Below are 72,089 nucleotides of genomic sequence, written 5' to 3' on the forward strand. Positions count from 1 at the left end.
GCCATACTGAAGATGATTGTTGCGCACGTCAATATGATGAAGAGCACAATATTACCACGAAACAACCACGTTTATCTAGAGACTCTTCTTCTTCTTCTTGTGAATATTGTGGACGATCTGATCATCCCACTCATATGTGCTATAAGCGTCGATTCGACACAGATCCTAATAGAGCATAAGCTACTGAACATCGAAACAACATTGTACCAGAAACAAGCTGCGTCCTATGTTTAGTTACTCTAGACAGAATTGTTCATGTACGTGATGGATCACTTTTTATTGTTGATTCTGGTGCTACAAGAAATATGACATATCAGTCTAAGTGGCTCCATAACTATCATCCACTACCAGTTCAACGTATTGCTTATCTTGCTGATGATACTACTTGTCAAGTAAAGGGTATTGGAGACTTATATCTTGGTACCTTATCTTCTTCCACTCGAATTTTGCGAGGAGTATTACATGTACCAGATCTTCAACGTAATCTTCTTTCAGTTGCTAGACTTGTTGATCTTGGTCTATTTGTTGGATTTGATCATACCAAATGCAGAATTGAGAAAGATGGACAGACTATATCCACTGCTCCTTGAAACGATAATTTGTTTGAACTCTCTCTCAATGATGTTGTAGCAAATGTTTTCACTGCTTCAGGTGATCATGATTGCAAAGTATGGCATCACCGTTTTGTTCATGCTGATTTCTCAAAACTCCTTGATCTTCAACGTCGTGATCTTGTTCATGGCATGGATCTTAAAGCCCATCCCCATATGGGAATTTGTGAATTTCGTGCTCTTGGGAAACACAATCGTAAACCCTTTCCTCTTTCAACTACAACTCATTCTCATGACATATTGGATCTTGTTCATACTGATATATATGGATCTCTACCTTCTTCGAGATCACAATATCGCTACTTTATTACTTTCATTGATGATTTCTCAAGGTATACACTGTCGAGAAATTTGCGGTCTTGCTAGGAAAGCACTGGGCTTATGGCTGTGAGAGTTTGTGAGAGAACTCAACAAAAACTATATGAAGGAGTTAAACCATAGATGCCATGAAGACTAGGGTTTGGAAAGAAGTGCAATCAAAGAAGACTCACTCTTTCTCTCTTGCACTCACACACACAAAGAAAGAACACAAAAGAGAATGTCAAAACAATACGAAGATGAAAACATCAAGGCGATGGTCATATCGTATCATGGGTAATATGAAATGGTTAATAGATGAGTTAATGGCATTAAATCTTGGCTGACCAAATAGGCTACGAATTGTTCTTTGGAACTGTATTTTTGTGCTTACCATAATATATACATTTTGTCTAGTGATTGGAATTAATTGTGTGTACAAATCCTCTTGGTTCATAGCAAGATAACTACGCTTACGTCAAAAAAAAAGTTATAGTCTATGAGAGTTACTATGATGGGATCCGGTAATACAAGTATTTCATTAGGCCTTTCTGGGCCAAAGAGAAATACTATACGTTGTTGGAAGTGTATTTTACAGCTAATGTAACAAGACTTGATTTCGAGGTGTTTTAGTAATAAATTTTGTTTTCTAGGAAGTTTTTGTCATTTTAAAGTTAGTCCACTGTGTAGAAGGATGTGTGGATTGTTTTCGTCCGATAAAATTTTTTGATCCGGAAGGCACTTTCTGGGGCATTTTTGAAGGCGTTAACGTGGGATTTTGAAAAAGTGATGTATGAAGCGATTGAAGCCTGCGTTATAAGGAACAACTTTGGTTCTATGAGTCTTTAGAGATTTTGATGTTTTGATGCTCGTTGAAGGCCAAAGATTAAGAAAAAAAGTTGGATTTGCTGTTTTTGCATCGTTTTTGTAGAAAATGCTGTTTTGCAGGTTGATTTTCAGCAAATCGGAGCAGGCTATGGAAATTTTCCATCACATAGCCGTCGAAGAGCGCAGCGAGGGCAACAAGATTGTATGAGACGGACTTGGGCTGTTTTGGCTCCGTTTGGGAGTTATGTTCAGTTGAAGACAGCTGAAAAATTGTGGACCTCTACGGATCGCTTCACGATCACGTTTTTTTTTAACCTTGTTCTCGCAGGTATATTGGCGCGCAAGTCGAGTCGACCGAGCGCCAAAAATAGAAAAGCGGCTATTTTAAGAGGTCGCAGGTTTTCTGGAGGAGAATAGAAGGACGGGTGGTGCGTTTTGGGGGTGATTCACCATTCTCTCTTCTGCGAGTGCGAGTGCGAGTGCGAGTGCGAGTGCGAGTGAGAGTGCGAGTGCGAGTGCGAGTGCGAGTGCGAGTGAGACGCTGCATGCAAGCGAATTGAAGCTCGGGGGTGGTCGGGAGGTTCGAGCTCCGTACAACGGAGTGCGCCCATATATATATTCAATTGCTCCTCTGTTGTATCAAACACTATCAATACAAAGATTTCTTCCTCTGTTTTGCTGTCTATCTCTATTATTCGGTTCCCGTGACAATTGGTATCAGAGCAAGCGGTTGATTCTGGACATGGACGGATACGAGAAGAGGATAAAGGAGCAAGAATACCTGATTCGACGACTACGAGAGGATCTGGAAATTTCAAATCGGGAGCGTGCTGAGGCTCTGCGAGGCAAAGCAACACGAGACCCTGATATCTATGTGGAAATTAATGGTGAACAGGAAGACGGAAACCATGCTATTCCACCAGGAAACAATAATCAACGAGTGGGCGCTGGGGCACCGGGCGGTGGAGATGGAGGTGATGATGGAGATGATGATGATGGGAACGGTGGTGATGGGCGTCGCGGTCGTCCACACGAAAGAGAGCGGAATGACGGCGAAGCGGAAACTAAGGAAAGGAGAGGACGAAGAAGGGAACGTGATGAAGAAGATGCAGATGAAGATTCTGAAAGGGCAGCTTTGCAGCAAGTCTTCAAGAAGGCAAAGATTAACGAGTTTAATGGCATCGAGAAAACTGGTGAAGATCTCGAAGCATGGACTGAAGAGTTAGAAGATTATTTTGCATTGAAGAAGTTCTCTGAAGAGGCAAAAGCAAAGGTTGCAGTTGTTCATCTTCGACAAACCGCAAAGCTTTGGTGGAAAGCATACCTTAAACAACGAACAAAGGTTACTCCAATCACTTGGGAGGAATTTAAAATGCAAGCGTATAAAAGGTACTGTTCTCCACACTATGAGATGGATAAAAAGATGGAGTTTTACAAGTTTCAGCAGCAACCTGAGGACGAGCCAAGTCTTACTGTACATGAGTATAAGGAGAAGTTTTTGCGACTTCACAAGTATGCACCGGAAGTAGAAGGAGAGGCGTTGACAAACAAATTTATCGAAGGACTGCGTAAAGATCTGTATTATCAAGTAAAGGGTGCAGGGGCTACCGATTTTCTAGATGCTATTGCGAAGGCTGAAAATTATGAGAAGAAGGTGAAGTATGAGAGCCGCAACCCTACTCCAAGCAGAATTATACCTACCGGGCATAGAATGCAGAATAGGCCTTTTCAGACAAACACTGAGTTTCTCCGAAGGAATTTTACAAATAATCAGAGAAGACCACCCAATAATTTTTCAAATCAGAATCAGAATTTCAATCGAAATCAGAGTACAAATCAGAATGCTGTAACCAACCGCAATCAAAATTTGGGTCAAAATACTGTAAACAACCGCAATCAAAATTTGGGTCAAAATGATGCAAATCAGAATCAAAGAAGACGACAACCGCTGCGGTGGCAACATGATCCTGCTTTTCTAGAACGAGCAAGGAGATTTGGGTTATGTTTTCGTTGCGGTGAGCAAGGTCACAAGACGTTCGAATGCCCAAATAAGGAGATCGATCAGGCTGTTCTTGCACGAATGGAAGCCAATATGAATGCGATGGACACCACGATTGGGGAAGCGAGCGAGGAAGGTAAGTGCTCTGAAATTCCTATGAAATGCATGACAACGTCTGTCCATCATTTAAGGGCATCCGTTATAAGAATTCGGGGTAAGATAGGAACTGAAATTGTGAATTTTCTCATTGATTCGGGTAGTACGCATTGTTTTATGTCTAACAAGCTTGCGCAGACTTTGAAATTGAATTCTGATTCCCAGATTAGGAGACCTGTAGAATTGGCCAATGGGAAGAAACATTATACACAGGGTCATATTCAAAACTTACCTTTTTTGCTGAACAAAGAGAAACATTCGGGAGAATTTTATGTTATTAGCATGGGTGAACGGGATGTAATTTTGGGAATGGATTGGTTGGCTGCGAACCATGCATTGATTGATTGTGAGAGGGGTGAGTTGGTTTTTAAAAACAGAGATGGTCATGCGATTAAAGCTGAGGAGAGAAATACTAAATCACTCCTAATTTCTGCCATGAAATTTTTGAGGGGGGTGAGACAAGGGTGTGAGACGTTTCTTGTGTTTGCTAACGAGATTAAAGAGGATTCTGGGAATAAGCAGAAAGGGGAAAATCCAGAATTTGTAGAGGATCTCTTACATGAATTTAAGGATGTGTTCCCGGACGATCTTCCTGGTATGCCTCCGCCTAGAGCGGTAGACCACGCCATAGATCTATATCCAGGAGCAACACCTTATTCAAGGGCTCCATACAGGTTCAATATTGATGAGCTTAAAGAGCTCAAGATACAACTTGATGACCTTTTGAAAAAGGGTTTTATTAAACCTAGTGTATCTCCTTGGGGCAGTCCTGTGTTATTCCAAAAGAAAAAGGATGGTACATATAGGTTATGCATTGACTACAGGGGGTTAAACAAACAGACCATTAAGAACAAATATCCTCTTCCTCACATAGATGAATTGCTTAGCCATTTGAGTGGTGCCACAATATTTTCAAAGGTTGATCTTCGTTCTGGCTACCATCAAATCCGCATTAAGGTCGAGGACATTCCAAAGACTGCTTTTCGTACACGTTATGGGCATTATGAATTTACAGTTCTTGCTTTTGGTTTGACTAATGCACCAGCAACTTTCATGTGCTTAATGAATAATATTTTTCACCCGTATCTTGATGACTTCATTCTGGTATTCTTAGATGATATTTTTGTGTATTCTAAGAATGAAGAAGATCATGCATTGCACTTAAAGAGAACATTTGAGGTTTTGCGTGAACATAAATTGTATGCCAAAGCAAGTAAGTGTACTTTTGCAAAGGATCAGATTGTGTACTTGGGAAGAGTGATTTCTAAAGAGGGGATTCACATTGACCTTGACAAAGTTAAAACTATTGTGGAGTGGCCAACACCAAAGTCATTAAGGGATGTGAGAAGCTTTATGGGTCTAGCACAATACGAGAGAGCACACATTAAAGATTTCTCTAAGATAGCAAGTCCTTTGACCGAATTGACCAAGAAAGACAAGGGTTTTGTGTGGACTTCTACCTGTGAGACTGCTTTTGAGACCTTGAAGGCTAAAATAGCAGAAAATTGTGTTTTGAAAGTTCCTGAGATGGGCAAACCATTTGTTGTGTCATGTGATGCTAGTGGTGAACAACTAGGGTGTGTTTTGACACAAGAAGGAAGAGTGGTTGCATATGAGTCTAGGAAATTAAGACGACATGAATTGAACTATGCAACACATGATCTAGAATTGCTTGCTGTTGTTCATGCATTGAAACATTGGCGTCATCTTTTGCTTGGTGTCAAATTTGAATTGCGTACTGATCATCAAAGTTTGAAGTATATTTTCACGCAGCCATTGTTAAACAACAGACAAAGGAGATGGATTGAATTGTTGGCTGAGTATGATTTTGACTTGAAGTATTTGTGTGGGAAAGAAAATAAAGTTGCAGATGCATTGAGTCGTAGGCCCATGTGTAATTTGTTGACTGTTGTGCGATCCAATTTGGTTGATTAGATACATGCCGAAGTTGAAAGCGATTCTTTTTACATGCCTATTTTGAAATTCTTGCGTGAGAATATTGGTGAGATGTATGAGAACAGATATCACTTGTATAAGGGAAATCTGTATTATTATGACCGCTTGTGTATTCCTGCAAATTCTGCTTTTAAGAGTCAAATTCTGCATGAGTGTCATAACTCACCTTTTTCTGGTCATCCTGGATTGAGTAAGACATATGAAAAGATTAAAAGTTCATTCTTTTGGCCACGTATGAAATTGGATGTTAAGAATTATGTGCGTGAATGCTTTCAATGTCAACAAGTTAAAATTGAACATAAGAGGATGCCTGGTGACCTTCAACCCTTAGACATTCCTTTACAGAAGTGGGAGTCTATATCCATGGACTTTATTATTAGACTTCCTACTACTCGTGGAGGGTATGACTCGATCTTTGTGGTAGTAGATAGACTCACAAAACAGGCTCACTTCTTTCCCGTGAAAATAACTGATACTGCTTTGACCATTGCACGCTTGTTTGTGAAAGAGATATTTCGTTTGCATGGCATGCCCAAGAGCATAGTGTCTGACAGAGATTCTAAGTTCACTTCACATTTCTGGAGAGCGACTTTTGACTCTATAGGTACCCAGTTACGCATGTCTACTGCTTTTCACCCTCAAACCGATGGGGAAACGGAGAGAGTGAATCGTATTTTAGAAGATATGTTACGAATGTATGTGAATGAAAACCAATCTAATTGGAATGAATATTTGCCTTTGGTTGAATTTGCATACAACAGTTCATATCATTCATCTATTAGGATGACCCCGTTTGAAGCAATGTATGGCTATAACTGTCCCACACCTATAAATTTTCTTAGCTCAAGGAATAAGGTAGAACTGTCACGTGAGATGCTTGAAAAGATGGATAACGAGTTGGCCAAAATCAGGGGGAATATTAGAGAAGCCCAAAAGAGACATAAATTGTATTATGACAAGAAACATCGGGTTGTGGAGTATGAAACTGGGGAGATGGTTTTCTTAAAAGTTATTCCCGAGAAGTCTCATTTAATTCTTGGGAAGGATAAGCGATTGTCTCCACGATTTGCTGGGCCATTTAAAATTTTGAAGCGCATTGGTTCATTAGCTTACAAATTGGAATTGCCTTCTCATGTCAAAGTGCATCCTGTATTTCATGTGAGTTTATTGAAAAAGTATGTTCCTAACGTGCACCATGTTTTACAGGACAACTCTAAGTTGAAAGATGACGGAACATTGACAGTAGAACCAGATTTAGTGCTAGATAGGCGTGCCAAACATTTGAGAAATAGAGACATTGTGGAAGTTTTGGTTAAGTGGCAGAACTATCCAGTAGAGGATGCATCTTGGGTTGATCTTAGTGTTTTGCAAAGCGAATTTCCCTCCTTCCAACTCTGAGGACAGAGTTAATTTTGAAAAGGGGAGATTGTAACAAGACTTGATTTCGAGGTGTTTTAGTAATAAATTTTGTTTTCTAGGAAGTTTTTGTCATTTTAAAGTTAGTCCACTGTGTAGAAGGATGTGTGGATTGTTTTCGTCCGATAAAATTTTTTGATCCGGAAGGCACTTTCTGGGGCATTTTTGAAGGCGTTAACGTGGGATTTTGAAAAAGTGATGTATGAAGCGATTGAAGCCTGCGTTATAAGGAACAACTTTGGTTCTTTGAGTCTTTAGAGATTTTGATGTTTTGATGCTCGTTGAAGGCCAAAGATTAAGAAAAAAAGTTGGATTTGCTGTTTTTGCATCGTTTTTGTAGAAAATGCTGTTTTGCAGGTTGATTTTCAGCAAATCGGAGCAGGCTATGGAAATTTTCCATCACATAGCCGTCGAAGAGCGCAGCGAGGGCAACAAGATTGTATGAGACGGACTTGGGCTGTTTTGGCTCCGTTTGGGAGTTATGTTCAGTTGAAGACAGCTGAAAAATTGTGGACCTCTACGGATCGCTTCACGATAACGTTTTTTTTTAACCTTGTTCTCGCAGGTATATTGGCGCGCAAGTCGAGTCGACCGAGCGCCAAAAATAGAAAAGCGGCTATTTTAAGAGGTCGCAGGTTTTCTGGAGGAGAATAGAAGGACGGGTGGTGCGTTTTGGGGGTGATTCACCATTCTCTCTTCTGCGAGTGCGAGTGCGAGTGAGACGCTGCATGCAAGCGAATTGAAGCTCGGGGGTGGTCGGGAGGTTCGAGCTCCGTACAACGGAGTGCGCCCATATATATATTCAATTGCTCCTCTGTTGTATCAAACACTATCAATACAAAGATTTCTTCCTCTGTTTTGCTGTCTATCTCTATTATTCGGTTCCCGTGACAGCTAATCCATACGGTAATTCTAATAGATCGTACAGAGTGAAAGCGATAGAAATGATCATCATGTGGGTTATTCATCTAGGATAGTACGTGAGAAATGTAGATATGAGAGAAGTGAAGAGATGAGAAGTTTCCCTCCCAAGCCCTATTCTTGCCCGTAGGCAATAAGGATACTGCGGGGAGAGATGTACCTGTAGCAAGGAGAACCTAAAATTTATAGAGAGGATGAATTAATATGAGTGAGAGAGATAGGTTTGGTTAAGGAGATGAGATTAGATATATATATATATGTTGGGTTAGAGATGAAAAAGAAAACAACAAGAAATCAAGAAAACATCAATGTAGAACACATCTTACTTGACAAACCCTTCGGCACCATTATTGATGGAGAGACAAGAAGAGGGGAGAACTCAAATTTGATTGATACGCCAAGTCCATGCCCTTCTTTGATTAGAGTTGATCTTCCAAGGATAGCATGCAAGGATGGCTAGTCTTCCTCTAGGAGAAAGTGTAGGCTTAGGCTTATGTTAATGGCTAAGTACAATCAGGAATTACTACTCAATCCCTCAAGAATTTCTCTCATCAATGGCTTGAATGCTTGAGTTCCTTTTCAAGGAAGAAGAGGTCTCCTTTTATAGGTGAAGGGAACCCCCAAGGGTTTACACAAGAAGAGAAGAGCCAGTGTGAATAGGAATTGGAAAAGTTGAAAATGAGCTGTCTCTGCATGATGTGGGCAGACTGGGGTGGATTATTTTGATCATATCTCCTCAACCATGGCTTCAAAAAAAAAAGTAAAACTATGGGCAAAAACGTCAGCCCATTAGCTACAATTTTCATTTTAAAATCATTTTCCAATTCGGATTGGAACCTTGTGTAAAAAATTCATCAAAATAGGGTCCACTTCTGGCAGCAAAAGTCTTTCTGTGGTCCCCTTAGCCTAGACTTTCATTTGATTCCAAAGGACACCTCATGCCATATGAAAGCATGACATTGCTCTTTGACAAAGTTTTGTAATCATGCTTGTAATCATGCTTGCAATAATGCATTAAAATAAGTGTATCTTTGAAATCATGCCACCTAGTGTCCCACTAGGATTTGATTCCCCCCTAGTAGCTATTTAAAAAGAAATATAAGAAAAATATGAAGAATACATAGAATATATATATATATATATTGGAGTTTGTCCTAAATATAGGATCTAGCTATGGTGAGAGATGATAATGAGATAGTAGAAATAAAGAATCAATGATTTTTAACCCAAGTTAAAGAGGCGGAGCTATTGAGCTTTTCCCATAGTATTTTCTGATGGTAAAGTAAGGATAGGTTACCCTTGAGAAAAATAATAGGATGAGATAGAAGGCTTATTATTATACTTAAATATGCATATGTACATTATAGGAAAGATAAATATGTATCTAAAAAATTACAAGATAGATCTTGTAACATGCATTCCCACTATGTACGTGTCATAGCACGACAACCACCCCCTCTAAACCTGCACATCCTCCGGTATGTGCCACATTATTTCTTTGTAAGATCAGCCCTCTTGTACATCTTCCTTGCTTTCTTCGGCATCCAGCTCACCTCTATCTGCAGTGATTTTTCCCACACAACCATAACGGCAAATCACCTCATCAAGAAGGAATTTGTACACAGCTTCTGTGGTTTTAGCTCTTAATGCTCTTCCTTCAACCTGATTAGTTAGGTCTTCTCGTGCAAGAACCAAGTATCTCATCTTTCAGAGTCCTAAAGGCATTGTGACTAGATCCACAACCTATTTATAGTGCATGGCTAGTGGATATGTAGGGTGCAATCCATCATGATGTCGGACATTTGAATACATTTGACAAGTTACACATGACTCTACAAATTGAGATACATCTTTATACATACCAATATTTTTCTTTCAACTTGGAGAAGGTTGCCCACACACCCCTGTGTCCAGCCCATAGACTCTCATGAAACTCTTGCATGAGCTTTACTTGAGTCTCTTTTTTACATATAACCCGTTGTGGTGTAGCACCCTTTTGTTTAGGATGCTTCCACAAGTAACCATCCCTCAAAAAGTACCCATATGCTTTCCTGCGTATCCTCTTGAATTCTTGTTCAGACCAATCATCCTGTTTTGTTAGAGTACTCAAGTAGCTTCCAATAAGAAGCCAATCACCTTCATAAAGCTCTTTCAAGAATGATTCAAATAGATTAGTCATGCAGACATTGTTACCTTTGACATGAGAGATAGAATAGAACTTTGTGCCTACATCATCTCCCTCGTCAATCATTTGTGACTCATCTTCATACCTTGCCCTTCATAGCATATCTGCCAGTGTATTGTCTTTACCTGCAATGTGCTTAAACTCAGGATTTAAGGACGTAATGCATTAGGGAAAATTTGGACTCACACAGGGGCCCTATAAGGAGTTTGACTTCCTCTCTCATGTCCAAAACGGCCGTGCGGTAAAATTTTTGCAAATCAACTCTAAACTTGGCGGAGATTTGACAGTTAGAATCTCCTCTTCAAGCTCTTTCTAATGATATATAGCACGCCACAAGATTCCTCATATTTTAAAAGATTCTATTTTTGATTCTCTAGATTCTAAACGGAGTTGTCACATCACAAGAGAATCAAAAATAGAATCTTTCAAAATATGAGGAATCCCATGGCGTGCTATATATCAATAGAAAGAGCTTGAAGAGTAGATTCTAACTGTCAAATCTCCGGCAAGTTTAGAGTTGATTTGCAAAAAATTTACCGCACGCCCGTTTTGGACACGAGAGAGGAAGTCAAACTCCTTATAAGGCCCCTTTGTGAGTCCAAATTTTCCCTAATGTAGGCAATCCACCGCAACATCCCAATGTCTGGTGTTGAGCAGCTTATAATCATCCCAAGAAGTGGTAGACAATCTGTTTCTACAACCACACATGCAACAATTAGGTACTCTTTCCCACTTTTCAAGGCTGTAACCATACCCCATAACTCTCTCTTTATCTGTGGATAGTTTCTTTGGCGAGCACTTAGCACCTTTGCTCCAAATCTTACCACATACCTGTGTCCTTCTTTGTCATCTTGCCCTATTGCCCATCCAATCCCTGTAGGACTGGTGTCTACTGTCACAATTACTGGCCTTTGACACTTATAGTCTACATTTCTCAAAGTTGTTGCTGACTGGAGCAACTCCTTTAGCTTTTTCATGGATTTTACATGTGCTTCTGTCCATTTAAACTTCTGATTCTTTCTAAGCAGCTGATAAAGAGGATCAGCTACATGTGCATAATGTGGAATCCAAATAACATAGAAGACACATGCTCCTAGAAACCTTCTAACCTCAATGATGCTAGTGCATGTTTCTTTCATTCTTTGGATGGCATCTACCTTTGATGGACAAGGTTTCCTACCATATGGCCCGCACATGTGCCCCACAATAAGCACTTCGTTGACACCAAACATAGACTTTTTCCCTGACAATGTAAGATTCACTTCTTCCAACCTAGACAAAATTTTATCACAATCATTTATGTGATTTACCACAAAACTGCGGCATCCCTTGATATCCAAAGCTTCATCTTTGTCACTTTCTTCACATCCTTTGATAGGCAAATCATCAATGAAAGGCATTGTGATTTGAGGAATAAAGTCACGTAAAACCTTATTCATCCCATTCATCATATGTGCAACCGAGTTGGTTTCTCCCTGTGGCAAGGTACACATCCTTACCAAACCCAAAGGTGTCCTCATGGTTGTCAAGTCTCTGCTTTCGATTGCAAGCTGAAATTGATCATACCCTGAGTAGAGATCCCCCATTGAGTAGATTGCCCTCCCTACAAATGCCTCTACAAACTCATCCACAATTGGACCTGTACCTACATTTCTAATTGTCACCTTGTTCACTGGTTGCATATCTTGGATGAAGCGTAGAGAACCATTCTTCTTCGGAACTATGAACCACCTTTTTGAGTATGGAGCACAAGAAGGCTCCAAGATTCCCATTTTGATTTTCTCATTTAGTAGCTCTACTAACTTTGGCAAATGAGCCTTTGGAACCGGAATAGGCCGCAGATTCCAAGGCACATGAGGTATTGTGAAAATTACCATAGGAGCTACAATAGAAGGATCAACACATCCTATCTCATGTGGCTCAAATACAAAAGACTTACCATGTTTTGAAAGCATTTCTTTGAAGCACTTTGTCTCCTCTTGTGTTAGAAACTCCTCGCTACCAATCTGCAACTCTTGGAAAGACTCCTTTGTGAAGGTATGCCCAATCTTTTTAGGATTCCTCAAACTTGGTTGTAAAGAAGCCTGCTCAATCTTTTCCCTATTGTTGGGTGGTAAGGGTGAAGCTACTGGTTTCACCTTCTTTGCTACAGTCTTGTATTTAGTTTCAACATGGACTTCTGGGCCAACTATTTGGTTTTCTTTAAAGGCTTCTATTACTTGATACATTTCCATAGAGCAAACTTCCATAACTTCATTTTCAAGATGCAAACTAGACCCCATTATAGCATCAAGCTCACCCATAGTATCTACAAAAGAAACTTGTTCACACAAACCCAAAACATTTTCAGTAGGCTCTAGCAACCCACTCTTTTTCATGCCTATTTGTACATTATGCACATATTGCCTCTCACATCTCTTCAAATCTTCAAGTTTTGTAAAACATACTGATCCATTCTTTTTTACCAAGGAGCTCGTTGAAAAAGCTTCACCTATTTTTGGATCAGGCGAGACCCTTTTTCTTTCTGTACCACTGCAATCCCGCTTTACAATGGTACTTGGCCAAAACCCATCGTTTCTCTATGATCATGAAACTCTTTGCTCACCTTTGGTAGAGGATGTTCTCTGAGGTTGTCACGATTTCTTTCATGGTTTACACAAACTGTGAGAAATTGGACAGCTTGTTTACCATCTTTGCTACGTATCCTAGCATATGCTAAACCATCATCCATTATCTTTGTTTCCATTCGAACTCCCATAATGTAGGGTTGTCCAAGGATGAGATGATATGAAGATGTATCCTGTACAAAGAAGTTTTGGTCAATCTTTACATCACCTATTGTTACCTTCACACCTAGACATGCTGCATACAATTCACCGGATGAATTGTTTGCCACTTTTACCATCCAGCCATGATCTGTGTCCATCGGCCATTTGCACTTGTTGTAGAGACTCTTTGACATTATGTTTATTTCTGAACCATGGTCAATCAAGGCAACAAATGGATCTTCAAGATCACCTACCTTGACCAAAGTTTCTGTAGTAGCCCTTTCCCAATGACTTCGTGACTAGTAACTCCTATGAATATCTTCAACTTCTTCATCATCATTTGAGAAATGCATTTGCTTCACTCTCCCACTAGATTGGTAGCATCCTAACACAGATCCATCATTCTCCTTATTTTGCAGTTGCATCCCTTGTGTCTTCGAGTTTTCCCCTTCAACCTGTGGACGAGAAACTTCAACAAGGGTTTGCCTCTTCCTCTTCATGATGTCAATGATCTCCTCATGGAATTCATGCTTTGCAATGCCAAGAACTTCTCCCAGAGTAAACTCAATCTTGCTATTCAAGATCCTTTCCTCCAAGACTTTCTTTAAATCTGTAGCAACCTCAATATCAGATTGTAGTTTATAAGTTGGGCCTTTTGTCTTATTTTTTGTTGGCTCTTTCTTCTTTCCTGTTGTAGACTTCTCCATGAGTACTTCACGTGGAGATGCTCCTTGTGTTGAGGGTGTTTGAGAAGGCATTGAGTCGCTTCTTCCCCCACTTCTAGAAGCTCTTTTTGATGGTCCTTCATCAGTATTCTCACGTCTGCGATTCTCTTCTACAATTGCCTCATTTTGTTGGCATTTTGTAATGTAGGCATGCACTGACAATGAGTCCACTAGATCATTCCATCCTGTTTCTAGACGTATGCAATTACCTGCTTCATGTAGAATCTCTTTTGTAAGCTTTCCCTTTTTAGCTAATTGCATGACATTTGGCCAAATTTGACCATGATGGTCACTCACCTCTTCATCACAAAAATGTTCAATTTCTACTCCATAAGTAGCTGCCTCAACTGAAGAGGTGGCATGCTTAGTTGCCATATCTTCAACTAAGGTTTGCATTCCCCCCTTCCCAAAGTTAGTTCTCAAGGGTAGACCTGTCTCTCTTAAGTGGATTTTACCATCCTTAAAAAAGACAACATCTTTTGACAAAGAATCACTAAAATCATCACAATCTCTTCTTACATGGTCTATACTATCACACCAAATACATCTATTAACAAACCCTTCTTTGGGCTGTTGTCTTTGCCTAGGAAGTGGCCCTGATGGTTGGCCTTTTTCTTCAAGCTTTGGAAGCTTCACCTTCAAGTCACGCATTCCCTTCACAAGCTCATCTAGCATGGACTCATAAAACTTAGGAGCAATAAAGGTAGGCTTTACCATTTTGTCAGAAGTTGAGGTGGAAGGACTTGTAGTGTTTACTACCATCTTGTCCCTTCTTCTTTGTCGTTTGGCAAGCAGTGAGACAGCACCTTCAACCTCATTCCAGTCGGTCTTTAGTCCTTGCTCAGCATCTTTATCTTCAAGAAGAAGCTCCAAATTTTCTTGAAACTCTTTACCTGCAGCTTGTAAGAAAAGATATGTCTTCTCTGCATCTATTGTGGCCCTCTCTGTCCTTGTGAGTTGTGCATAGCGCCGCTCAAATTCCCTAAGTAGCTCTGTTATTGATAGTCCTTGCTTTGACTTGACTACCCATTCCACGAATGTCCTTTTGGTCACTCTCTCCGAGTCCTCCATGAAATATTCCTCCTTTAAAGCTACTTTGAGTTCTTCCCAATTTCTCTCATGCCCATCTTTAATTGCCCTAACATGCTCCCTAATTTCTGGAGCAACAACTAGCTCAAGGCTTTGAATCATCTCACCTTCTGACACGCGATGCAACTCCATCTCCTTCACATACTCGCGTAAGTACTTGGTTACATCTTTGCCATTGAATTGATCCATTCTGTTGACGACTGCTTGTATGGCCTTTGTTGCTGAAATCTCCCTTCTTTCAGTGGCATGTTGTTGTTGCATGAACATTGCAAATGCTTGAAACATTTGCATTGTTGATGGGTCAAAATGCATATCCTATTGCTCAACATGATCACCCATGGTTACCCACAACTTCTCACCCTGGCAGTTTCGCGTCGGGTTCACCAAAAATATGTCGAGAAATTTGCCGTCTTGCCAGGAAAGCATCGGGCTTATGGCTGTGAGAGTTTGTGAGAGAACTCAACAAAAACTATATGAAGGAGTTAAACCATAGATGCCATGAAGACTAGGGTTTGGAAAGAAGTGCAATCAAAGAAGACTCACTCTTTCTCTCTTGCACTCACACACAAAAAAGATAATGTCAAAACAATACGAAGATGAAAACATCAAGGCTATGGTCATATCGTATCATGGGTAATATGAAAGGGTTAATAGATAAGTTAATGGCATTCAATCTTGGCTGACCAAATTGGCTACGAATTGTTCTTTGGAATTGTAGTTTTGTGCTTACCATAATATATATATTTTGTCTAGTGATTGGGATTAATTGTGTGTACAAATCCTCTTGGTTCATAGGAAGATAACTACGCTTACGTCAAAAGAAAAGTTATAGTCGATGAGAGGTAGTATGATGGGATCCGGTGATAGAAGTATTTCATTAAGCCTTTCTAGGCCAAAGAGAAATACTTTACGTTGTTGGAAGTGTGTTTTACGGCTAATCCATACGTTAATTCTAATAGATCGTACAGACTGAAAGCGATAGAAATGATCATCATGTGGGTTATTCATCTAGGATAGTACGTGAGAAATGTAGATATGAGAGAAGTGAAGAGATGAGAAGTTTCCCTCCCAAGCCCTATTCTTGCCCGTAGGCAATAAGGATACTGCGGGGAGAGATGTACCTGTAGCAAGGAGAACCTAAAATTTGTAGAGAGGATGAATTACTAAGAGTGAGAGAAATAGGTTTGGTTAAGGAGATGAGATTAGATATATATATATGTTGGGTTATAGATGAAAAAGAAAACAACAAGAAATCCAGAAAAAATCAATGTAGAACACATCTTACTTGACAAACCCTTCGGCACCATTATTGATGGAGAGAGAAGAAGAGGGGAGAATTCAACTTTGATTGATACGCCAAGTCCATGCCCTTCTTTGATTAGAGTTGATCTTCCAAGGATAGCATGCAAGGATGGCTAGTCTTCCTCTAGGAGAAAGTGTAGGCTTAGGCTTATGTTAATGGCTAAGTACAATTAGGCATTACTACTCACTCCCTCAAGAATTCCTCTCATCAATGGCTTGACTGCTTGAGTTCCTTTTCAAGGAAGAAGAGGTCTCCTTTTATAGGTGAAGGGAATCCCCAAGGGTTTACATAAGAAGAGAGGAGCCAGTGTGAACAAGAATTGGAAAAGTTGGAAATGAGCTGTCTCTGCATGATGTGGGCAGACTAGGGTCCAGTATTTTGATCATATCTCCTCAACCGTGGCTCCAAATAAAAAAGTAAAAATATGGAAAAAAACTTCAGCCCATTAGCTACGATTTTCATTTTAAAATTATTTTGCAATTCGGATTGGAATCTTGTGTAAAAATTTCATCAAAATAGGGTTCATTTCTGGCAGCAAAAGTCTTTCTATGGTCCCTTTAGCCTAGACTTTCATTTGATTCCAAAGGAAACCTCATGCCATATGAAAGCATGACATTGCTCTTTGATAAAGTTTTGTAATCATGCTTGCAATAATGCATTAAAATAAGTGTATCTTTGAAATCATGCCACCTAGTGTCCCACTAGGATTTGATTCCCTCCTAGTAGCTATTTAAAAAGAAATATTAGAAAAATATGAAAAATACATAGAATATATATATATTAGAGTTTACGCTAGTCATAGGATCTAACTAGGGTGTGAGATGATAATGAGAAGGTAGAAATAAAGAATCAATTCTTTTTGCCCCAAGTTAAAGAGGCGGAGCTATTGATGCTTTTCCCATAGTATTTTCTGATGGTGAAGTAAGAATAGGTTACCCTTGAGAAAAATAATAGGATGAGATAGAAGGCTTATTATTATACTTAAATATGCATATGTACATTATAGGAAATATAATTATGTATCTAAAAAATTACAAGATAGATCTTGTAGCATGCGTTCCCACTATGTACGTGTCACAGCACGACAACGCCTGTATTTCTACTTAGACAAAAATCGAAAGCCTTATCTGTTTTGAAACAATTCCACAAGGCTGCGGAACTTCAAACCGGTCGTCGCCTTAAGAATCTTCGTAGTGAGAATGGAGGCGAATATGTTTCTCGAGAGTTTGTGAGTTACTGTGCTGATAGTGGAATTCATCATGAATACACTATTCCATATTTGCCTCAACAGAACAGCGTTGCTGAACGAAAGAATCGCACTATTCTCAATGCTGTAAGATGTATGCTGATTCATTCTGACTTATCTCGTGTTTTCTGGGCTGAAGCTACTTTGACAGCAGTATTTATTCAGAATCAGCTTCCTACTACTACACCCTCTGGTAAGATACCCATCACAGCATGGACAGGTGACATTCCTTCTGTATCTCATTTTCGAACCTTTGGATGTATTGCTTATATTCATGTTCCCAAAGAAACACGAACAAAGCGTGATGCTCCTGGTATTAAAGATATTTTTATTGGATATTATGACACTTCCAAAGGCTACAAACTCTATGACCCTTCCTTCAAGAAAGTAATTGTGAATCGTGATGCTACTTTTAACGAACAGCTTATGGGAGGCTCATGAACCATGGATGATTCTAATGATACTAAATCATTGCTTCAGGCTTTTCAATTTCTTTCAGATGATGAAACTCTTCCTATAGAGCAACTTTACTCTTCATAGCCATCCATTCCGAATGTTTCCAATGATGATATTGATATTTTCGTTGATCTTCCTATTGATTTTGAACATGCCTCATGTCATGTTTATGATGACGATATTGCTGATAATGATTTTTCTTCTTATGACGAAGCTATCTCTTATAATCTTGTTACTCATGATCCCGTTACTTATGAAGAAGCTATCTCTTCACCACGAAAGGATCAATGGCAAGAGGCTATGGAAACAGAGTACGATTCTCTTATCTCTAAAGGTACATGGATACTAATTGAATTACCTCCTGGTCGTACAACTATTAAATGTAAGTGGGTGTATAAGACAAAAGTAAAAGCAGATGGATCTTTTGACAAGTTCAAGGCGCGTTTAGTTGCAAAAGGTTACTCCCAAGTAGCTGATGTTGATTATCAAGAGACTTTTTCACCAGTTGTTCGCATTACAAGTGTTCGAGTTTTATTAGCATTTTCTATTCAATTTGATTTAGAAGGTCATCAAATGGATGTGCAAACTGCTTTTCTTAATGGTGACTTGGAAGAAGAAATTTATATGGAACAACCAGAAGGGTTTGTTATTCCAGGTAAAGAAGACCTTGTTGCTCAACTCCATAAGGCACTATATGGTCTCAAACAAGCTTCGCGAGCCTGGTATACAAAATTTGATCTTTTTCTCACCTCTAAAGGATTCATCTCTTGCTCTTCACACCCCAACTTATACATAAAACGCCAAGGTAGCAGTTTTGTGATTCTTGCTCTTTATGTGGATGATACCATCCTTGTTTCCAATGATTTGGGATTTCTTCAGCAAGTGAAAAAGTCATTGTCTTCTACATTTGATATGGTGGATCTTAGAGAGATTCACTCGTGTCTTGGCATTCAAATCCAACGGAACCCTACAAAAGGTATTTTATTCCTTCGACAGTCAAAGTTTATTGCAGATACTATTCAAAAATTTGGTGTGGAATCTACACATTCAACCAACACACCTTGTCTTGCGAGCTCTACGAAGAACACTTCTGACAATGGCGGTCAACTTGTCACAAATCAACCTTATGGTAACTTGATTGGATGTCTTCAGTTTTTTGGCATGAACACTCGGCCTGATATTCTGTTTGATTGCTGCTAATTATCTTGGACAACATCTTTCATGTCCTTCTCTTAAGCATTGGTCTGCTACAAAGCGTGTATTGAAATACTTGAAAGGCACTACAGATTTTGGTTTAGTCTATCGACGACAACTCACATCAGATTCTATGCAATCTCTTTCTCTTTTGGGTTACACAAATGCAGACTGGGCAAGCTCACATTTATCTATGCGATCTACTAGTGGAAATTGCTTCTTTATAAATGGTTGTCTTGTTTCTTGGATTAGCAAGAAACAACGTTGTGTTGCAGTTTCTACGACTGAGTCAGAATATGTTGCGGCATCACTTGCAGCTCGTGAGTTGATTTGGCTTCGACAAATGCTGGTTGATATTGGTCACTCTCCTATTTCCAGCACACCCTTGCAGTGTGACAACCAAATTGCTATTAGTCTTGCAAAAGACTATGTTCAACATAATAAGTCAAAGCACATTGCTGTCCATTATCATTATGTGAGGTATGAAGTACGCAAAGGAACCATTATGGTTGAACATTGTCCAAGTGACCAGATGATTGCAGACATTTTGACCAAAGGCCTCAACGAGTCACGTTTCATCGTCTTGTGCTCTGAGCTTGGAGTTGCTTCAACCTCACTCTTTCTAGATTACCTTCTTTGTTATTGTAATAGCTTTGTACATATGACATTGCAATATTTTAGGTACCATGCACTATGCACACTCCACATTTGCACATTGTGATCTCTGAGTCACTTGAATATTTGTACATAGATGTAGAACTCACTTTCACATCATCATTGCTGGTTCATATTTTCACATTGTATAGGGGCTTGGGTTTTTCCCTTGAACTCCCCAAGGGTTTTTTCATCCAAAGATAGAGCGCTTTGTTTGAGTGGGGGTGTTGGAGCCATATATGGCTCACTCTACTCAACTTGGTCTCACCTATATATTTATATCTTGTCCTCAATATGAATCAGCCTTTGGGAGCGTATATGGTGTTTCTCTTGTCTCGTCTCTCTCTCTTTCTCTCTACATCTCAACAGAATCTTACCCAGAATATAGCCTTCACAAACATGTTTGATAGGTGATTCAAGAGCCGGCAAAGAAGCAACCATATTAGATTTCTGCAAACACAACAAACTAGCAAAATTCAGATGTTCAAAACGTGCATGCCAAAGTTTTGCATTTGAAATAGCCCTTGAATCTGCAACAGCATTTGCTGAATTCTATCCACACTTGTCATACAAAGTGATCTTATACAGCCCACGGTACAAAAGACCAGATGCAACAATTTCATCACCAAAACTGAGATCATGAATTGTACATCTGTCATCCACAAATTTGACTACAAGTCCAAGTCTAGCAAGTACGGATATAGATAAGAGATTCTTCTTGATCCCAGGTACATAAAGTGCATCAACAAGTGTGAAAGAATTTCCATTTGCAGTAGTAAGCACAATCCTTCCAACTCCCTGAACCGGATAAGAGGCATTGTTTGCGAGACAGACTGAATTCCCATGAGAGACAGACTCGAGAGAGGTAAATAATTCCCGATGTGAGGTAATGTGCTTTGTAGCACCACTGTTGAAATACCACACATGTAAATCTGCAGCGATTGACAAGAATGCATCATGGACAGCAGGATTGTAAGTGCACTCTATGCTAAAAGCCCATTCTACATCAACATCAGCATCACACTCTCCTTTCACAGAAGACTCAACAATGGCTGCATTTGTAGTGGAACCAGCATTTGCAGTGGAACCACCCCCTTTCTTCTTAGCCTCTTTGGACTTCAACTTAGGACACGACTTGATCAAGTGATCAGTAGCTTTACAATAATGGCAACACATCTTCTTTTTGCCCTTATCACTAGAGTTGCCAAACGAAGTGCTGCCAGCAGAAGCATTAGGAACAGAAGTTTTGCCACTTGCAGCAGAACCATAAGAAGTGGTTGAATTATTGTTACCACCCTTTCTTTGAGAAGCAATAAAATCATGTTCCAATTGCACGCTGCCTAGTCCCGTTTTTTATAGAAAGTGACTCTTGCAACAACAATGTGCTTAATGCATCAAACTTGACAACTTCAGGATTTCTTTGGGTCATAAGTCTCCAAGTACTAGCAAAAGTCTGGTAAGGCATCAAGAACACTCTGCACAAGGAAACTGTTTGAAATGACTTCACCTGCAGAAATAAGTTGCTCGTTGATATCCTTGACACTAGCAAGAAAAGTGTCCATTTCATCTTCCTCATGGATAATCTTTGACTCCACCTCTTTACGCAGCAAAGCAATTTTAGCCCCATTACGACTTTCATAAAGAGCAACCAAAATATCCCAAGACTGTTTTGCAGATTTTGTTGAATGGATGTGAGGAACAATGGTGTGCTTCACAAAAAATGCAATCAATGTATGAGCCTGCGCATCCTTTACATCCCAATGAGCTTGTTCTGCCGTAGGCAAACAACTCTAATAGCTGCAATCCTTGCAGCAAGACCTGCAACATTCTCAAGATCGCCTACATCCTCAGAACGAGGACGTACATCAATGCCCTGCACAATATTCCAGACGCCCTTTGACACAAGAACGTGTTGCATCATATAAGCCCACATAGGATAATTGTCCCCATCCAACCTGTCCTCAACAGCAAACATCTTGAACACATCTGTGTTGTTATTGTTATCCATGGTAAATACTGCACCTGATGTGAAAATTGCCCGAAAATAGAAGAAATGGAGCGGGAACAACACGTGCTATATAGCACAAACCATAGAAGACTATAAGACACCTGTTATGCAGAAAATGGCACTGACAGAAATTCTGCACAAAATGATGAAATTACCTGTGCAGACCTGCCTGTAGTGGAAACGGAGGCCAAAATGAGGTCCAATTAAAAATTTGAGCAGACTAAGCTCTACGAGCACTCCCGTAATATTTGTCAACCTACGAAGGCTCGCCAAAGCTCATTGAAATTGGAGAAAGTGAGCAGGCGTATACTAGAGTTGCTGGCGACGGAGCCCGGGAGGACGCAACCTTCTCTGATAACAATTGTTGGAATTAGGGTTGCAAAGAAGCGCACACATCTTGGATAAGACGAAGGAAGCTCAAGGCACACAATACAGAGTGTGTTACTTAGTATGCAATGGAAAGATAGATAGCACTAGAGTGATGGGTGTATATACAATGCTCGGAGGAAAAAAACTCCTAAAGAGGGAAAAAATGCCCCGGCGGTCCTAGTGTGTTCACACACATCACTACCACATGTATATGGTAACATTTACTTTTGAGCCCAGAGACAAGATTTTGAATTTTCGAGCTTGTACAAGGTTAGGACAACATAATACAAGGCCACTGGTCAAGTTTGGGTTCCATCGGATCCAAATTGGTACATGTTAACTCAATTTCTAGGTTGCAGATTAGTCCTTTAGCTCTTTCCAAGGGTAGAATTTGAAAATCTCATTTATTGACTCACTTAGCTCATATTGAAGTGATATACATAGACCAATCGCAATAGTTAGCAAAATTTGTATAGTCTTTGAAAGAAAATTGCTAACTTGGTTAAAAATGACACATGAATTAGGTTGCAGGCAAAGAATTGAGAGTTTGATAGGAGATGCATTTAAGTCAAGTGGAAAAGTGGATAACAAAAGTGTATATGAACCTTAGATCTGGTCATATACTAGCAAATCAAGGCATATTTGGAGAGACCACTAACAGAGTATCCACCAAAGAGAGTGTGAATCAAGGTGATCACTTGGGTACTATCTTTGAAGAAGTCTCAGACATTTATTGAGACTCAACATATGAAATTTCTTCCTATTCGACTCAATCAAGAGCCGGAACAACAGTGCGCTATAAGCGCATACTCACCTTTTATAAGACTAATGGCCATGGAGCTCAGGTTTACCTGGATCCTAATGAGGAGTATGCCATTCTCATTGATGACCATGACATAGAGTTTGAAGAGGAAATCAAGGCAAACAAACAAGGGAAAATATATATGGATAAAAACGGGACTTAGTATATAAAGGTTGAAAATCCTAATGTGATAGACAAATGGGGGTTAGAAGTGAAAACCATAATTCCAGATATGGCAGCAAAATAAGTTCCACCGACTTTAGAATTTGAGGGATATGATAAAGTTGATATGAAAACTTTGAAACGTCTTAGCACGGATAATCCTAGGATCGGAGTTTATTGTTCGGAGGATAGGAACGTCAAGGATCTTTTATGGACCTCTCATGCCAAATTAGGGTTGTTTAACACCCATGAAGATCATCTATATCTTCAAAATCAAAGACAAGGGTTCAAAAAATCTACCAGTTTACCCATTTAGGGATTTTTATAACAATAACTTTGTTATGATGAGTCCTGAGGAGGTAGAATAGACCAAATACCAAGGGTACTCTAGAAATTATTCCAAGAGAGGAACTCTGTGAAAGATATTTTGGGAGCAATGGTAGAAAACTCAAACCCACTTCATCACGAAGAAAACCGAGTGGCATTAAAGCCAACAGTCCAGTGCTACACGAGTCATTATTTCCAACAGATTGGTTTGAAGGACTCGAGATGAGACCAATTGCCAGAAGAGTTGGAGCTGAGCCAAACAGATGTGTTAGACCAGTTGATTTTCAAAAATGGATCAGAAAATATAGTGGATCTCGGGATCCATATGACCACTTAGCAAGCTTGAAGCAAGTTCTAAGAGCAGAACACATATTTGATTTCCACAATCAATTTGAGGAATTTGGCAGACTTTAGAAGGAAAAGTTTTGACATGGTTCTAAAACATTCCGCCAAGCTCAATCATGGATCTACATAAATTAGCTCAAGGATTTGTAGCTGCATGTTCCAAAATTGGGCTCAAACATAATACGGTAGCTCAAATCTATAGCTTCAAACTGATACAAGGTGAGTCTATTAGGGATTGGGCAACTACGATGAAACAGTATATTGCAAGATGCCCGGAATTAGAAATACCAGTAGAAGAAAGATTGGTGTCATTAATTTTAAAGGGATTGCTAAACAAATAACTTCATGCTATATTGTATACAAAGAAGAATATGACCCTAGAAGAGTGTGTATCAGATGCTATTGACTTGGAAAATAACATCCACAAAACCAACACAAGTGGGAACAGCTACTGCAGCACCACTTACAGCCATAGAAGACATGTTCAAAAGGATGAAAGAAATGATGAATAATATGCAAAAAGCACTTATGAGAGGACCAGGGCAAGGGACACCTCAACAGGAACAAGGGATTAGGTCGCAAAAATGGTGTGCTATTGAGGGTAAATGGACCAACCATGAGACCAATGAGTGCTATTACCGACCAAAGTACGATGGAAATGTTCAATATGTGCCGATGAGGCCACAATGACAACCCATGTACAAATATCAGCCTAATATGGTCCCATCACAAATAACACCGATGGGTATGGAAAGACCACAACGATTGTTGGGTCAACAACCTCCATATCCTGGACATAATGCAGTGCCTGTAGAGTACATCCATTCAGAACGAGTCATAGATGAACAAGCACTAGTGCCTGTTACACCTTATGTTGAGCCTAGCCCATCTACATTATTGGTAGAAGGGGAGTGGTATAATTCACATCCACCTTCAATGGAAGAACCTGTGACTTATGATACACAAGAGCTTACATCGATGTACTATGTAGCTAATCAAGGTGTTAGACCTCCAATGGTAAGACCTATAATTAAGCCAAGGACTGGAAACTTCCATAATTGTGGTGCAGATGATCATTGGAAAAATAAATTCCTAGAACCTGACAAGAACATTAAGCTAGTTGAAGATTTTTGTACAGAATGTTGGAAAAAGGGTGGACACTTCCTGCAAGACTGTCCAAAGAATCCGTTAAACAAGGAAAAAGCAGTGGTGAATGTATTCCAAGTGATACCTAGTAGCTCTTTAAAAAGTGAACCTATTATTCCAATCAAGGTAATCACTATAGCCCAGGCTAAGAAAAAGAAACATAGCTCCTCTGATGAATCGGAGAATACTAAAATTTTCTCTCGAAAGACCAATAAAAGAAGAAGTGAAAGGTATGAGATGAGAAAACAAAAACAAAAGGATGAAATTGAAGAAAAAGCCAAGAAACTAGTCCAAGAAAAAATGAAAGAAAGTGGGAGGGGAATCAAGGAAACCACAATGAATATGAAGGGTCAATTTTGGTAGACAAGTTTTTTGAGCCAATCAATGTAGCCTTGGAAGCTTTCCAAGTGGGAGTTAAAGCAGGCCAAAACATGGAAAACAAATGAAAAACTATTCTTTGCCAAACATGGAAGCAACTAAGCTTGAAGCTTATCAAAATTTGGTAAGAATTACTCAAGAGATGTTGGAAAAACAAAATCCCAGGCTTGAGAGTATAGCAAAACCGGAGGATCTTGTGATAGAAACCAATAAAGAGAAATCCAAAGTGGTGGTAGAACCCCACCTTGAAACTAAAGAGCAAAAATTCATAGTGCCTGACAGTGAAGATGCTTAAGATGGAATTCCATTCTTGGAGGAAGACTCACCAGGACAGTTATGGGAAAAAGTAAGAGAGATTAATGATGGGAGCATAACTTTGAAGTCATCTCCTATAGAGGAATTTTGTTAGACAATTTACCTCCTGATATGGACAATGATATCCAATCCTTGTATAGGGATTGTGGATCTGAAGGATCAGGAATGTCTAAACAAATGACTCTAAAAACACTACCCTCTTACTTAGGAGACAACGAGGATGAGTCCATAGTGTGCAAAACCACATAGGTAAAAAGAGCAGAACAGACCCTTGAGGTGGATAACATCCATTCAATCATGTCAACAAACATTCAATGTACTCTTACCTTGGGAGAACTGCTAAAAATCAGACCATATTTATGGAATGATTTACATAGAACTTTAGAGAAGGTGGAGATAACAGGGCTAATCGCAATTTTTTTTGGATAAACTGAAACATGAAATGGATAACAAGGAGATTAGATCCGTCCCTACGAATAAAGTCAGAGAATACTACGAAGGGGAAGAAGGAAACATAACCCTTCCTGTGAGATATAATGATGTAGAAACCATGGCAATACTAGACAGTGGGGCTGGTATAACCATAGCCATAAAAGCAGTATGGGAATCATGGGGAAAACCGGCCATTAGACAAACTTAAATGAAATCACAATTGGCAGATGGACACATAGAAAAAACCCTAGGACTACTTGAAAAAGTGATAGTTAGGTCCTATGGAATTGATTATCAACATACTTTTGTGATAGTGGACTTTGGAAAGAAACTTAACTATGAAATCATCTTGGGAAGGCCATTCATGCGGCAAGTACATCTCATTCAAGATTGGGGAAACAATTACTTGTACTTAAAGCAAGTGGGATCAATTGCTTGTACTTGAAGCAAGTGGGATCAATCACAAGGGTTGATATGAAAGATCACACTTATAGTAGAGATGTACTGGAAACACCCATTAAAGGATCTGATCCAGTCTCTTCAGCTGAATCAAAGTTTCCATCTTGGTTAAACAAAGACTTACCTATTTGGATGTGTGAAGCCTCAGAAAACGGGAGTTTAAAACGAGAAGAATGTATCTTAGAAAGGGCTTGCATAGATGAAGCATATATACTTGAACCCTTTCTGGAACATTTGTTTGAGCCGTTTGAATGGACTCGAATTTTGGCAACAATGGATGTGTGTGAAACTACGTCTATGCCTACTCAATTTTGCAATGAGAATGGTTAGGACATAGTTCCACATACAAATGATCTCAATCGTTCACATTGAAGATGAAGTTCAGGAACCCAAGGACTTACTAGCTATGATGCTACTGATGATTTTGAAGAACATTTAGCTACATATAATGATTCAGGGTCAGAAAAAGAACATGTTTGAGCTCAACTACTCCTACAATGAGGGGAGAAAAAGTTTTTTGAGTTTCCAAACTAGAAAACAAGAAGGTAGAAATGGTATAGAAGAAAAAGAAACACAAAAAACTTGAAATGTAGACCTATGCCATCAGTTTATCAGAACATAATTATTGATGCAGATAGATGCACACGATAGAAAACAGGGTGAGTCATATGAAGGACCTGAAAATGCAAAGAAAATAGACCTAGCTCAACTAGAAGAAGAGCCTAGATCTACCTACATTGCGAATGACTTGACTGAAGAAGAAGAAGAGATTTTGCTAAGTTTATTGAAAGAATATCGAGATATCTTTGTTTGGTCTTATAAAGATCTCAAGGGTGTTGATCTAGAAATTTGTCAACATACCATATCCGTCAGAGATGATGCAAAGCCAAGAAGATAATGCCCATATATTTATAATGAAACATTTGCCAAGAAAATCAAAGAAGAGATAGAGAAGCTCAAGGAAGCTGAATTCATCTATGAAATCGAGCACACAGATTGAATGTTTCCAATTGTGGTGATACCCAAGAAAAATGAAAATTTAAGAGTTTATGTCAATCTCAAAAAAATGAATGTAGCCACCATTAGAGATAACTACCCTCTTCCAATCACCGAGCATGTTTTAGAACGAGTTGCAAGAAAAGAAGCTTACAGCTTTTTAGATGGCTTTTCAGAGTACAATCAACTTTTGGTTGATCCCAAAGATCAACATAAAACTGCCTTGGCAACAGAATGGGGTATTTTTTCTTATAGGGTTATGCCTTTTGGGTTAACTAATGCTCCGGCCACCTTTCAAAGATCGATGAGCCATGCTTTCAAAGAATATCTGAGGAATTTCTTGGAAGTATAGATGAATGATTTATGTGTGCATTCATCAATCTAGGTTGATCATTTTGAAAATCTTAAAAATGTATTCGAAAAATGTAGACTTTATATAATTTGCTTAAATCCTGAAAAGTGCACATGTATGGGTAGACAAGGAAAAATTCTTCGACATATAGTGTCTAAAAATGGCATAGCAATCGATATGGATAAAATTCATGTTATTACTAAATTGCCTAGAACAACAATAGTCAAAGGGGTTCACGCTTTCATGGGACATTGTGGATATTATAGATGGTTCATTTACATGTATGCTATAATCGCAAAACCCATGTATGGTCTGATTACACTTTTTGTATGGACTGATGACTGTGAGGAATCCTTCATGAATCTTAAACAAGCTCTCACTTCAGCCCCGGTATTGAAAGCACTAGATTGGAATAAGATATTCCATATACATATTGATGCTTCCAATTTTTCCATTGGGTGTATATTAGATCAACCAAGAGACGAAAAATTTGACTTTCCCATTTCTTATGCTAGTAGATAGCTAAATGTGGTAGAGAATAAAATATACAACCACTAAAAGAGAAGGATTAGGGATGATCTATCGCCATCACAAAGTATAGACATTACTTATTAGCCAGAAAATGTGTGTTCTTTGTGGATCACCAAGCTTTATTTTCAACAAGCCATGCAACACACGGAGAATAGTGAGATGGTTCGTCATTCTTTTGGAATTTGATTTCACTATAGTTGTAAAAATAGGCACCACACACCAAAGAGCAGATCATTTATCAAGGATTATTCCAAGAGATAGACAATGATCTACCATATGCATATTTATTCTCTGTGGAAATGATACTCCGTTGGTGAAAAAATATGGTTTCATTAATGCTCATAGATCAAGTGGGCTCTCAAATACCACTTTCTATTACACCAGGAATAATTGGGCAATTTGGCTATGTATCAATTACTACCTGGAAGGCTATACAAAAGAAATCTCGATGGAATATTGTTTTTGTGTATTAATCCTGAGGAGAAAAGCTAATACCTAACTCAAGCACACATTACCATAGTAGGGCTGTACTTTGCAAAAGACCAAACCATGCAACGGATCTTGAGACTTGGAGTATTTTGGCCAACCATGAGAATTGATGTTCACTCATTCGTGAAAAATTTTCCTCAATGCTAGAAACAAACACCCACACCTGATGTGACATTATTTCAAATCTCACTAGTTCCTAAGTGGAGTGACTATCTAGTTACTTACTTATCAAACAGAACATTTCTGAAGGAGATGAGTAAACACTACCAAAGAGCTATTGAAACTGAAGCAAGAGACTATGCTCTTATTGGAAACCAATTCTATCGGAGAGGAAAGGATCAACATTTGCATCTCTGTATAAATGAAGATGAATATATACCCACTCTAGAACAAGCACATGTTGGATTAGTTGGAGGTCACTTTTCTAGTGAAACCACCAGTAGAGCAATTTTAATGGCAGGCATATGGTGGCCAACACTTTTTACAGATGCTAAAGAATATGTTCAAAGGTGTGATGCATGCCAACGATCAAAAATCCCAACAAGGGTAGATAGCATGCCTTTAAGACCAATGACGGGGTCTAGAGCTTTTGCAAAATGGGGTGTAGATTTTGTCGGACCAACACAACCACCTGCTTATAGAACTAAAGCTCAATATATCATTGTAGCTAGTGGGCAGAGGCTAAGGCAACTAGGAATAATGATGCTAGAACCACAGCCGCATTCTTGTATGAGAATGTATTCATAAGATATGGATTTTCAATAGAAATTGTTAGTGACAGGGGAACCCATTTCCTCAATGAGGTAATTGAGTATCTGTTGACTGAATTTATGGTCATCCATAACAAATCCGCTCTATATCACCCACAAGAAAATGGACAAGCTAAGAACATGAATACAATTCTTAGCTGGTATTGACTAAAGTTCTTATTTCAAGATGAACTGAATGGAAAATGAATCTACATGTCACTCTATGGGCTTATAGAGTTTTATTCAAGACAGCTTGAAATGCTACACCCTTTAATCTTGTTTATGGTCTTGATGCCATACCATTGATAGAATTTCTATATTCATGGTAGCAAAAGCTCTTGAGTGGACGGACATGAATTGTTAGAAAGGCTAGAAGATTTAGAAAATCTTCATGAGAAAAGGCTAATAGTTGTATCTCACATCTATGCACAAAAACGGAAGCAAAAACAATTTTTTGATTCACATCTAGTCACAAAAATCTTGAAAAAAGGGGACCTAGTTTTGGTTTATTTCCTTAAGAAACACATTCCTAAGTTCAAGAAAAACGGAAATGGATCGTTTATCATTGAAGACATATCTCCAAGTGGAGCACTTAAGTTGTCTACTCTAGATGGTGAACCAATGGCTAACTGGATTAGTGGATGCCATTTAAAGAAGTATCATTTGCCACTAACCAATGATTTGCTACAGAAAATTCATGGAACTAAGCAAAGAAAGATTAAACAACAACACATTATTGATGAAGCTCAAGAGGAAAGTTGCTTTTAGAAATCAACAACCACCTATTTCCATCTTGGGGGGTTCACTATGTGTAAAACTCCATAACACGTGCGTTCAAGACATGTTTGTAAAACCCCTTATCTGTGAATTTTTTTAAAGAATATAATGTATCCTTTTCTTTTAAAATGAGTAATTTTTTTTGGAAATTTGAAAAAATAATGCCCTTTTGTATATATATTTCTGTAAGTTTCAAGAACTTTAAATATCCTTCCGTTAAACTCACGTGATAGGTTACGTTTTTATTAGGTGACCTTCCTGGGATTCCCATCAACACTTTGCAACCAGATGAAAGACTATGGGAATCCCAGAATGATGCAGTATCAATGGTTGGATGGAATTGATCTTTTCATCACGGTACAACTGAACAATCATAACACAAATGCATTAGAAGATACCAGAGCTCAAATGAATGTAGTCAGTTATTCCACTTACAAGAAATCTACATCTGTCTTTAGCATCGGGAATATCTGCTATCATCTGAGCCCACAAGTGAAATCTTTACCTTTCCAAGTTTAGATCATCTTTCTCTTAATAACACCATAGCTACCATGCCAGTGCCCCAGTGATGAGCATGCCAAGAAACACGCCATGGACCTCATTCATTAGTAAAGCACCACAACATGGTGGCCCAATGCCTACAACAGTACCTGCAAGTGTGTATCAATCATAAGCACCTATAGATCCCTGTACTCATATAGTTCCTACCCCTCCCATTGTTTTAACAACTTATGCTTGACAACCACAGCCACAACAGTCAAGATCTTATTCTAATGGGACCATACCATCTAGCATTAACATGTCACATCCCACGTCTTCTATGCCTAGGGCCACACATATGAACTTTGGTCCACCACATGGCACAACATTGTACCCAACTTGCAACCCAAGGGTTGCATATATGCCAAACCTAATGCCAACCCACATTCCACATGCAGTCCCAAGAGCACCTGTCCCCACTATACCTGCTCACTTAGGTGACTTGTCAACATTTGCTCAAGCTGTTCGTCGATCTATTGCTAAAAATATGTGTAGCACGCCTGATAGAGAGCCTAGAAGTAAGGTAGTACAAATAGCCAAGCTCACTCAAAAATTTATTGGAGACGAGGATGAGCGAAAGAATATCAAAGTGCTTGAACAAATATGTGATTCCATATGAGAACACGATGATCTACATAAGAATAATTCTTTAAGCCTAACCTTAAGTGGAAAGGCTGGGGACTGGTATAGAACCCTAAGAATGGAAGAGAAAATGATGTACCCTACTCTTAGGAGACTGTTCTGGAAAGAGTACATACAAGAGGGAGTACTTTGGGGTGTAGCATCTCAGCTCTAAAAAGCCTAACGAGAGGAAGGAGAGTCTGTGAGAGACTTTATTAAAGTTTCTTGAAGCATTTGAATTCTCATTGTAATCCAAATGAGCACTTCAGTACTAACCAATTGCTCGATAGATTCATTAGGGGACTACGATATAAGAATATCTACAACTAGTCATTAGAGGTATCATTATTTGGGAAGCAGTCACCACCAACATGATCCAATTGGAGGATAATTTAATGATTCAAGGAGAAAGAGTGTCTGTTAAGCCTAAATGTACTAGCTCGCAAGCATTGGGGCATGACCCAATGACCATAAATCCTATTGCTAAAGAGACAAAGATATCTGAGATGACTTTAGCAGATCTCAGCAAGGCCATTCAAGAAAGTCTTAGAGACAATCCTGCTCCACAAAACAATCATATGTATCCAAGGAGGGAGCAACAATGGTGCTCAGTTTTCTATGGTCCATAGGGTACCAATGAATGCCTTACTTTTAGAGTAAAATTTAATGGGAATTGCAATACTTGTGGGAGGTATGGTCATCAAGCCAAGGATTCCATAGTATTTTAATGTGAAATGGCCAATAGAACAACCTTAGCATGGACAAAGACATATCGAGTGCCTACGTTGATGTAGGGCCCACCTCTTGAACAACCATCACAAGACATGGTCTCTAGGGCCAAAAATGTTGTTCAACCAACACCCTTATCACCTTGAGTGCTAGGACCTCAACCCCCACATCCAAGAATCATTTATGGGAATCAAATGGGGTGTTAGTCATCTACGACTGTTTTGGAAGGCTGTGAGGAAGATATAGACCCTAATATTGCCTATCGGATTGATGCACTTGAAGAAGGTCCACAATACTTCATGGAGGACTATTGGGGACAAATCAAACTTTTATATCAATTAGCTGCTCTTGCAGTAAGAGGCCAAAATATCAGTTACACTGCCAAGAGACCACCTCTTCAATGCTATGAGTGTGGATTTCTACATCGAGTAGCCGAGTGTCCTATTAGATTACATAAGAATTCCACAATAATGCAAACCAATCAAGAGAGCACATCTACAATTCCGATACTCATGTATAATCATTGTGGCATAGATCATTTGATTTCCCAATGTCCTAATAATACAAATGCACCAAAGATAACACCATTAAATTTAATTGAGGTTATTGAGGATCCAACACAAAGTACACCTATGGTACCAGTAAATGTACTCACATGATTGATGCTCCAAAACCAAAATTATATCCTTAAGGAAAGAGAGACAGTATCAATTGCCCAATCTCAATAGAAGAAGAAAACACAAAGGAAGAGATTGCAAAAAGTAGTGAAGTTAGACCCTAGTTCAAAGACCAACATAGGGATTGGTGATGACCCTTTATATACGAACGACGTTGAAGAGAATTCTGATTCATGTGAAACCATGGATACTAAAACAACGATTATAAAATAAAAAAACAAGGAAGATCATCATGAGCCACCATGGCTAGGACCCAAGAAGAAGATAGGAACTTACCTAAATCTTACAGAGGAGATCAAGTAAGTCAAGCAATTAATGGGTTTGGTATAAGATACCCAAAGGGATCTAGAGCCAGCACCTGGGTGGATCCAGATTACCAGCATAGTGTTCCCTACGCAAAATCAGCCTCACAAAGTCCATAGACCACTAGCCATACCAAGTGTCATCCAAGAATAAAGTGACTTTAAGTCATGGGAAAGTGGGCATACTCCCTTCTTGTTGGAGAGAATGTTTACAGAGGGACTACCTGACCCTATTAAAGAAATGGAGATTCCATCTTCCCCATGTTAAAGGACTGAAGCCCAAAAAGTGTCGTTAAATATTGCCAAATTGATGGTATTTCATGGCTTAAAAAGTTAGAGCCACCATCATGTCCAAACTATATGGAGACTGCGATCTATTCTTAGATCTTCAAGGTTTCCTCAATGGAGAATTGAATGTTGGGCTACGAGAATTTTCACATATGGATGGAGCTAGGGAGGTGCCAATAGAGGAGGAACACTTAGATCCACAACCCAACATAGATGAGAACTTTGTTGTTGAAATACCTGTTAACAAGTTGGGACAATACTTTGAAGGCGATGAATCCAATGCGACCATACCAATCACTACCAAGGGATGAACTGTGAAGGGAATCCTTGATGGTGCCACTGGACTTAGCATTGTGACTAAAAATTGATGGGATTTTATGGAAAGGAATTACCTTGGGACTACAAACATAGTGGTAAAGATGGCCAATGGGACTATTGTTAAACCTATTGGATGCTAGAAGATCTCAAGATCAAGGTCTTTGGACACAAAATAAGGAATACCTTCATTGTTATGGATTTTTCCAAGAACATTATGTCATCTAAGATGATCTTAAGATTTCTTTTCATGAGGGAAGAAAAAATGGTGCATGACTGGTCTAAAAACCATGTCTACTTGCATTTCCAGGATTTTGTCATTCGAGTTGATCTTGTAACTGGTCGGGCACATCCTCTAGGAAAAAGATTTATGATTGATCATAGATCTGACACCACAACTCAGTCCACTCCATTGTAGTATTGTTACAAGTGTAAAATGGACACTGATGTTGGGGAAGATTTTTCTTATATGGATGTTCTACCTGGGATGACTGAGTCTGACAATGTGGATTGGGTCCACCTAGCAGCAACAACCATAGACACTTGGAGAAATAGGGGGACGACCTGGGTAACACCTGAGGGGATGAAATGAAACCACTTGTACCTTTAAATATGATGGAAGCAATGCATCTAGCTTCTAATGACCTACCAGATGAATGCTTGACTGACAACGGGACCAGTAGTGTCTCAAAAGACTATAGCCCGCACGATTTGGAGTTGGAATCATCAATTAAAATTGACTATGAAGATGGAGAATCTGAGTTAAATTTTGGTGCAAATGTGGAGACAAACCATTCAGGGCCTAGTGGTACCCTAGATGACAATCTATACAGGAGAGGAGAAGACACAAGTAGCAATTCATCTAGTGAATCTTCACTAGAGATAGGCCGTAATAAAAAAAAAGATAAGAAGAGTAAAATATATAACAGGTGACGATATTGAACAAATGTACGTGCTAGAATAAATGAAAATAAATCTACCACAGAATGGCTTAATTATATAGGGGCATGTGATGCTCATTGGAAGTTGGTAGATAACTAGGGTGGATATCTTCAAAGCGTTATGTGGTCTAGTCCACAACCCATTGACATCCCACATCTAGAGGCTACAGAGAATCCAAAGTTGATCCGTTCCATAAGGAGACGACAAAATCGAGAGTTAGCTCAGCAACAAAAAGAAGCGGAAAAGAAATCACAGTCCACAAGGTAAGAAGACCACATGGACTTACACCTTGCAGCTGATCATTTCAAATCCTACACCATAGAGGAACGTAAGGTTGTGTATACAAAGGCCTAGAGAACACCTACCGATGGAAGCAATGGAGTGATAGTTAAGAAAACAGAGTTAGCAAACCCAAGCAAGGAGTCCAAACCTGTTCCCATTGCCCAAGATCTGACAGAGACTGATAAGTATGTACTTAAAGAACTTCTCAAGGAATTCAAGGATATATTTTCTTGGACATATTGTGATATTAAAGGTATTCCACCTTCCGTGGTGCAGCACACAATTCCCATGAATAGCATGGCTAAACCAGTCCAGCACAACGACCCTTCCCAATGAATCCTAAGTATGCATGGATTATTTGAGAAGAGATTGAAAATATTGTCAAATGCGGATTCGTATACCCTATTGAGCACTCATAATGGCTGTCTCCAATAGTTAAGAATAGGAAACTTAGAGTGTGCATGGATCTCAAGAAGGTCAATGCCGCCACTAAAATCAAGGAGGGATGTCTGGAGAGAGGGATTCGCTAGGGTGTTGCAGATTGGAGGGTTGCAAGGATTGAGAAGGAGAGTTAGCCGATGTCGTGCAGCTCCACTCCCATGCTAAGAAAGATACTATAAAGATGCACGTCGAGCTTAATTGAAGCTTACCTGATGAATGATTAGTGTTCAGGCTTGCTAGCAAGCTAGTTTTACGATTAATATATGCTAGATGCAGGTTAAAAGGTCCAATAGATGTCTTAATGATGTTAAAAAGGAGCATGCTTGAAGTAAGCACAGATGGGATTTTATGATCTAGAACTACAATGCTTGAAGTGCTCTACCGGCCTATCTTTACGTCTTGTCAATTGGAGCTACGGTGAAGAAGTTATAGAAGTTTGAAGTGTGAGTCACTTGCAGATCCGTACCCAATTGGGCAAGTGCTACTGAGGGATTGGAACTAAAGTGAATGCATGGACCTAAAGTGATCACTTTGTGGAGCACATCGGTCTTTTTAGATCAGTAATCGGAGTTCTAGTTACCAAGATATTGGCCGTTAAAGATTCACGAGGGGCCAATTCTGTACCGTTCTGGTCCGCTTGGTTAGTATGCCATCTAGGAATTTTTGAGCAATAAAATTCATAATGATAATGCCGACTAAGGAGCTGTTGAAAGTAAATGCATGCTTAGCATTGATTGGCTGATATGTATACCAAATGTGGTGTCCTTTTGGAGGAACAAAAGTTCTCAATGAGCTTTCACTTAAGCTCAGAGAATTCCAAACATGGCACTAGGAAGGTACTGGAACAAAGCCTTGATTGATGTGCTTTTCAAATGAGGTGCTTTTACAAAAGCACATTTTTTAATGAGCTTTTGTGTCTCGAATGATGTGCGAGGCAATGCTTTTCTTGATGTGCATGCCAAGCACTGTGGTGATTTATGAGACCGGAATGTATACCAAATGGAAGCTAGCAATGCCTTGTACGATAGGTATACCAAAGGTGGTGCCCTTACAAAGTGGCTAGGCCACCAAATGGAAGCCTTTTGAGGGCCTCCCATATGAGTCAAGGGTGGCCGCCCAAGCAAGGTATTTTGTTTAAGTGTGAAGGGGTGTTAATGTGAGGGAGAATAATGGAAGTGGGAAAAGAGACACAGGTAGCGAGCGATGCTGACTTGCAGCGGTAGCTACGGGCCTCAAAAGATGGTGACCAAGAAGCAAATATTGCTTAGCTTGCCAGGGTGCCACTTTTCGGTACCAACCATGATGGAATTGAAATTGCTTGAGTTCACTTGCCTGCCATGTCATCATGTCGGGTCATGTGCCACATCAGTCACACGGAGCCATGAATGATGGGCAGAGCAAAAATAGGGGGGAACAAAGTGCATTGTGTATCTATGTACAAATATACAAGTGACCAACATCGTACAAGTGTGGAGTGTGCTCAGAGCATGGTACCTATATGATCATAATATCATATGAACAAAGCTACCATAATAGTAGAGAGGCTAATTTAAAAAGAGTGAGGCCGGAGCAACTCCAAGCTTTGAGGGCAAGAGGATGAAGTGTGACTCATTGAGGCCTTTGGTAATAATTTTTGCAATCATTTGGTCAGTTGGACATTGTTCAATCATGATAGTGCCTTTGTGTACTTCATACCGCACGTAATGATAATGCACAACAATATGCTTTCACTTGGTATCTTGAGCATAGTCATTTGCAAGACTAATAGCACTCTGGTTATCACACCGCAAGGGTGTCCAAGAAAGAGAATAATGACCAATATCAACCAGTATTTGTAAAAGCCAAATCATCTCATGAGCTACAAGTGATGGAGCAACATATTTAGACTTAGTCGTAGAAACTGCAACATTGTTTTATTTATTACTAGTCCAAGAAACAAGGAAACCTTTTATGAAGAAGAAATTGCCACTAGTAGATCGCATAGATAAACGTAAGATTACCCAATCTACATCTGTGCAGCCCAAAGGAGAGGGAGATTTCACAGAGTCCAATGTCAATTGTCAAGGATAGACCAAACCAAAATATGTAGTGCCTTTTAAGTATTTCAATACCCACTTTTCTGCAGACCAATGCTCAAGAGAAGGACGTGCAAGATGTTATCCAAGATAATTAGCTAAAAACAAAAGATCAGGGTGAGTGTTCATGCCAACAAACTAAAGACATCTGATCAAGTTGGCATAAGGTTTATTTGTGACAAGATGACCAACAATTTTCAAAAGTGTTCTTTATAAAACTCACAAGACACGGTGTATTAACCAAATGCGCAGATTCCATACCATTTTTTTGAATAGTATCTCCAATGAACTTTCACTATCAAAGGAAAACAAAACTTTTGTGAGGTTCAATTAAATTTGAATTCCAAGACAAGAGTGAATCTCTCCAAGATCCACCATATCAAATACGTAAGACAATAACTTTTTCACTTGCTGAAGAAATCTCAAAGCATTGGAAACAAGGATGGTATCATCCACATAGAGAGGAAGAATCACAAAACTACCACCTTGGTGCTTTATATATAAGTTGGGGTATGAAGAGCAAGAGATAAGTCTTTTGAAGGTGAGAAAAATATCAAATTTTGTATACCAGGCTAGCGAAGCTTGTTTGAGACCATATAGTGCCTTAGGAAGTTAAGCAGCAAGGTCTTCCTTACCTGGAATAACAAACCCTTTTGGATGCTCCATATAAATTTCCTCTTCCAAATTGCCATTCGAGAAAACAATTCACACATCCATTTGACGGGCTTCCACATCAAGCTGAATAGAAAATGCCAATAAAACTCGAACACTTATATTGCAAACATCTGGTGAAAAGATCTCTTGATAATCAACACTATCAACCTTGGAATAACCTTTTGCAACTAAGTGTGCCTTGAACTTGTCAAAAGATCCATCTACTTTTACTTTTGTCTTATATACCCACTTACACTTAATAGTTGTATGACCAAGAGGTAGTTCAGTTAGTATCCATGTACCTTAAGAGATAAGATAATTGTACTCTGCTTCCATAGCCCCTTGCCATTGATCCTTTTGTGGAGAAGAGATAGATTCACTTTAAGTAATGGGATTTTTAGAAGTAGAGAAAACATTATAAAAAATATTGTCATCATAAACATGACATGAACCATTTTCAAAATCAATAGACAGATCAAGAAAAATTTCAATATCATCATTGGTAACATTCAGATGGATGGCTGTGAAGAGGAAAACTGCTCTATAGGAAGAGTTTCATCATCTAAAATAAATGGAAAAGCCTAAAGCATTTATTTAGTATCGCCTGCATCATCCATGGACTATGAGCTTCCCATAAGCTGTTAGTTAAAAGTAGCATCATGATTCACGATTACTTTCTTGGAGGAAGGGTCATAGAATTTGTAGCCTTTGGAAGTGTTAGAATATCCAATAAAAATAACTTTAAGACCACGAGAATCAAGCTTTGTTCGTGTTTCTTTTGGAACATGAATATAAGAAATGCATCCAAAGGTTTGAAAATGAGATACGGAATGAATGTCACATGTCCATACTGTGATGGATATCTTACCAAAAGGTGCAGTAGTAGGAAGATGATTCTCAATAAATACTGTTGTCAAAGTAGTTTCAGCCAAGAAAACAGAAGATAATCCATAATGAATTAGTATACATCTTACAACATTGAGAATATTATGATTCTTTCGTCTAGAAATTTCTTTTTGTTGAGGTGAATATGGAATAATGTGTTCATGTGAATGCCACTATCAACACATGCAATAACTCGCAAAATCTTGAGAAACATATAGGCCTCCATCATCACTCTAAATCTTCTTGAGACGACATTAAGTTTGAAGTTCCGCAGCCTTGTGGAATTGTTTGAAAATAGATTAGGCCTCAGTTTTTTGTCTAAGTAAAAAGCAAATCTATACTGTGAGTAATCATCAATAAATGTAATAAAGTAACAATTTTGTGATCTCAAAAAAGATAAATGTCCATAACAGTAGGAACAAGATTCAATATATCATGAGAATGGGTTGTATTTGAGAGAGGAAAGGGGGTTTACGATTATGTTTCCCAAGAGCACAAAACTCACAAATTCCCATTTGGGGATGATCTTTAAGGTCCATGGCATGAGAAAGATCACGACAATGAAGATCAAAGAGTTTTGAGAAATTAGCATGAACAAAGCAGTGATGCCATACCTTTCAATCATGATCACCTGGAGTAGTGAAAACATTTGTTATAGCATAATTGAGAGAGAGTTCAAATAGAACTGTATGAGTTGGTGGTCTTGTAAATCTAATCACCATCTGATTTTGAGTAGTGTTGGAGGAGACATTCTCCTTCATGATGATCCTATCTTGACCCTATAGAATGATTCTTACTCCAATTACTTCCTTTTATTTTTTAGCATCTTGACTTTTAGGAAAATTGGTCGGTGCCATTTCTTTGTATTTGGATCATATAGAGTGTTTATTACCTTTTTCATTCTTTGATTTTTTGGCTTGTGATAGGCATATGCAATTGTTATCCACCTAGATAGATCAGGCTGATTAGTTTAGCTATGTCTCAAAAAAAAATTCACACATCTCCATAAACTAGGGCTCCTAACTAGCTTTGCTAGCCAATCTTTTCTCTGGGAGCTTTGAGGCTTCTATTGATAGTTAAAGAAGATCATTTATGTCCTTTACCAGCTACCCTACCCAATCCTTCTATTGGCTTATCATCCCTTTGAAGTTGACCAGATCATCTTTCAGATTAGAGGCTGTATCTTTCTTTTTAGTGTCATTAAGTATTGATTTCTATGAAACCCTAACTTGTGTGTCAAAACAACCAGCCCAATCTGAGTCCAAAAAAGCATGTAAATTTGGCGGCAATGATCTGCCTTGGGATAAAATAACCCAAGATGTAAAGTGCCACTCAAGTAGTGAAAGATCTACTTAATCTACAAATGATTAGACTCCTGGCTATGCATAAATCTATTGACTTGTGAGACTGGAAACTGAATAGTGGTTCTTATGTTTCATACATAAATAAGGCATCCAAAAGCAGTTTGGTGAAGAGTGACATTGGTAGGATCACCAGCATCATGAAGACTGAATTTCAAACCTGTTTCCATGGGAGTAGAAATAGGTTTTCAATCCTCAAGTCCAAACTTACAGAGCAATGTCTCTATGTAACTTGTCTGACACAAGGTAATACCACCATCACACTACTTAAATTGTATGCCCAAGTAACAATGCAACAACCCCAAATCTTTCATCTTGGAAGTATCATTTAAATCAGTATTAAATTCAGCAATATGTGCCTCATTTGGACCATTGATTAGCATATCATCCACATATAGAACAACGATGAGAAGTGCATCACCCTCTCAAGGGGGTCACTTAATAATTATGTTACTATCACGTGAGTGCAACAGAAGGGACTATTCAACTTCTTTTTTTCTCACATTTTTACATATAGAAGGGTTCTGTGACATGGAATTGGAAAAAAGTTTACAGATTGAATAGGAAAAGGGTGTATTGTATTTTTGGATATTTAAAGATAAGGAGTCTTAAAATAGTCCTAGGATGCATGTGATATACACAATTTATGTATAGTGAACCCCCCCCCCCCCCCCCCCCCCCCCCCCGAGATCACCCTCACGCATTACATACAAAGTGCTTTCTGTTGGACTATTACAAAAGCCTCGCTTGACCAAATGAGTGTCAGCTTTCTCATACCAAGCATGAGGAGATTGATTTAGCCCATACAAAGATTTCTTACACTTGCACACTTTATCCTTGTCCTTTCTAGACAAAATCGGGAGGTTGTGTTACATAAACTTTGACAAAAATGTCACCATCAAGAGAGCTGTAACAATGTCTGATTGATGTACATCCCAACTAAAATGAGTTACAAATGCACATAGAAAATGCATAGTAGTCATATGACAAGTGGGATAAAAAGTCTCTTCATAATCTATGCCTTTCTTGTGCATAGCATTTTGCAAATCACATAAAGTCCATGTGTCATTTTCTATAAGTGCATCATATTCTGATTGCATGGTAGCCATCCAATTTTCAAAAAACTTTGCTTCATCAAAAGACAGAGATTCCTCAACATGACATAAACTAGAAACAACTAAAGCATAGCAATATGATTCATAATATGTGTGGCAAGAACCTGAAGGACTACGACTAGCCAAAGGTGCATCTAATTTATTGTCACGCAAAGTATGGACCAACCATTTTGGAATACCTCTAGCCTGCTCATTCTCAGTCGTTTTGTCATCAAGTACAAGTGCATCAAAAATTGGATGATTTGTAACATTTTCAAAAGCCCCCATATGCTGTACATTTTCCTCATTGGAATTTACATTCGAACTTCCACCATTGAAAAGAGGAAATAAATTGTCATAAATGTCCCATGGCCTTACATTATTGTCTCTAGTACATGACAACAAGGGCTGAATAAAATCTTTCACAAAACACAACATCTCTTGAAACCAAGATACATTTTTTTTGCGGATGGTAGAACCTGTAACCTTTGCTTTCAATACTAAAACCAACAAAAATGAACTTGACAGTCTTATCATCTTATTTTTTGCAATGCGTTCATGGCACCAAAGCATAAGCTAAACACCCAAAAATGCGCATGTGATCAATAGATGGATTTCTATAATGCCATGCTTTATATGGAGTCATCGACTGCAAAGCTTTTATGGGACGCTTGTTGAGTACTAAGTGGCACACCTGATGGCTTGAAGCCAAAATGAATGTGGAAAATCTTGAATCTTGACCATACATATTTCCATCTCTGTGAGCAACCTATTCTTCCTTTTAGCAACACCATTTTTTTGAGGCGTATAAGGCATTGTAAATTGGTGTTTTTTCCACAACTAGCCATAAATGCGTTAAATTCATGAGACATATACTCCCCCCCGGATCAAAACGGAGGGTGTCCATATTACATTTAAAGACTTTTTCAGCCATAGCCAAAAATTTCTTGAAGCACATAAACACTTTGGAGTTCTCCTTAAGAAAATACACCCATGCATCCGTTGAGTAATCATCAATGAAATTTATGAAGTAAAGGTAATCTCCCAAGGTTAGAGTTTGCATAGGCCCACAAACATCACTATGCACAAGTTGCAAGTTGCATTTAGCCCTAAAAAAACCATCCTTTGGAAACTTTGAATGCTGCATCTTACCCAAAACACAGACTTCACAAACACGCTTAGCATGTGCTTCAAGAGATGGCAAAGAAGCAACCATATCAAATTTCTACGAACATAGAAAACTCACAAAATTTAGATGTCCAAACCGTGCATGCCAAAGTTTTGCATATGAAATAGCCTTAGAATCCACAATTGCATTAGCAAAATCTTGTCCACACGTGTCATACAAAGTGACCTTATACATCCCATGACATAAAATGCCGTATGCAACAATCTCATCACCAAAATTGAGGTCATGAATTGTACATCTTGCATCCACAAATTTCACAACAAGACCAAGAATAGCAAGTGCAGATAAAAACAAAAGGTTCTTCTTGCTCCTAGGTACAGAAAGTGCATCAACAAATGCAAAAAAATTGCCATTTGTAAGAGTCATCACAATCTTTCCAACTCCCTTGACCGGATAAGAGGCATTGTTGGCAGAAGTGATTGGTTTACCATGAGGGACATCCTTGAGAGAGGTAAACAATTCATGGTGGGAGGTAATGTTCTTTGTAGCACCCCTGTCAAAGTACCATACATGAGCATCTGTTGCAACTAACATACATGAATCATGGAAAGAAGGATCATAAGTGCACTCTGCACTAAAATCTCATTCTGCATCACCATCAACATCACAATCTCATTTCATAGAAGACTCACAAATAGCTACATTTGTAGTGGAACCAACCTCTTTCTTCTTAGCCTCTTTTGCCTTCAACTTAGGACATTTATTGATCAAGTGACCAGTAGATTTACAATAATGTCAACTCATCTTTTTTTTCCCTTTTCACCAAAATCCCCAGACAAATTGTTGCCTGCAAAAGCATAAAGAAAAGGTGATTTACAGAAGAACAATGGGAACTGGCTACATTGTTGTAACCACCTTTTCTTTGAGAAACAATAAAGCCATGTTCAACTACACGTTATTTAGCCTTGTTTTTCTTTTTTGGAAAGGGACTCTTGCAATAGAAATGTTCATAATGCATCAAACTTGAAAACTTCTAGATTTACTTGGTTGATAAGTCTCCAAGTACTAGCAAAAGTCTAGTAAGAATTTGGCAAAGCATCAAGAATAGTTTACACAAGGTAACTATTTAAAAATGACTTCACCTATAGAAATAAGTTGCCCATTAATATCCTTGACACAAGCAAGGAAAGTTTCCATCTCATCTTCCTCATGCATAGTCTTTGACTCTATCTCCTTACACACCAATCAATTTTAGCCTCATTGTGACTTACATAAAGACCAGCCAAAATATCCCAAGCCTGTTTTGCAAATTTTGTTGAACAAATGTGAGGAGGAGTAATAGTGCGCTTCACACAAAACACAATCAATGCATGAGCGTGAAAATCTCTTACATCCCAACCAGTTTGCTCAGCCATAGGCAAACGAGCTATGGTAGCAACCTTGCTACCAAAACATGCACCTTCCTCAACATCGGCTACATCCTCAAAATTAGGTCGTACATCAATTCCCTACATAATACTCCAAACTCCCTTTGACACAAGGACATGTTGCATCATGTAAGCCCACAAAGGGTAATTGTCCCCATCCAATCTATCCTCAGTAGAGAACATCTTGAGCACATATATGTTGTTGTCAACCATGATGAATGTGTTAGCCATAATGAATGCATGCACCTGATGTGAAAACTTCCCAAAAGGACAAGAAACAAAGTGGGACCAACACGTGCTATATAGCACAACCCGTAGAAGAGTGCAAGGACCTATTCCACAAAAAATGACACTAACAAAAACTCTGAAAAAAATGAAAAGACTGCTTACACAACACTGCTTGTGATGGAAACCGAGGCCGAAATGAGCTCGAATTGAAAATTTGTAATGCTCACCAAATCTCACTGAAATCTGAGAAAGTGAGCAAGCGTGTGCTCACGACATTGATGACTAAGCCCGATGTCAAGAAGTGCGGAGTGCAGCTAGGAAAGTGTTGGGCCTCTGACTTTGAGAGTTCGCAAGAAAAATCAAGCACTCTCAGAAGATTTGAGACTAAAAACACACTCAAAAAGAACAAAATTCCAGCCATGAAAGCTTCTCTTTGAAAAAGAACCAAGATCAACTCAAAAATCTTGTGTGTGTAATGATTTGGTGTAGCCTCACTACCAATTACACAGTTGCAGTGCTCTTTCACCCTGATAAAAACCCTATACAAACACTTCAATTCTCCACCTTAACTGAGGAGGCTCTAGAGGTACTCGCGCGCAACCAAATAGCGGCCCTGACTGAGGAGACTGTAGAGATACTCGGACCCTTCGTAGGCATTTCATGGAATCTTCATAACTTCATTATTCATTCCCAAGTAGGTATTTGAAGAGGGGAAACCCTAATTGGTTGCCTCACAGCCTTGAATAAAGGGTTGGAACAGCATAGGACTGCACTAGCATACCATAGGTGCAGGCTTTGTATCCCTTCACAAAGGAGCTTATAGTGCTGAGATTTCTCTTCTAAAATGTTCCCTCACTCCTCATAGTCATGGTACCATGAGTGATGTGGCATTTTGAGCCAGTTTTGACCAATTTTGGGTCATTTTCAACCCAAAAATGCCCTTTTTTGCCCGTAAAAAGCCCAAACGATCTGGCAAAAATCCCTAAAATTGTGAAAAAATCCCATTGGGCTTAAATTTCATCATGAACATCATTTTACCACTTGGAATCACTCTAGACACATCTCTTCTGTCCGCACATGAAACCTTCTATTTTTGGCCGAGATCGCCCGCATTGAACTTTCTAGGCAAAATGAGAATGCCACTTTGATACACTTGACATTTGTACATTTCTAAAGCAAAAGAATCATGTTTTGATGTGATAAAACACGCATCAATTCCACGTCAAGGGCCTCATCTACGCGGCAAGGTATATACACGACTGCAACCGTGGCATCAATTTTCGCATATATCACACTATATACACTATAGCATTCGGTCCCACATAACAAAAGCATCAAGAGCGAGGTAGATATTTTAGTTTCACATTATGCACATTCCATGGACAATATCTACGCCCTTTAAACATGCACATCCTTGGACATGTGCTACAGATATGTTTTGTAGGTTCAATCTTCATTCAAGTCAATATACAATTCAATTTCGTCATCACTTGCAGCGGAGTCCAGTGCATCATCATCACTTTCTGTTGGAGCTATATATGGCTCACTCTACTCAACTTGGTCTCACCTATATATTTGTATCTTTTCCTCAATATGAATCAGTCTTTGGGAGCGTATATGGTCTGTCTCTTGTCTGGTCTCTCTCTCTTTCTCTCTACATCTCAACATGGTATCAGAGCAGTAACGATCATGCGCCGATTCAATTCATGGTGACAAAACAGTATGTGTATGCGATTTGCATGTAAGATTCAAAAATTGCTACAAATTTTATTTTTGAGCATTGATTCTTGTTAATTGTGGTTGTTTTGTATTAAGAAGAATATGATTAGTGTTTTGTGTGACGTTTATTGCTAATCAATCTAATCGTTGATTACGTTTTCTTGTTGATGACACCCTGAACTTCATCTCAATTTTTCTTGCTGTTCTGCTCAAAATTTGGAGAAACGGGAAAAGCACAATGAAGCGTAGCGCAATGGCACTTTTCATCCAAAACTTGTTCGTCTCCTCGAGCTCTTCGATTTGAGTTCTAGGTTTGCGTCAATCGGCGTTCGCAGCAGAAAGTTATGCTGTTTTTACTGCAATTGAGCTTGACGCAGCTTTCTTCGTCCTACTTCTTCGTGAAGCGTCCGCGATCGTTTTTCTTATTTTGGCGTTAACTTTTTCGAGAAGATTTAGCTTTTTGCTATTCATATTGTGGCCGTCAATCTTGCGTCTCACGCCACTCTATTTTGAGGACTCTTTTATTATTAACGTCTCCTTTACCCTGCCGTTTTTGGGTGACGTCTCTCACATCTTTGGAAGTTCCTTGAGCATCCTTCTTACATTTATCGTTGACAGAACGCAGTCCTCATATCTCTCTCATTCTCTATTGCGGCCTTCACCATATATGGTGTGCAAATTCTGCGATCTTATCTTATACGTCTTCTCGCAACAAAATATGGCTATGAATATTCTCGTCAACGGCTTTCCTTCTGGCCAGCGTTCTGTTCCTCCTTTCCAAGGTCAAGGTTTTCCAGGCTGGAAAGCAAAGATGTTGTTAATTCTTGAAGGCGATGAACTCTCCGATGTTGTTCTTGGAAATCGTGTTTGTCCGCCTCAGCCTGTTGATACGGATAATGATAACGTGCTTATCACTGAAGGACCTATATTTGAAGATTGGAATGTTGCTTATACGGATTGGAAACGACGTGATAAAGCAGCTCGTCGGTATATTCTTTCTGCTCTTACTGATTCCCTTTTGCTTGATATGTACGAACTGCCTACTTCCCATGACGTATGGAAGTACCTTATTGCAAACTTTCAGAAGAAATCTGTCACAGAAATACTTTATTTGAGAGGGTTGCTTAACAAGTTACAATATGAAGTTGGTACTGCCATGACGGGACATATTGAATCTTTCAAATCTATTATTAATCAACTTGCTGCTGCCGGTGATCCTGTTCCACAAAAGCAACTGATTACACTTCTCCTTGATACGGTGAAGGACTCTTCTTATGATAACATTGTTACTATTCTCTCTAATAAAGATGGTCTTGATTTCGACCAAGCCTGCATGTCTTTAATTGAATACTCTCAACGTCAAGAACGTCGTAATGCTAGTCATGAAACAGCTATGATTTCAGATGAGGAGACTGAGTCACAACAGATGGAACGGGCTTTTTATGCTCGAAAGCGTCCATTTCAACGAGGAAACCGTAGAGGTGGCCATCGCGGTAATATTTTCTCTCGTCTCAAATTTCCTAATAAGCAATGTTCTTACTGCAACAGAAATGGCCATACTGAAGATGATTGTTGGGCACGTCAATATGATGAAGAACACAATATTACCACAAAACAACCACGTTTATCTAGAGACTCTTCTTCTTCTTCTTGTGAATATTGTGGACGATCTGATCATCCCACTCATATGTGCTATAAGCGTCGATTCGACACAGATCGGAATAGAGCATATGCTACTGAACATCGAAACAACATTGTACCAGAAACAAGCTGCGTCCTATGTTCAGTTGCTCTAGACAGAATACTTCATGTACGCGATGGATCACTTTTTATTGTCGATTCTGGTGCTACAGGAAATATGACATATCAGTCTAAGTGGCTCCATAACTATCATCCACTGCCAGTTCAACGTGTTGTTTATCTTGCTGATGATACTACTTGTCAAGTAAAGGGTATTGGAGACTTATATCTTGGTACCTTATCTTCTTCCACTCGAATTTTGCACGGAGTATTACATGTACCAGATCTTCAACGCAATCTTCTTTCAGTTGCTAGACTTGTTGATCTTGGTCTGTTTGTTGGGTTTGATCATACCAAATGCCGAATTGAGAAAGATGGACAGACTATAGCCACTGCTCCTGGAAATGGTAATTTGTTTGAACTCTCTCTCAACGATGCTGTAGCAAATGTTGTCACTGCTCCAGGTGATCATGATTGCAAAGTATGGCATCACCGTTTTGTTCATGCTGATTTCTCAAAACTCCTTGATCTTCAACGTCGTGATCTTGTTCATGGCATGGATCTTAAAGCTCATCCTCATATGGGAATTTGTGAATTTTGTGCTCTTGGGAAACACAATCGCAAACCCTTTCCTCTTTCAAATACAACTCATTCTCATGACATATTGGATCTTGTTCATACTGATATATGTGGACCTCTACCTTCTTCGAGATCACAATATCGCTACTTCATTACTTTCATTGATGATTTCTCAAGGTATACGACTGTATTTCTACTTAGACAAAAATCTGAAGCCTTATCTGTTTTCAAACAATTCCACAAGGCTGCGGAACTTCAAACTGGTCGTCGCCTTAAGAAGCTTCGTAGTGACAATGGAGGCGAATATGTTTCTCGAGAGTTTATGAGTTACTGTGCTGACATTGGAATTCATCATGAACACACTATTCCATATTCGCCTCAACAGAACGGTGTTGCTGAACGAAAGAATCGCACTATTCTCAATGATGTAAGATGTATGCTGATTCATTCTGGCTTATCTCGTGTTTTTTGGGTTGAAGCTACTTTGACAGCAGTATTTATTCAGAATCATCTTCCTACTACTGCACCCTCTGGTAAGATACCCATCACAGCATGTACAGGTGACATTCCTTCTGTATCTCATTTTCGAACCTTTGGATGTATTGCTTATATTCATGTTCCCAAAGAAACACGAACAAAGCTTGATGCTCCTAGTCTTAAAGTTATTTTTATTGGATATTCTGACACTTCCAAAGGCTACAAATTCTATGACCCTTCCTCCAAGAAAGTAATTGTGAATCGTGATGCTACTTTTAACGAACAGCTTATGGGAGGCTCATGGTCCATGGATGATTCTGATGATACTAAATCATTGCTTCAAGCTTTTCCATTTCTTTCAGAAGATGAAACTCTTCCTATGGAGCAACTTTCCTCTTCACAACCATCCATTCTGAATGTCGCCAATGACGATATTGATATTTTTGTTGATCTGCCTATTGATTTTGAGCATGGCTCATGTCATGTTTATGATGACCATATTGCTGATAATTCTTTTTCTACTTCCGAAGATCCAGTTACTTATGATGAAGCTATCTCTTCACCACAAAAGGATCAATGGCAAGAGGCTATGGAAGCAGAGTACGATTCTCTTATCTCTAAAGGTACATGGATACTAACTGAATTACCTCCTGGTCGTACAGCTATTAAATGTAAGTGGGTGTATAAGACAAAAGTAAAAGCAGATGGATCTTTTGACAAGTTCAAGGCACGTTTAGTTGCAAAAAGGTTATTCCCAAGTAGCTGGTGTTGATTATCAAGAGACTTTTTCACCAGTTGTTCGCATTACAAGTGTTCGAGTTTTATTGGCATTTGCTGTTCAATTTGATTTAGAAGCTCATCAAATGGATGTGCGAACTCTTTTTCTTAATGGTGACTTGGAAGAGGAAATTTATATGGAACAACCATAAGGGTTTGTTATTCCAGGTAAAGAAGACCTTGTTGCTCAACTCCATAAGGCACTAAATGGTCTCAAACAAGCTTCGCGAGCGTGGTATACAAAATTTGATCTTTTTCTCACCTCTAAAGGATTCATCTCTTGCTCGTCTGACCCCAACTTATACATAAAACGCCAAGGTAGCAGTTTTGTGATTCTTGCTCTTTATGTGGATGATACCATCCTTGTTTCCAATGATTTGGGATTTCTTCAGCAAGTGAAAAAGTTATTGTCTTCTGCATTTGATATGGTGGATCTTGGAGAGATTCACTCGTGTCTTGGCATTCAAATCCAACGAAACCGTACAAAAGATGCAGACTGGGAAAGCTCACATTTATCTATGCGATCTACTAGTGGAAATTGCTTCTTTATAAATGGTTGTCTTGTTTCTTGGACTAGCAAGAAACAACGTTGTGTTGCAGTTTCTACGACTGAGTCAGAATATGTTGCGGCATCACTTGCAGCTCGTGAGTTGATTTGGCTTCGACAAATGCTGGTTGATATTGGTCACTCTCCTCTTTCTAGCACACCCTTGCGGTGTGACAACCAAAGTGCTATTAGTCTTGCAAAAGACCATGTTCAACATAATAAGTCAAAGCACATTGCTGTCCATTATCATTATGTCAGGTATGAAGTACGCAAAGGAACCATTATGGTTGAACAATGTCCAAGTGACCAGATGATTGCAGACATTTTGACCAAAGGCCTCAACGAGTCACGTTTCATCCTCTTGCGCTCGGAGCTTGGAGTTGCTTCGACCTCACTCTTTCTAGATTAGCTTCTTTGCTATTGTAATAGCTTTGTACATATGACATTGTAATCTTTCAGGTACCATGGACTATGCACACTCCACATTTGCACATTGTGATCTCTAAGTCACTTGAATATTTGTGCATAGATGCACAATTCACTTTCACATCATCATCGCTGGTTCATATTTTCACATTGTATAGGGGCTTGGGTTTTTCCCTTGAACTCCCCAAGGGTTTTTTCATCCAAAGCTAGAGACCTTTGTTTGAGTGGGGGTGTTGGAGCTATATATGGCTCACTCTACTCAACTTGGTCTCACCTATATATTTGTATCTTGTCCTCAATATGAATCAGTCTTTGGGAGCGTATATGGTGTGTCTCTTGTCTGGTCTCTCTCTCTTTCTCTCTACATCTCAACACTTTCTTCATATTCATCCATAACATGTTCATCAGAACCTTCATTTTGACTTTCTTGCAAATAAAAATTATTTGTATCGCCTCTTCTTGTGAGCAATTTAATTATTTTCCCTACAACGGGAATCTTCATTTTTGTACCATCTCACTCATGCAAGGTATAAGTTGTATTTCCATGTACATGCTTAGCCACATAAGGGATAAAACATCTCTTTGAAAGATTTCATCACTGAATGTTGGTTATCAAGACTATTTTCATATACCAATACCCAATCACTTCCTCAATAGCTCTAGGTCTGAGCTTGTGCCTTTTATCAAATATGTCCTTATTCTTCAACCTTGCATCTTTTAATCGTGCTACTACAATCTCAATATCTTGAGTCCTTGTTTCTAATTGATGTATGCGCAAAGTAAGAAGGCCTTCCCTGCTCATTCCATCCTCCCAAGGCAATACATTCCATATGGGAATTACATCCTCAATTGGCATTATAGGTTTCTGACCATACATCAACTCAAAAGGAATATAACAAGTAATTGAGCTATGTGTTGTACGATCAGCCCATAAAGCATACGCAATAACCTAGGGCACTCTCCAATTTTACCTTTGCAGGCCTTAGCCAAAGCTTTAATGAAAGGAGGATGCCCACGTTTTGATTTACCATTCCCTTCAGGATTGTATGCAGTAGTGAGAGCAAGTTCAATGCCCAACATAGAGAAAACTCTCTTGCTTTGTCAGCATCCAACTCACCCTTGTCCACTGTTATTTTCCCAAGCAGTCATAACGGCCAATGAAATCATCCATGAGGAACTTACATATCCCTTCTGTGGCACGACCTTCAACCTGATTAGTTAAGTCTTCTCATGCAAGCACTATGTATCTCATTTGCCATAAACCCAATGACATTGTAACCAAATCTACTACCCACTTATAGTGCATGGCCAATGGGTAAGTAGGGTGTAACCCATCACGATGACGTACATCTGAAGACATTTGTTAGGTTTCACAAGACCCCACAAAGTGAAATACATCTTTGCCTTTCCACCAATACCTCTCTTTCATTTAACTAAAGGTGGCCCATACACCTCTATGTCTAGCATAAACACTCTCATGAAATTTTTTCATAAGCTCATTTTGAGCATCTTTATCATTCACAACTCTCAATGGCATTCCATTTCTTTGTTTTGGATGCTTCCATAAGTACCCATCTTTCAAAAAGTATCCATAGGCTTTTCTACGTATTCTTTTGAATTCTTGATCAGTCCACCCTTCCTGCCTTGCCAAAGTTCTTAGATAACGGGGAAAAAAATATGTTGCCCATTTTTTATGACGTGTCATTGTATAAAACGCCTGTATAATATGGGGTCAGGTAAAATACCCTCGTATACGGCGTATTATATATTTTTCGTATAACGTTTAATGCAACTTAGATCAAAATCATCAAAACATACCTTCTTAAGACAATTTGCAGCACACGTACATATGAAGTACAAAACATGTAGGGATAAATAAATTAGCTTCCACAATGTGGCCTTCCGAATGGCATGTTAATCTATCAATTTGGTGCCAAATTGGAATTGTACACTTATATTTGAGCCTTGGCTTCAAATGTACAATGTTTGTCAAGTGAAGTTTAGTAATTTGATTATAATATAGTATTTACTCAAAATGATTTGGGTTCTAGTAAGATGGAAAAATACTTCTGCCTTTGTGTCTTGGGGGGTTCACCGTTCACTACCCCCTTATATAACATATCTGAATGAATAAAATGACCCCTTAGTTTAATGTATCTCTATTGAATTGCCTAAAATTTGTGCATTTTAAAACCGCTCTTATTGAATGCACGTTATATATGAAGATGATTACATAATGCACCCCCGAGCTTTGTGTTCTTTGCTATTCAGGATATTAGTTGCCCCAAAACTAAAGGAAGAAGAGTTTAAAAGTTAGAACTCCATAAAAACACTAGAAATTACCTTTTGATTGCAAAGACTCTTCCAAAATTTTCATCAAAATGCAAATTTTACTAGCAAATCACCACATAGAGTCGTTTGTAAATGGGCCATGAATTCCAATACATAGGCTTTCCATTTTATTGAAGCACAAAAACACCTTTAGAGATACTTGTGCTAGCTATGTTATACTTTAGAAGTCACTAACTTGGATTTTAGGGTGATCTAATGCCAATTTGATGAAAACTGCCAAAAGCACCACACTTTTTTGGCTCAATTTAGGTTTAAAAATGTTATCCACATCCAAATCTAAAGGTGGAATCAATAACACCCAAAAAAATTAATTTTGTTAAGGTCATAAGCTAACTTTGTGGATATAGAGCACTTTAGAACGGATAATGCAATAATTTATAGATGGTACTAACATAATGTCAACAACTATGAGTTAAAAGAATTGATTCATGAGATGATGTTGTCTAATTGAGTCATTTTCTACCAAAAGCACCCGTAGAACAAGATTGATGCAAAGTTTGAGGTGCCACAATGCACTCTTCATTTTACTCTAATAGCAAGATATCTTCAGAACCGGTTCTTACCTTCATTGACACAAACTAGATGTACATGGCTCAATTTCACATACTAATACTTATTTGAATCTTGTAAAAATAATTTTTAATATTTTGATAATTTTAAATTTGGACTGATATTTTGTGTCGGAATTTCAATATGGTAACACAAAATATCCATCATGGGCATGACATGTTTCTCAATAAACGAATTCGGACTTACTTGGTTATTTTGGTTCCCTCATTTTCTTTGGCCAAGGACTTTATACTTTATATCTTATTCAATTATAGATATGTCAAATAAACCCTATGATAAGTTGATTCTTTTGCAAAAAGAATGTCTCAAAGGTGGTGGTCTACTTAGTGGCTAGAATTTGGTGCTAGAGATCCTCTTTATTTGTATCTAGAATATATATTACAAACAAAAGGAGTGCAATATCTATGATTCTATGATGTATTTTAGTGTTTTATAAAAGGCATGTACATATGGGATATTTTGCAACCTGACGTAGACGTTTATGGGTTAAAGAAAAGCTACATATTTTGCCAAAAAATATTAATCGATTCTAGAAATTAAAAGAATCAAAGAGAAAGAATACATGATTGATGGTAAGTATGTAGCATCATTGCTAATTACAAACCAAGATAAACTAGTGAAATTTCCCTTTAGTTCAACCATTCGTGGATATGGGCCTTGCACTTAATAAAAGGCCATTTACATGAAACTATATGTATAGGTGGTTTAAAGGTCAAGAGATTTGTTGTATACATGCATAAGGCTTCTCTCTCAAAAACAAGGTTTGGTTGGTTGTAATCAAGTTCATGTATTTGATGCATGTGTGAACTTTAATGTCTTGGGAATCTCTTTGTCTTTAGTTTATAGCTTTATGTACACCAATTTATGTACAACTTTATCTTTTAATATTTATCTTTTATCATATTAAATTGATGTATGGACCAAATAAGATGAGGTGATTAATTATTACAATGTTCTTTATAATTAGTAGATTAACTAAATTCATTGAATTTTTGCTAGAAATGTATATAGAGTGAAGTATACACCTGTTGTTGCCATAAGATATTACATGCTATACCGCAAGGTGAAGCTCACCAAATGAAACACACCTTTGATACTTAGAAGTTGAGAAACTACTATATGAGGATGCCCAAGATCAAGCTCCTGTATAGGATTTTTGTGGATTATTCAAAGATATAGATATATAGTAACTACAAGATTACGAGATAAACACAACCTTGCTACATAGGAGTTTGAGAAACTAGTAGACGAGGACGTCCAAGAGAAAGATCCTCTATAGGAATCATAAACCTAGTAGATAAACAAGGTAACTATTATCTCAATTGCCAGATCAAACATTAAAACTCCTATTTGTATCTAGAGAGTTTGGAGTCACCATATTAGAGAAAATGGAACTTTTTCCATTTTCATTCTTGTTCAAATAACAAACTGGGGATCCGTCAGCATGTTCCTAAGTTTTTCAAAATCATATCAAGTGACCTATCATTAGACATCACTTTAAATTTTGAATTGATCGCGCCAACAAATGCACAAATCCGCATAAGAGTGTTCAAGTTAAGATGAATTTAAGTTTTCACCATGAGTCCCAAACTCAAGGGAAATTATCGTATTCTCTAATATGGTGTCATGTCCAAAGTTCCTTGTGGTAGCTAAGCTAACCACGTAAATATAAGAATATATGCATTATGAATAACTATTAAAATTTGAGCGAATGTCAAAAAAAAAAACGGGAGAAGCGGGCTTGGAAGTCGCAAAGCATCTAGGGTTGCATTATGTGTGGCAATCAGAAAAGCAAGCGGTCATTATAAGTAGCTAAACTAGACTGTTCAAGAGGGAATAGTGACGACGTCGAATGTAGAGAATGGATGCATTTATATTTGGTACAGCCTTTCCAGCAATCACCGTCTTGGGTAATATGGTGTGCGCTGTGATCGATAGCTACAGAGAGCGTACCGTCTTGGGTAATATGGTGTTCCAGCAATCACCGTCTTGGTTAATATGGTGTGCGCCGCTATCGATAGCTATAGAGAGCGTACCGTCTATGAACAAGAGCAACGCATAAGGGCGGCGCGCCGCTGGCCAGCCTTCGTACTCAGACATCTGTACGCACGCCCTGCATCCCCGTCTGCGGTAGAAATTGAGTCTGCATTACCCTCTTCTCTCTTCCTTGTTGCAGCTTCTGACCAGGATGAAAGGCCCACGCCAGAAGCTTTAGCGTCTGACTACATCATCTGCCTCGACATTATCAAAGTCGCGCAGCGTGTTCGCCGTCTCCCCGTCTGTGCACATGCATTTCATGCAGACTGCATCGATGCTTAGTTTGCTCGCTTGTCAAAAAAACACAAGAGAGAGGATTGGCGCCAAGAACCAACCCTCTCTGCCCAAGGGAAGAGTGCAACAGCAACCGCGCGAGAAGTATATCCATTATTGGCGAGAAAAATTGTAAGCATCATAAAACCACAAAATCAAAACCATAAACATGACAAGTTCTCAAAAGCATAACCATAACGTCACCTCCCAAACCATAAGCACAACAACACGAAGATTCTCTAATTGTAACTAAAACATGACTTGAAAATCATATCTATAACGATATGAGTATTTCACCCATAACGACAAAAGATTCTCAAACCATAAATGTAACATGATTCCAATAATGTTACCATATTCACAACATAATTGCAAAACCATAACCACAACTTGATTGATATACCATAACCATAATTGTAAACGGAATGCAAAACCATAAGCATAACCAGATTGCCATACCATAACCATAATCATAAACGGATTGCAAAAGCGTAAGCACATAACCTAATTTCCATACCATAACCGTAATCGTAAATGGAATGCAAAAGTGTAATCATAACCTTATTGCCATACCATAACCATAATCGCGAAAACGAAAAGAAAAAGCGTAAGCATAACCGATTGCAATACCATAATCATAATCGTAATCAGAATGCAAAACCATAACCATAATCTGATTTTCATGATATAAACATAATCATAAATGAAATGCAAAATCAAGTGCATAAACGTCTAATTATGCATGTATACAACGAATATGGTCATTAGGATAACCATAACTATAAAAAAGCATATATGACGATGTCACCCTCATGGTCTTGCCTTCTAGTCGATGACCTCTCTCTCCTCTTGAAGCTGGGTCAAAAGAGACACAAGTCCATGATTGTACCTATACTTCTCCTCTCGGCGTGTTAGAAGGCGCTTCACGGTAACTTCTTGCAAAATAAATAATTAACCATACGATAAATATTTAGATAATATATACATATCCGTCAATTTTAAGTGTATGCATAATACTTACAACACAGGACAAACAGTGTCCTAGCCTCCACTTCCAAGATGTGATGCTCTAACAGATTGCAAACGTGCTCTAGCTAGATTTCTGTGATGTTGAAATCTCTCGGGATGGTCCCGTGTCTCTCGTGAAATCCTTGTCCACTCCTTTGCATCCAACCAAGACAGATTTGGATTGTCGACCATGTAACCGTCTCTCACCTCTGGTCGACGATGTGATATTGTGGCAATTGCCACGCTTAAGATCTAGTCATTTGAAACTGGATCGTACCCCTCCACTGGCTTGTACTCTCTATGAATGGACTTGTTGAGGTTATTCTTGCTCTGATCATCCTGATCATCCCGAGTCTCCATCATAGAGTGGCCAAACTACATTGCATAAAGCTATGGAATCCATTGTCACATGTCCTTTTTGACCATATTTATGACAACAATCCCATCTCTAATCTTGTACACCTTGCTAGGATCATGATCTTGTGATCCCCAAGGTGTACATGGTTTGCCAATTGGTGAACTATCTATTGAATAGATTAGTGGACGCTCTCTTAGTGGTGTGGATGCATCGGTAGAAGTGCTACCACAACAACCACGGCCTCAGAACGGTGTCTACGTTGTCTCAAAGAAGAAATGAGCCGTTGGTGTAGGGGATATACTCGATTGAAGTGTAGAACCGGTCGGTATAGGAGTCACACTCGTCCTAAAATCCAATCAACCATAATATTGGAGTCTCATAGTTGCACACACTCGAGCCCCTCAGTGGATGTAGACTGGCCCTTACTCCTAACATTGGTAACTGCTCATCTATTGTTACGAGCTCGCTCTTACTTTCCAAAAGCCTCCCTTTTCTTTTCTATCTTTAGCATTCATGTACCCATGAACATGGAAATATCCCTTGAATCCTTTTGTTTCTTTGAACATACAGTCCTAGATTAAATTCCTTGCAACCTTATGTTGTTGTATCTCCCAGTATGGTAGAGAAAGAGTATCCTCTCTCCTTCTTGCCTTACGGCTCCTCATGCCATAAAAGCTTCTCTTCCTTGGCTATGCCCTTCCTTCAATCCCGTTGAGAGAGATATAGAGCCAGAGAAAGTGAGGTTTTCTCTTCCTTCTTTATATTTCTTCATATCATCTTCACCACATAGGATTTCCCCAATCGTAATGTCATTCTTTATGCTTCCCATAATGCTAAGAGAGAGAACTTGGTCGCACGAGACACACGCACACACAGCTAGAGAGAGATTTCTTGCCATCGAGCTTGTTTCTCCATTTCGTTTCCTTTGCTTCTCTAAATCAAGAGAGATAACAAGATCCTCTCCTTTTCCTTATTCCTCTTATTGTCCTCTTCGTATAATCTCTCATATGTTCTCTCCCAACTACCTCTCTTCTATATATGCGTGATGCTTCCCTTCATGCCGAGAGAGAGCCTTCAAGCTTTAGCTGAGAGACCTAGGGAGAGAGACTCTCTGACATCCTTTCCTTGCTTTGTCACACTTCTTCATAATCCCTTTTATTTTTTCACACCCTATCCCCTCCACACGCCATATTCACCCCTTTTTAATGCCCTCCATAATCAATCATGGTGTCCTAACTAATGTGGCACGAGACACATCTTGATGATGTGGCAAGCCCAACCAATGAGCTATGTGGCTTCTAAGGGGAACAATACCAAATGGGGGTGCCCTGGAGAGCTGAGAACTTTTGCCTTCTTGCCTGACTTTTTCTAAGGCCTGCCATGGCTAGTATGAGATTCCCAAGCCCTGCTCATTGCTCACCACCATGAACTACCTTTTTTCTCTTCATTTCCCATTAAAAACCCCTCAATTGATTTAATTTGGGCAGCCAATGAGAGCTTTAATCACACGGGCAGCCACATGGATTCAAGGTGCAAACACATGTGGTAGCATTTGGAGAGTGGCCCTCACTTTCCATCCACTGAAGACCCGCCAAAAGATTTTGGACCCTCCCCTTGATCCACAGTGTGGGTGCCCATTAAGCCTTAAGCCCTTAGTCCTTTGGGCGGCCATCATTATAAGGCCACTTTCCATCAAGTTGTAATATATAATAGGTGATTGCATTCAATGGAATGCCTTCCCTTTGCATTCAGTTTAAAAGGGCCATAGCTTCGTTGCCATAGCCATAATGGGTGTATCCATCAATCAACATGTTCCAATAGATGACATTTTGAACTAAAATCTCATCAAGAGCTTCATGTGCTTTTGCAAGGGCACCACATCGGACATACATATCGACCAAAGAATTGCCAAGCACAACTTTTGTTTCCGAGGCCTTGGTAAAATTAAAGCAACTCAAGCTTCCCTTCTTCTTCCATATGTTGAGTTGATAGCACAATATATGTACTACAAGAGACAAAATTCACATTATTTAAGAGAAAATATTTCGGACTAGAAGCTTCTCAAGTGAACTGCACATATTAAGTGCACATTATTTGGCTTGCATATCAACTAGGGCATTGCCAATGTACCATATTTGACACAAATATCGACCAAACCAGCACCAAGATAAAATTTATACCACCCTCTTCATAGGTTTTGTTCACCCTATCTTACCCCCCTTTTTTTTAACCCTCAGTCACTTAGCTGAGATGAATCCCGTAGCCCCCTCATTTTGCAGAACGAATTGTAATGTTTTCTATTTCAGTCCCATAGGTCATATATGACCTTTATGAACAATAATTCAACCTATCGATATGTATCTCTCTCTTTCCCTCTCTTTCTCTATCTCTCTCTCTCTCTCTCTCTCTCTCTCTCTCTCTCTCTCTCTCTCTCTCTCTCTCTCTCTCTCTCTCTCTTTCCCTCTCTCTCTCTATCCCTCTATGTCTCTCTCTATCGCTCTCTCTCTCGCACCCCCCTCTACTCTCTTTATTTCTCTTTCTTCCCCCCCCCCTCTCTCTCTCTCCCCCCCTCTCTCTTTCCCTCTCTTTCTCTCTCTTTCTCTCTCTCTCTCTCTCTCTCTCTCTCTCTCTCCCTCCCTCCCTCTACTCTCCTTCTCTTTCTCTCTTTCCCTATCTTTCTCTACCTCTAAATACTCCCTATTCCCTCTATACTTTTGCTTTTTACATTCAATTTTGAGCTCTCTCTACTCTATATGTCCCCACTATATCTATTTAAACCTTTGTTTTCTTTTTTTAGTTCCTCTCTTAATCAGTCTTGTTTCTACCTACTCTAATCTTTCTTATTTTCTATCCAAATCTTTATTTGTTCTATTCTAATCTTTAACTATTCTACAAAATCTCAAACAAACTTAATCTACAAGAATATCCTGTGACCATATACATGTGGTAGTGATGTGTGTGAACACACTAGGACCACCGGGGCATTTTTTATTTGGGCTCATTGCGGCCTCCGTTTCCACTACATGCAGTACTACACAGGCTATTTCGTCATTTTGTGTAGAATTTCTGTCAGTGCCGTTTTTTGCATAACAAGTGCCTTATAGTCTTCTACGGGTTGTGCTATATAGCACAGGTTGTTCCCGCTCGGTTTCTCCTATTTTCGGGCAGTTTTCACATCAGGTGCAGCATTTACCATGGCTGACAACAACAACACAGATGTGTTCAAGATGTTTGCTACTGAGGACAGCTTGGATGGGGACAACTACCCTATGTGGGCTTATATGATGCAACATGTTGTTGTGTCAAAGGGAGTCTGGAACATTGTGCAGGGCATTGATGTACGTCCTGGTTCTGAGGATGTAGGCAATGTTGAGGATGTTGCAGTCTTGCTGCAAGGATTGCAGCTGTTAGAGTTATTTTGCCTACGGCAGAACAAGCTCGTTGGGATGTTAAGGATGCGCAGGCTCATGCATTGATTGCGTTGTCTGTGAAGCGCACCATTTTTCCTCAGATCCGTTCAGCAAAATCTGCAAAATAGGCTTGGGATATTCTAGCAGGTCTTTATGCAAGCCGCAATGAGGCTAAAATTGCTTTGCTGCGTAAAGAGCTGGAGTCGAAGATTATGCATGAGGAAGATGATATGGACACTTTTCTTGCTAGTGTCAAGGATATCAATGAGCAACTTATTTTTGCAGGAGAAGTCATTTCACACAGTTCCCTTGTGCAGATTGTTCTTAATGCCTTACCAGATTCCTACTAGACTTTTGCTAGTACTTGGAGACTGATGACCCAAGGAAATCCAGAAGTTGTCAATTTTGATTCATTATGCACATTGCTGTTGCATGAGTCACTTTCCAGAAAAAACGGGACTAGAAAGCGTGCAGTTGAACAGGATTTTATTGCTTCTCAAAGAAAGGGTGGTAACAGCAATGGAGCCACTTCTTATGGTTCTGCTGTGAGTGGCAAAACTTCTGTTCCCAATGCTTCTGCTGGCAGCAATTCTTCGGGCAATTTTGGTGACAAGGGCAAAAGGAAGATGCGTTGCCATTATTGTAAAGCTAATGATCACTTGATCAAGTCGTGTCCTAAGTTGAAGGCCAAAGAGGCTAAGAAGAAAGAGGGTGGTTCCACTGCAAATGCTGGTTCCACTACAAATGCATCCATTGTTGAGTCTTCTGTGAAAGGAGATTATGATGCTGATGTTGATGCAGAATGGTTTCTCGAGATGTAGTGTTTGTGGAAGATTCTGTTCAGCCCTTGCTGTCATGTACTAGAGACAGTAATGTAAGCTTACAGGACATTTATGACACTTTGTTTCCTCTTTTCAGTGGTGGAAATACGAATGTAAGTTCCAATGAGGCAAATGTACAGCCTATGGGGGTTTCTGAAAATGTTTTAGATCAACCTATTACTGATGCAGATGTACATGATGTACTTGATGAGGAAAGGGCTGAAAATGAGCAAGCTAGAGGTATGCCAAAAGCTGGTGTACACTTTGCGTGACAGTAAATTGGATGCACATTTGTCTAGTCGTACTCGTTCAGGCTCTCGCCACGCATCTTATGCATCAGATTGTTATGCTTTGGCTGTGTCTAGCTTACATGATGTTGAGGATCCTCTGTCTTTTGATGAAGCACAGAATTCAGAAAATTGGATGGCTGCCATGCAATTAGAATATGATGCACTTATAGAAAATGACACATGGACTTTATGTGATTTTCCTCCTGGCAAAAAGCCCATTGGTACGAAGTGGGTTTACAAGTTGAAACGCAAGCCGGATGGTGAGATCAATCGCCATAAGGCTCGACTTGTTGCAAAAGGTTATGCACAGCAAAAAGGCATAGATTATGAAGAGACTTTTGCTCCCACTTGTTGTATGACTACTGTACGTTTTCTATATGCATTGGCAGCTCATTTTGGTTGGGATGTACATCAATTAGACATTGTTATTCCTTTTTTGAATGGTGACATATTTGAGGAAGTGTATGTAACGCAGCCTCACGGTTTTTTCATAAAAGGACAAGAGGACAAAGCGTGCAGATGTAAGAAGGCTTTGTATGGGTTGAAGCAATCTCCTCGTGCTTGGTATGAGAAAGCTGACACTCATTTGGTTAAATGAGGCTTTCGTAACAGTCTAACAGAAATCACATTGTATGCAAAGCGTGAGGGTGATGTACTTCTCATTGTGCTTCTTTATGTTGATGATTTGCTGACCACTGGACCAAATGAGAGACATATTGCTGAATTTAAGGCTGATTTGAATGCTACTTTCAAGATGAAATATTTGGGGCTGATGCATCATTACTTGGGTATACAGTTTAAGCAATGTGACAGTGGTATTGCCTTGTGTTAGAAAAGTCACATAGAGACATTGTTATGTAAGTTTGGACTTGAGGATTGCAAACCTATTGCCACTCCCATGGAAAGAGGTTTGAAGTTGAGTCTACATGATGCTGGCGATCCTGCTGTTGTCACTCTTTACCAAACTGTTGTTGGCTGCCTCATTTATGTATGCAACACGACATCGGATATTCAGTTTGCAGTCTCACAGGTCAGCAGATTTATGCATAGCCCAGGGTTTAAGCATTGGCAGACTGTCAAGAGGATTTTCTGCTACCTTAGTGGCACTTTACATCTTAGCTTGTTTTATCCCAAGGGGGGATCATTGCCGCCAGAATTACATGCTTTTTCGTACTCAGATTGGGCTGGTTGTTTTGACACGCGAGTGTCCACAAGTGGTTTTTGTTTCATGCTTGGTAGTTCATGTTACCATATACATGAATTTCCAAGCTCGAAAATTCAAAATCTTGTCTCTGGGCTCAAAAGTAAATGTTACCATATACATGTGGTAGTGATGTGTGTGAACACACTAGGACTGCCGAGGCATTTTTCCCCTCTTTAGGAGGTTTTTCCCCCGTGCATTGTATATACGTCCATCACTCTAGGGCTATCTATCTTTCCATTGCACACTAAGTAACACACTCTCTATTGTGTGCCTTGAGCTTCCTTCGTGTTCTCCAAGCTGTGTGTGTTTCTCTGCAACCCTGATTCCAACATATCCATTGACAAATAGACTACATTTTCAAATTCCACAACAATTTGAAGGAGATTAATCTACTCTACCCAAACAACCTTCAATAAAAAACCATAAACCCTAATCCTAATTTAATCATACAAGGAAATGGATGAGGTATGTGAATTTTCTCTCTCTCTCTCTCTCTTTTTGTTTTGTAGTATAATACAATAGGGAAAGGGGGGGGAGGGGATATGTGTTTACCTTGCCTTGTAAATTATGTTTTGGATTAAGTTGAGCGTCCTAAGTAGTTTGTGGTTAGCCCCTCCACAAAAACGCCTTCAAATGCGGTTGAAGATAGTTTGTGTGTGTGTAAGCAATAGTCCTTGTGTGTGTGTAAATAATAGTACTTGTGTGTGTGTGTGTGTGTGTGTGTGTGTGTGTGTGAGAGAGAGAGAGAGAGAGAGAGAGAGAGAGAGAGAGATGGAAGAGAGTTAGAATAGGGGAGAAGCGTGAGGGCACAAGTGCAATGGTGGGGGAAAGTTTGAGTAGAGTAAGAATGCTAGAGAGAAGAGAAACACAAATACACAATGTGAAGTAGACCACATCTTTATATGGACACAAAAGGTCTTTTGACTTTCCACCTCCATCTTCCTTTTCATTTCCTAAGCTCACCCTTCACTTATGCATTTAATATGTTCTGAAAGAATTTTTTTTTTGAGATTAAAACAAGCTTAAGATTTGGCCACATGGCCAAATCTTAGCCAAATTTTGGAGAGAACTAGTTGAAAGAGCTTTTCAAGTACTACTTTGTGGAAGGCTTTGGCCTTGAAAAACAATTTGAAATTTTTTCATATGGCCAAAACTTCAAGACATTGTTGATTCCCAAATTGAATCTAAAGTCTAAAACTCTCTAATATGGTGCTAGTGGACTATAGCCAATGTCAGCTAGATTCTCCACGTTGGAGCTATATAGAGAGCCCACACTTATGCTATATATAGCTAGGAGTCCCCACTGTATATGTGTACTTAGTGTGTGCTCTATACACACTTTGGGGCTTGCACATGTTGGTGTCATCACTCTCTCCTCTTGTCTACATGTGCTCTCTCCCTCCAGTTCAACATGGTCGACCTTCCAAGGAAAGGTTCGGTACGCAAGACATCTAAGGCAAGGATCGATTTCTGGTGATGCAATAGTCAAATGTGGTGCGCAACATTGGGCCAAAGATAAGTATTCTATCTGGCAAACTTCTTTTTCTATATAGTTGTCTTGTAGTCACATGTAGAAGGAGCTACGTTCGTCCTGGGCACCGGCTCCACAATAACGCTTCTTTGTTTGTAGTACAGTCTATAATTAGGTCTATTGGAGGCGTAGTCTATGTTTTATGTACTGCCTAGCAACCACCTGACTTGTGTTTTGTGAAGATATTGCAGCGCTGCCTCGATAGTGCTAAAACCATCAGTCCCCATCGAAAACATATTTTAAGAACAGATCATATTATTTTAAGTCGGACTATATTCTCCTCATGCTATTTATAGCCTCCAAAATCCATATGTTTTTTCGTTGGCTGTAGTGCTACAGTGCTGCAACTCCTCATGACACTCAAATCAAAACCTTGACTAGAGAGCTCTCAATGCAAAACCGCATTGTTTATCATCTTGTATTGGTGGATCTACGCACCTGTGATTCTAAGTACAGCAGAGAGATATATGGTGAAGAGCTCGAGCTATTGTAGACTTCAGATTAGGCACCTTTTTATCTGGAGCATGCTTTTATCACCCTCTTGTCTGCGAGCAAGACGAGTCTGCAAGCAAGTCTCTCCTGATCTCGTCTGTGAACAAGTGCTAGTACTCTTATGGCTTCTATGCCCATATAACCCTCATGGATTTTCCGCCGTCCACCCCTAATACCTCTTGTGGGGTTGGCTAATGATGATAGATGGCGACGAGAAGACAAACCCACAAGCAGACGACTGTTGGAGCTATATATGGCTCACTCTACTCAACTTGGTCTCACCTATATATTTGTATCTTGTCCTCAATATGAATCAGTCTTTGGGAGCGTATATGATGTGTCTCTTGTCTCGTCTCTCTCTCTTTCTCTCTACATCTCAACATGGTATCAGAGAGGTAACGATCGCGCGCCGATTCAATTCATGGTGACAAAACAGTATGTGTATGCGATTCGCATGTAAGATTCAAAATTGCTACAAATTTTATTTTTGAGCGTTGATTCTTGTTAACTGTGGTTGTTTTGTGTTAAGAAGAATATGATTAGTGTTTTGTGTGGTGTTTATTGCTAATCAATCTAATCGTTGATTACGTTTTCTTGTTGATGACACCCTGAACTTCATCTCAAATTTTCGGGGTGTTCTGCTCAAAATTTGGAGAAACAGGAAAAGCTTGTTCGTCTCCTCGAGCTCTTTGATTTGAGTTCTAGGTTTGCGTCAATCGGAGTTTGCAGCAGAAAGTTATGTTGTTTTTATTGCAATTGAGCTTGACGCAGCTTTCTTCGTCCTACTTCTTCGTGAAGCGTCCGCGATCGTTTTTATTATTTTGGCGTTAACTTTTTCGAGAAGATTTATCTTTTTGCTATTCGTATTGTGGTCGTCAATCTTGCGTCTCACGCCACTCTATTTTGAGGACTCTTTTATTATTAACATTTCCTTTACCCTGCCTTTTTTGGGTGACGTCTCTCACATCTTTGGACGTTCCTTGAGCATCCTTCTTACGTTTATCGTTGACAGAACGCAGTCCTCATATCTCTCTCATTCTCAATTGCGGCCTTCACCATATATGGTGTGCAGATTCTGCGATCTTATCTTATCCGTCTTCTCGCAACAAGATATGGCTATGAATATTCTCGTCAACGGCTTTTCTTCTGGCCAACGTTTTGTTCCTCCTTTCCAAGGTCAAGGATTTCCAGATTGGAAAGCAAAGATGTTGTTAATTCTTGAAGGCGATGAACTCTCCGATGTTGTTCTTGAAAATCGTGTTTGTCCGCCTCTGCCTGTTGATACGGATAATGATAACGTGCTTATCACTGAAGGACCTATATTTGAAGATTGGAATGTTGCTTATACGGATTGGAAACGACGTGATAAAGCAGCTCGTCGGTATATTCTTTCTGCTCTTACTGATTCCCTTTTGCTTGATATGTACGAACTGCCTACTTCCCATGACGTATGGAAGTACCTTATTGCAAACTTTCAGAAGAAATCTGTCACAGAAATACTTTATTTGAGAGGGTTGCTTAACAAGTTACAATATGAAGTTGGTACTGCCATGACGGGACATATTGAATCTTTCAAATCTATTATTAATCAACTTGCTGCTGCCGGTGATCCTGTTCCACAAAAGCAACTGATTACACTTCTCCTTGATACGGTGAAGGACTCTTCTTATGATAACATTGTAACTATTCTCTCTAATAAAGATGGTCTTGATTTTGACCAAGCCTGCATGTCTTTAATTGAATACTCTCGACGTCAAGAACGTCGTAATGCTAGTCATGAAACAGCTATGATTTCACATGAGGAGACTGAGTCACAACAGATGGAACGGGCTTTATGCTCGAAAGCATCCATTTCAATGAGGAAACCGCAGAGGTGGCCGTCGCGGTAATATTTTCTCTCGTCTCAAATTTCCTAATAAGCAATGTTCTTACTGCAACAGAAATGGCCATACTGAAGATGATTGTTGGGCACGTCAATATGATGAAGAACACAATATTACCACAAAACAACCACGTTTATCTAGAGACTCTTCTTCTTCTTCTTGTGAATATTGTGGACGATCTGATCATCCCACTCATATGTGCTATAAGCGTCGATTCGACACAGATCGGAATAGAGCATATGCTACTGAACATCGAAACAACATTGTACCAGAAACAAGCTGCGTCCTATGTTCAGTTGCTCCAGACAGAATACTTCATGTACGTGATGGATCACTTTTTATTGTCGATTCTGGTGCTACAGGAAATATGACATATCCGTCTAAGTGGCTCCATAACTATCATCCACTGTCAGTTCAACGTGTTGTTTATCTTGCTGATGATACTGCTTGTCAAGTAAAGGGTATTGGAGACTTATATCTTGGTACCTTATCTTCTTCCACTCGAATTTTGCAAGGAGTATTACATGTACCAGATCTTCAAAGTAATCTTCTTTCAGTTGCTAGACTTGTTGATCTTGGTCTGTTTGTTGGATTTGATCATACCAAATACCGAATTGAGAAAGATGGACAGACTATAGCCACTACTCCTCGAAACGATAATTTGTTTGAACTCTCTCTTAACGATGCTGTAGAAAATGTTGTCACTGCTCCAGGTGATCATGATTGCAAAGTATGGCATCACCGTTTTGTTCATCCTGATTTCTCAAAACTCCTTGTTGATCTTCAACATCATGATCTTGTTCATGGCATGGATCTTAAAGTCCATCCCCATATGGGAATTTGTGAACTTTGTGCTCTTGGGAAACACAATTGTAAACCCTTTCCTCTTTCAAATACAACTCATTCTCATGATATATTGGATCTTGTTCATACTGATATATGTGGACCTCTACCTTCTTCGAGATCACAATATCGCTACTTCATTTTTTTCATTGATGATTTCTCAAGGTATACGACTGTATTTCTACTTAGACAAAAATCTGAAGCCTTATCTGTTTTCAAACAATTCCACAAGGCTCCGGAACTTCAAACTGGTCGTCGCCTTAAGAACCTTCGTAGTGACAATGGAGGCGAATATGTTTCTCGAGAGTTTGTGAGTTACTGTGCTGACAGTGGAATTCATCATGAACACACTATTCCATATTCGCCTCAACAGAACGGTGTTGCTGAACGAAAGAATCGCACTATTCTCAATGCTGTAAGATGTATGCTGATTCATTCTGGCTTATCTCGTGTTTTCTGGGCTGAAGCTACTTTGACAGCAGTATTTATTCAGAATCATCTTCCTACTACTGCACCCTCTGGTAAGATACCCATCACAGCATGGACAGGTGACATTTCTTCTGTATCTCATTTTCGAACCTTTGGATGTATTGCTTATATTCATGTTCCCAAAGAAGCACGAACAAAGCTTGATTCTCCTGGTCTTAAAGTTATTTTTATTGGATATTCTGACACTTCTAAAGGCTACAAATTCTATGACCCTTCCTCCAAGAAAGTAATTGTGAATCGTGATGCTACTTTTAACAAACAACTTATGGGAGGCTCATGGTCCATGGATGATTTTGATGATACTAAATCATTGCTTCAGGCTTTTCCATTTCTTTTAGAAGATGAAACCCTTCCTATAGAGCATCTTTTCTCTTCACAACCATCCATTCCGAATGTTGCCAATGATGATATTGATATTTTTGTTGATCTGCCTATTGATTTTGAACATGGCTCATGTCATGTTTATGATGACGATATTGCTGATAATGCTTTTTCTACTTCTGAAGATCCCGTTACTTATAATGAAGCTATCTCTTCACCACAAAAGGATCAATGGAAAGAGGCTATGGAAGCAGAGTACGATTCTCTTATCTCTAAAGGTACATGGATACTAACTGAATCACCTCCTGGTCGTACAGCTGTTAAATGTAATTGGGTGTATAAGACAAAAGTAAAAGCAGATGGATCTTTTGACAAGTTCAAGGCGCGTTTAGTTGCAAAAGGTTACTCCCAAGTAGTTGGTGTTGATTATCAAGAGACTTTTTCACCAATTGTTCGCATTACAAGTGTTCGAGTTTTATTGGCATTTGCTGTTCAATTTGATTTAGAAGCTCATCAAATGGATGTGCGAATTGCTTTTCTTAATGGTGACTTGGAAGAGGAAATTTATATGGAACAACTAGAAGGGTTTGTTATTCCAGGTAAAGAAGACCTTGTTGCTCAACTCCATAAGGCACTATATGGTCTGAAACAAGCTTCGCGAACGTGGTATACAAAATTTGATCTTTTTCTCACCTCTAAAGGATTCATCTCTTGCTTGTCAGACCCCAACTTATACATAAATCGCCAAGGTAGTAGTTTTGTGATTCTTGCTCTTTATGTGGATGATACCATCCTTGTTTCCAATGATTTGGGATTTCTTCAGCAAGTGAAAAAGTTATTGTCTTCTGCATTTGATATGGTGGATCTTGGAGAGATTCACTCGTGTCTTGGTATTCAAATCCAACAGAACCCTACAAAAGGTATTTTATTCCTTCGACAGTCAAAGTTTATTGCAGATACTATTCAAAAATTTGGTATGGAATCTGTACATTCAGCCAACACACCTTGTCTTGCGAGCTCTATGAAGAACACTTCTGATAATGGCGGTCAACTTGTCACAAATCAACCTTATGCTAACTTGATTGGATGTCTTCAGTGTGTTGGCATGAACACTCGTGCTGATATTCTGTTTGCTGCTAATTATCTTGGACAACATCTTGCATGTCCTTCTCTTAAGCATTGGTCTGTTGCAAAGCGTGTATTGAAATACTTGAAAGGCACTACAGATTTTGGTTTAGTCTATCGACGACAACTCACATCGGATTCTATGCAATCTCTTTCTCTTTTGGGTTACACAGATGCAGACTAGGAAAGCTCACATTTATCTATGCGATCTACTAGTGGAAATTGCTTCTTTATAAATGGTTGTCTTGTTTCTTGGACCAGCAAGAAACAACGTTGTGTTGCAGTTTCTACGACTGAGTCAGAATATGTTGCGGCATCACTTGCAGCTCGTGAGTTGATTTGGATTCGAAAAATGCTGGTTGATATTGGTCACTCTCCTCTTTCTAGCACACCCTTGCGGTGTGACAACCAAAGTGCTATTAGTCTTTCCAAAGACTATGTTCAACATAATAAGTCAAAGCACATTGCTGTCCATTATCATTATGTCAGGTATGAAGTACGGAAAGGACCCATTATGGTTGAACACTGTCCAAGTGACTAGATGATTGCACACATTTTGACCAAAGGCCTCAACAAGTCAAGTTTCATCCTCTTGCGCTCGGAGCTTGGAGTTACTTCGGCCTCACTCTTTCTAGATTAGCTTCTTTGATATTGTAATAGCTTTGTACATATGACATTGTAATCTTTTAGGTACCATGCACTATGCACACTCCACATTTGCACATTGTGATCCCTAAGTTACTTGAGTATTTGAACATAGATGCACAATTCACTTTCACATCATCATCGCTGGTTCATATTTTCACATTATATAGGGGCTTGGGTTTTTCCCTTGAACTCCCCAAGGGTGTTTTCATCCAAAGCTAGAGACCTTTGTTTGACTGGGGGTGTTGGAGCTATATATGGATCACTCTACTCAACTTGGTCTCACCTATATATTTGTATCTTGTCCTCAATATGAATCAGTATTTGGGATCGTATATGGTGTGTCTCTTGTCTCGTCTCTCTCTCTTTCTCTCTACATCTCAACAACGAACACACTTGGTGGCAGACATAACAACTAACAGACCTAGTGCACAAGGATTTAGAGCCAAATGTTTTCCTTAATCATCCTTCTAGGAGAGCTCTTGGAGTCAAGAACAAGTGGGAAGATCAGAATATAACCATCTTTAACACCTATGTACCCTACTCCACGAATGAAAGGGCCAGACTCAGGGAGCACCTTAAATATATTCATGTTGAAGGGGAATAGCTATTGGTGGGAGACTTCAATATGTTGGAGATAATAAAGGACCAAATTGGCTCCTCAAATATGATAGCTAGATTTGAAAGGACCAAATGGGTGAGCTTATAAGAGAAGTGGGTGTTAATAGACTTGTGAGAAGTGTGCCTTGGGAATAGCATGCTAGGTTTTACATATCCAAGCCTAGAGTATAAAACCCATACGGCCTATCGACTTGATTTTTGCTATTGCTCTCACCAAGCCTACTAGCTACCCTCATGGTTGAAAATGAAGGTGATAAATTCTCAATGTCTTTCGGATCATATGCCTTTAAGCATGATTTTTTTTAAAAAAAATAAGAGAAGTACATTGCCCCCAAGGGTCTAAGAAGCTTCTTAGGAAAGGGGTTCACCTCTTTAAAGATCCTCATTTCAAAATCCTGGAAGCTATGGGCAGGCTTTGTAAGTATGTAGATTCCGCAAACCCTATGGCCTAGGATATCTTCGTCAACGATATGCATAGTTTTCATCTTGGTCTAGCTACATATATCCAAGTGCATTGTGGGTAACTTATCATGTTTCTTTATAATGCTTCCTTTCTATTGCTAAAAGCTCCATTTACCTTATGCTCTTGTACAACCTAAGTACTTGTACTATGGGGGGGGGGGGGGGTCACCCATTGTTGTGTAGAGTGTTAGTTGCACATTGAAGAGAGTGCTAAAGTAGGTAAAGAATTGTACCCTAATGCCTCCTCTATATGTTTATATGATTTTTGTATTGTTCTTAGTATAGAGTGTTTGTAGGCACAAAGCTCTCTTGAAATATAAATCATACAAAAATTAGAGTCTTCACATGCATCAACACAATGTACTGCGATCACCATCCTAACTCCACACATACATTTGCCTTGGATATTGAGAAAGAGTGTAAAAAGAATTCACATATCACAAAGGAGAATCATACCTCCTTTATTCTAACAGTCCATCACCCACATACTATAAATGTTTCTTGGAGACTCTTAGAGGATAATACAAAAATAGACCCGATGGCCTCTACACCAAGACTATGCATGATGGTCTCATGATGAAAGGTACACAATAGGGGAACCACCTAGCTTGGGATGTGACTAGGACACGAATACAGACATCCAAGATAATAGGAATGA

The sequence above is a fragment of the Adiantum capillus-veneris genome, chromosome 15 (assembly GCF_014529385.1).
Source record: "Adiantum capillus-veneris isolate H3 chromosome 15, ASM1452938v2, whole genome shotgun sequence".
NCBI classification, from domain to species: Eukaryota; Viridiplantae; Streptophyta; class Polypodiopsida; order Polypodiales; family Pteridaceae; genus Adiantum; species Adiantum capillus-veneris.